Here is a 68,700-nt window from a genome sequence, read left to right on the forward strand (position 1 = left end):
GTGTTGAGTTTAGGGTACCATGTGCATGAAGGTACCCTTGAAGGCCAGAGGGTCACCTGAAGTAGGTGCTGGGAACTGAACGTAGGTCTTCTGTAGAAACGGCAAGTGTTAGTTTCTGCAGCAATTAAGGGATCGCTAAGCCATCTCCCCATTAGTTTGAGGTTCTATTTGTTACTGTACTTTTGTGTTCTTGAAACAGGGTCTCTCTATGTAGTTCTGGCTGTCCTACAACTCCCTATGGCTGGCCTCCAACTTGCCAGAGATCAGCCTGCCTCTGCCTCTGGAGTACTCTTATTAAGGGCCTGCACCACCATGACCTACTTGTTGGTTTTTTGAGACAGGACCTCATATAACCCCAGGCTATCCTAAACTGGCTCCTTGAACATCTACTGAGACCCACAGAGTAGTAAACTCACAGATAAATGTCCAGTTAATGGTGTTTTAGGGATCCAACCCAGGGCCCTCTGGCATGCTAGGCAAGCACTCTACCTCTCAGCCTTCTAGGAAGAGCACTGAAGTCCAGCACCGAAGGCCTGGCGTCCATCCGAAACACTTGGCGTGTTGGAACATGCCCTTAATCCCAGCACTTGTCTCGAAAGGTGCAAAAATGACTTTCTAAAGTATTTGCACTTTTTCCTGCTGGAAGTCTTTTAATGTTACTCGAGATCCAACCTAGGGACCTAGAGAATTCTAGGCAAGCATTCTATCACTGAGCCACACCCTCAACACCTTCGCTCTCGTCTTTTAAAATAGAATAATTATTTTTGAACTGGCTATCCTTCATAACAACTATTCATGACTAAACCTGATTTGGACGAGCGTGAGCAACCAGCCCTGACCAAAGCCGCAGGGAAGCTGTGGGAAGCTATTGCCCAGGACTTGGCCACATCCCTGCATCACGCGGGATCTGACCCTTTCTCTGAAGCAGGAAAGAAAGTCCCTAAGTGGGTGCAGGCTAGACACACCCCGGTTGCGTCTCTCAGGATCCAGAGCTTTCCAGTCCTCGGAAGGGGAGACGCATGGGTTCCAAAACTTGGGGGAGAGCGCAGCAAGGAGAAGCTGCAGTCAGCAGGGTGGAGGCTGGACCCTTAATTACGCTGCATACGCACGGGCCACAGTCACCTTAGCAACCACAACCTCAGCGACACACCCACAGACGAAGGCATTGGCTGGGAAGTCACGTGACTAGGTGGACCCGCCCATTGCGCCGGTGCGCCGCAGGCCGTGCTGCGGCGCGCAGGCGCTTTGGGGACGAAGGCTCTTGCACCAAGCGCTTCCTTGGCAGAGGTGACCATTGAGATCCCAAGTGCGCTTCAAAGGCTTTTCGCGAGTCTGCGTGGGAAGCGATTCTACAGGAAACGTGGCAGATTTCAGATTAAAGCCTGTCTTCCCCAGGAAGAGAAAGTTCTCAGCAATGGGTTTGACGCCAGAGGAATTTCATGGCGAAGAGTGAACTTTAAGGAGGCGGGGTTACTTCTGCCTGAAAAAGTGGCTGTATCCAGGCGTACAGTCCGCTGGGTAGTTGCTGCACTTCAGAAGTTCACTTCTCAATCATACTTCTGATTGTTTGAGACAGAGTCTCAACCCAGGCTGCCTTCGAATCCCAGATCCTCCTGCCAAGATCTCCCCAGTGCTCCTGTATGTCATTACACCTCACTCTTGAAGAATTTTTTAGAATGACTCTGGTTCACAGTTGTTCCTACCTAGCTGTCCGATATTTTGCAGACCAACATATACAGTAACGAATGTAAAAGGGATTTTAAGATGATTGGGGGGGAGGGGCTGGAGAGATGGCTCAGCGGTTAAGAGCACTGACTGCTCTTCCAGAGGTCCTGAGTTCAATTCCTAGCAACCACGTGGTGGCTCACAACCATCTATAAATAACGTAAATAAATCTTTAAAAAAGAGAAAAAAAAAGATGATTGGGGAGGGGCTAGCTTTTAAAAACTCACGGTGATGTCTTTATGAAAAGATAAAGAGAGGGGAGATATGTTCTATGGAGGTGTGGTGAGGTGTCGGGGAAGGGAGTGCCTCAGCAGGCTCATGTTGAGACATCCCTTACCCCTGAGGGACCCGCCACAGGACGGTATAATATAGAATAGAATTTATTCAGGGTATGGGGAGGGGAGTTAAGAGGGTAGCAGGAGCAGAGACAGAGAAGAGGAGTAGAGGCCAGCCATGAGTACATGGAGAGAGAAAGGGAAGGCAAGAGCAAGAGAGTGAGGAGGGGGCAAGCAGCCCCTTTTATACTGTCAGACATACCTGGCTGTGGCCAGGTAACTGTGGGGCAGAGCTTAGACAGAATGCTAACACACGGACTAGAAGGATCACATAGCCCAGGTTAGGCCCGAACTCTCTAGCCTCCCACCTCCAGCTCCCCAGTTCTGGGATTACAGGCTCGTACCACAGCACCAGGCCGATAGCATCCTTTCTGATCCACTTCCCTGCAGCAAGTGGAGGTATGCACTCTCACAGGTGTGCAGTAACAATACTTTTAGGAGAAATGAGTAAACCTTCTACTCTCAAGAAGTTTTAGGCAAGGGCGGGGGTGGGGGTGGGACGCCTGTAATCCCAGAACTCTGGAGGCTGAGGCAGGAAGTATGCCATGAGTTCAGTGCCAACCCAGGTTACATAGTGAGTAGCAGGCCAGTCAAAGCTACATAGAAAGACTGTCTCAAAACCCTATAGTCTGGAGAGCTGGCTCAGCGGTTAAGAGCACTGTCTGATTCTCTAGGGAACCTGGGTTCAATTCCCAGCACCCACATGACAGCTCACAACTGTGTGTAATGTAACTCCAGTTCCAGGAGACCCAAGCCATCAGGCATGCATGGGCTGTACACATTATCTATGCCTGCAGACAAAATATCCATAGATATATTTAGATGTAGCTCGATTCGTATCGAGTTCAGTTTCTATACTGAAGCGGTAAAGCCTGTGACCCAAGCATGTGTGAGGGACAATGACAAGTTTGAGGCCACCCTGAGCCTTAAGCTGACTTTGTGGGAAGGACAATGACAAGTTCAAGGCCACCCTGAGCCTTAAGGTGACTTTGGAGCCAGCTGAGACCACAGGAGACTGTCTCAAAAACAAACAGAAAAACAATTCTGGGGGTTGGAGAGATGGCCCAATGGTTAAGAGCACTGTCTGCTCTTCCCAAGGTCCTGAGTTCAATTCCCAGAAACCACATGGTGGCTCACAACCATCTGGAATGAGATCCGATGCCCCCTTCTGACCTGCAGGCATACATGCAGGCAGAAAGCTAGCTGTATGATGTATACATAATAAATAAATAAATAAATAAATAAATAAATAAATAAATAAATATTGAAAAAAAGAAAAGAAAAACAGTTCTGTTAAGTTATCCTAAGTGACCTTTTATTGTACCCAAAATATTGGTAGTGCCCACCCGGGAGACTTAATAACAACTTTATTATATCTTTAAACTCTCTCTTTATACTTTTGGAATTCCTTGGCAATCCTTGGACTTAGAACCAGCTAGCCTCCACCTTGGAATTATAGACTTGAGTGGTCACGCCTGGCTTGCTTATAACCCCAGCTTGGGAACTCCTTCACACTTATAATCAGTTTTCTGAGAAGGACGTGGGTGGTTTGTCCTCTTTGTTTTCTGAGATACTGTTTAACTGTAGTTCTGGCTGTCTTCGAACTTAGTCTGAAGCCTCAAACCAGCTTTGTTTCAAATCTCTGATCATCCTGCCTCTCCTCTGTCTCTTGAAATGCTGGGATTATGGCCATGTGCCATGCCACATCTCATAGCAAAATGTTTCTTAAAGAGAAAGAAGAAAAAATTTTTTTTGCCAAGGTGTGGATCTGGAAGGGAGTGTTCAGGTGTTAGCAGCAAGTCAGAAGTTTCCTCAGAGACTCTACGTACAGATCTGCAGCTTGTAACCGATACTTTTATTCCCAGTCAAAATTCTAAAAAAAAAAAAAAAACCACAACATTTTTTTTTTTTTTTTTTTCGGAGCTGGGACCGAAAAAAAAAAAAAAAAAAACCACAACATTTTTCAGCAGCCATAAAAATATTAGGGTTGGCTCTGATCCTTTCTAAAGAAAACATTTTTTTGGGGTTGGGATTTAGCTCAGTGGTAGGCGCTTGCCTAGGAAGCGCAAAGGCCCTGGGTTCGGTCCCCAGCTCAAAAAAGAACCAAAAAAAAAAAAAAAAAAAAAAAAACATTTTTGTTTGGTTTTGTGGCAGGGTCTCTGTGTAGCCCTAGCTGGCCCAGAACCCCCTATGTAGACCAGGTGGGCTTCAAACTAATGGAGCTCTGTTTGCCTTTCCCTCTCGTGTGCTGAGATCCAAGGCAGGTTCTACCACACAGAGCAAGGGCAGGTTTTGAAAAAGGACCCTAAGAGTATGGGAGAACAAGAAGCAAATGAAGGGCATCCAAGAGCAGAGAAAGGAGCGAGGAGGTTGAGTTTGACATAGATGAACTTTGACCCCATTTGTAGTTTTGCCCAGGACTGATTCTTGCATTAAAGTATCGATCTCTACCTCTAAACAATGGACTTAGGCAGATGATGATGCCTGTTATCAGAGGTGAGCAAAGTTCAGACTCACTCCAGAGTACAAGTGCACTGGAGGAAGGTCTCTTGGAAGGTGGTGGGACTGGAGTCTTGTGACAGGTGCTGGCCCCTGACACAAGTGCACAGGTTCCTGGCCAAAGAAACGGGAAGTTTTTGTGTAAAAGCACCGGAGAGGCTGAGGCAGGTGGATCTCTGTGAGTTCAAGGCCAGCCTGGTCTACAGAGTGAGTTTGACGATAACCAGAGTTATACAGTGAGACCCTGTCTCAACCACAACAACCAACAACCAAAAAAAAAAAAAAAAAAAACCAAGACAAAACAAAATTAAATTAAGTCTTATCTACTCTCATTTGACGAGCTAGATAGTAACAGGAATAAAGGCAGGAATAAGGGTCTTAGGCGTCAATCAGGAAATGACTCTTGGAGATGCAGCTTTAAGGAGCGTTTTAGAGAACGCTATGTATAAATTCCCTAAAGAAAAGGTAAGAGTTCAAAAGTATCAAAAAGTGTTTACAAGGAAGTCTCGGTGAGGCCTGACCGCAGCCATGGGAGGCTGGTGAACCCGAAGGCCTATCCCTCAAGCAGATGCCCACCTCACCAAGAAGCTGCTGGACCTTGTTCAGCACGTGGTAACTACAAGCAGCTTGGAAAGGAGGGAAACCCTCAACAGAGGCATCTCTGAGTTCATTGTGATGGCAGATTGAGCCCTTGGGATCATCCTGCACCTCCCTCTGCTGTGTGAAGACAAGAATGTCCCCCTATGTATTTTGCGCTCCAAGCAGGCTTTAGGACGGGCCTGTGGAGTCTCAGGCCGGTCATCGCCTGTTCTGTAACCATCAAAGAAGGCTCTCAACCAAAGCAGCAGATCCAGTCTATTAGTCCAGAACGGCTCCTGGTATAAATTCCCACCCTGAGTTTGTGTATCATGTCTGTTAACTGTTTTCAGCCAAAATTGTGCTACATCTGATTTTGTTGAACAAAGTCCTCTTCTACCATTTTTAGTTTCTTTTTTAATTGAAAAAGCTAAGACAGGTGAAAGGCAGAATGTCACCATTTTTTTGGGAAGTAGCTGGGCTTTTGGTGATCTCTATAAATGCTACTGTGAGGGAACTTTCTTTTGCATCCCTCCACCCCTTATCATTTGTTTGATTTTAGTGTTTTGTTTGAGGGACTTTTTTGCGTTTGTTTGTTTTGTTTTTGTTTGAGAATAGCAAGGGACTTTAATCTCAGCCCCGGAGAAGCAGAAGATGACAGATCTTCGTGGGTAGGAGGTTAGCCTAGTCTAGATATCCAGGGCTATATAGCGACAGACCCGGCCTCAAAGGAAGAAATATTTACAACACAGGCATTTTAAAGTCAATCAGCATGTGCCAGGATGATGGTCTAGGATAAAGTCCCTAGTTGTGCAAACCTACTGAAGAAATTGGATGCCCAGAACCCATATTAAAATCTGGAGGCACCAGGCCTGGTGGCACTCGCCTTTAATCCCAGCGTTAGGGAGGCAGAGACAGGCGGATCTCTGTGAATTTGAAGCCAGCCTGGTCTACACAGTGAGTTCCAGGACAGCCAGGGCTACGCAGATACCCTATTTTGAAAAACCAAAACCAAAACCAAAATGAACAGAAAACAACTACCAAAAACAGGCTGCTGGTGAGGTGGCTCAGCAGGTAAATGTGCTTCCTATTAACCCTGAGGATCTGAGTTTGCCAACCCTGGTCCCTCACGATGGGAGAAGAAACCGAGCGCCCAAGTCGCTCTCTCACCTCCACACACACCGCTTGCACTGAGCACACCCACCAGCACATAACAAAGCACACATACATAAGTCTACCTTTGAGGTTGGGGATTTAGCTCAGTGGTAGAGCGCTTGCCTAGCACGCGCAAGGCCCTGGGTTCAGTCCCCAGCTCAGAAAAAAAAAAAAAGTCTACCTTTAAAATCAAAACAACAATAAGATCGGAGTAGATACCTTTTAGCTGGTTGGCTGTTTCAAGCAGAGAGGAATCAGGCAAGAACTGAGGAGGAGGTGGGAACCTCGTTGGCAGGGACCATGAAGTAACGGAGGGGTTTCGGAGCGCAGCGCTCTGTCGGGTGTGGGCAGAGCACCCGTGCTCCAGCTAAGGGAAAAAATAGAAATGTGGGTTATTACTTTTTATTATTAATTTCATACACGTGTGTGGGAATGTGAGTAGGTGCCCAAGAAGTCCAGAAGAGGGTTCCAGATTCCCCAGGGCTAGAGTTACCGGGTGTCGCGAGCTATTCCAGCCAGCTGTGGGCTGTTGTGATCCGCCGCGCCCCCCCCCCCCGCAAGGGTGCTGGGGGCTGAACTTGACCCTCAGCAGGAGCAGTGAGTGATTCTAACCACTAAGTCGTCTCTCCAGCCCGAGACTTTAGCTTCTTAGTTTCTTCCTATTTGAAACGTCTCCCAATCACTAACTGTGCGTATTTAGTATTTAGTAAAGTTCCCGAGCCTCAGTTTCCTTTCATGAAATGAAAATGGGGCTTCCATATGCGGAGTGTTAACATAGCCGTTGAGCTGGAGAGATGGTTCAGTGAAGAGATGGCTCAGTGGTTAAGAGCACGGACTGCTCTTCCAGAGGTCCCGAGTTCAAATCCCAGCAACCACATGTTGGTTAACATAGTGGTTAAGGCTGTAGGCCTGCTGGACCTGGTGGCACAAAAGCTCCTGAAACAGACTATAGGCTCAGTCAGACATCGAGCTCAGGTTTCTGATACCAGGGCTGAGGCAGAAGGATTGAGAATTTCACGTGAGCCTAGACTGCATGGGTCTTGTCTCAAAAATTATACAAGACTGTAGTAGGCTCAAGTCAGGTTACCTGTTTTTTGCCTCCTGTAACAGCCCGTCAATCCTTTTGTCCCCTTGGGTGAAAGACTGACCCCTCCCTCTCCCACATCTTGGTCTGTAAAATGAAGGTAATGAATACGTCATAGGATTTTCCACAGCGTTCAGTAACTTGACACAAATTGCTCGGAAGGGTTCTTGGCACACGGGGAGCTTTCAGTAAGTGTAGCGACCATTTGAAAGGCGCTTGACAGCCCCGGGTCCATTAATGGGTCATTTTTGGTAAGCCCTGTTATTCCGGAGCGCGGACTCCAGGTTCTGCGACTCCCTCTTCTAACCCTCCGCCTCACTCCTGCCTAAGTTCCAATGGAGGACTGAAATGTTTCCAGCCTCTCAGGGTGAGGAGACAAAGTCCGCACTCTTGTATCAGATCCCAAGAGGCGGTTGGCTGGCGTCTAGAGTCCAAGTGGGTGGGGCACGAGAGGAACTGAGCTGCCTGGGATGAGCTGGGAAAACACCGTGCTTCTGGATTTGACTCTTCTTTTGTTTTGTTTTTGTTTTTCAGGGCAGGCTGTCCTGAAACTCATTCTATAGACCAGGCTGGCCTCAAACTCAGAGATTCCCCTACCTCTGCCTCCCAAAGGTTGGGATTAAAGGCATACACCATTCTACCCAGCTGAGATAAGGTTTTCCTATAGATGAAGGCTGGCCTTGAACTTGCCACCACCCCACCCCACCCCACCCCACCCCACTCCACCCCACCTCACCCCACCCCACCCCATCCCCGATTTAGCTGAGATTACAGGAGCACACCCTCAAGCCAGCTCAGCTCAGTAGTTACACGATCTCACTCACCACAGTCATTCTGAGAACATTCCCATCATCCCCCCAAAGCAGCTCTGTACCCAAGCAGACCAGTGACCCATCAGCTGTTCCTACACAAGTAGTGTCTCTCCCCATCAGCCCACAGCAGCCACAAGTATGTTTTCTGTCTCTGCTGATTTTCGTTCTCAGATATATATATTTTTAAAGTATAACTTCCATTTTATTTTTTTCCAAGGTATTTTTCCTTCCGCCCTCGCGAAACCACTTCCTTGCATGGGCTTTGGTGGAGGTCGTGGTGCAGTGCCAGCAGGTCTGAATCGTGGCGGGGGTGTTCAGTCCTTCCAGGCCTTGTGAGATGGATTCTGGACGACCTTGCTATGATGTCACACAGTGATGCTGCTTGACATAGAGCTTGGGAAGATGCTTGCTTCAGATACGTCCCTGACAGCAGCGGCTTCTACAATGTTCTGAGTGACGAACTTCTTAATGGCCTTATCCTTGGGAACTCACTGGGAGCTGCTCGCACGGCGAACTGGCTGCACGTGACCTCAGCCCTTTTGGCAGGACCATTGTTTCTTCTTTTTTTGGTCATCTTGGAGCCAAGACTCGAAAGAGCCATTCTCAGATATTTTATATACTCAGGGTCATACCATATTTCGGTTTGGTGACTGACTGACTGACTGATTTCTTTTTTTTTTTTTTTCTTAAGATTTATTTCGTGGGGTCTGAAGAGATGGCTCAGCAGTTAAAGAATACTTGACCTTCCAGTATATCCAGGGTTCTGTAGGGAGGCCCTGTCTCAAAATGAACAAAGAACACTTCTTGTTCTTACAGAGGACCTGGGTTCAAATCCCAGCACCCACATGATGACTTATAGCCATCTGTTACTCCAGTTCCCGGGGAGCTGACCTCATCTGACCTCTAAGGCGTAGGCTTAAACGTTACACATACATAGCTGCAGGCAAACACTCATATGTAAATACAAAACAAAGAAACAACACCCCCCCGACACACACACACACACACACAGACACACACACACACACACACACACAGACTCACTATGTAGCCCAGGCTGGCCTGGAACTCTCAGAGATCCACCTGCCTCTACCTCCCAAGTGCTGGAGCTAACGGTATGTGCCACCACACCAGGCTTTAAAAAGTCAACTTTTTATTATTGTGACTGATTCCCTGGTGATGCCGACTTAAAGGAGGAACAGTTTCCTTTGGCTCATGGTCAGAAGGGTTTGGATCCATTCGTTCCGTTAGCATGGGGGACATGGTAAGGTGGAACACCAGAGGGGCAGCAGTAGCATGTGACAGAGAAAGCTTTTCCTTCTTGAAAGAAAGCTGGGAAAAAGTAAGGGATGGAAGCAATGAGGAGGAGGAAGGGAAGGGGGTGTGACAAACCTGGAACAACCCTATTGTTCCCTTCAGAGACGTGACATCACTGACTCACTTCATCCAATCAGCCCTTCTACCATACTCGCCTTCTCCTGAGGTTACCTCCAACTGTGAGTCCAGCAGCAGATGAATCCAGGATGGGATCGGCACTCTCACTTTCCAGTCATTTCCCCCAAAGGCCACCAGGGAACATGAGCCTCTGTTAAAGTTTGCGATGACTCTTCATCTACAGATGTCCCCTGCCCCCGTCTGCACTGACAGCCACCACAGCCACCATAGTGAGTGGTCCCTGTGTGTAGTTATAATTCACAACTGCGTTTTATTATGGTCCCAGATTCTGTGAGGCAGAGATTCCCAGTACAGCGTACGGAGGAAATGGTTCTGAGATGTCCGGAGCCTCAACTGGAAAGTCCCGAGGCTTTCTGTGACCCAGGGGTTAAGGCTTCGTTCATCCAGAAGCTCTGAAGTCAGGCACTTATGAGGTTTTCCAGGTGAGCGGTTTTGATACCTGGAGTACCTATGTGTCTTCTCCATAGTTTTCACACTTCGAGAGATAATGTGGGCTTCCTCACTGGGTCCTGAGAGGGAACTTGTCTTAGAGAACCAGGTTAAGCCCAAGTCGCTGTGTAGACCTAAGCTTAGAAGCCAGCATACAGTCCCTTACACAGTCAGTCAGTCTATGCCACAATTCAAATTTAGGGACTTTGGTTTCTTTGAGTCGAACTGGTCTCAGACTCTGTTTCTGGCAAAGAATGGCCTTGACCTTCTGTTCCTCTGGCCTCTACCTCTGAGTGCTGGGGTCACAGGCATGTGCATGCTTAATTGTATGTAATGTGGGGGCTGGAGAGATGGCTCAGCAGTTAAGAGTACAGGCTGCTTTTCCAGAGGTCCTGAGTTCAAATCCCAGCAACCACATGATGGCTCACAACCATCTGTAATGTAATCTGATGCCCTCTTCTGGTGTGTCTGAAGATGGCTACAATATATATATATATATAAAATAAAAATTGTATGTAATGCAGGTTGAAGCCAGGGGTTCATGCATGCTGGGTAAGCACTCTAGGCACTGAGCCGCACAGCCCCTGCTCCTGCTCTGTCTTGAGATACAGTGTCGATAACCGGGTCAGGTGCCTAAACCTGCCAGCCCTCTCAGGTCTACCTTCCAGGTGCTAGGATTACAGATGTCCTCCACCATGTCTAGTTGACATATCACCTTTCATTTAAGACTTATTTGTGTGGGGTTGGGGATTTAGCTCAGTGGTAGAGTGCTTGCCTAGCAAGTGCAAGGCCCTGGGTTTGGTCCCCAGCTCCGAAAAAAAAAAAAAAAAAGACTTATTTGTGTGCGTGTGTGTGTGTGTCTGTGTGTGCGCACGCACGCATGTAACTACATGCACGTATGTGCATCAAGTTCACGCAGAACCCAAAGACACAAGAGGAGGGCATTGGGCCCCCTGGCTGCTGCAAGCCACCCAACATGAATGCTAGGAACTGAGTCAAGATCCTCTGAAAGAGCAAGAAGAGCTCTAACTTCTGAGCCATCTCTCCAGCCCCACACGCTGTTTCTTACCGGGAGGGAAAACACACAGGGTGGAGGCGACTGTTATGGTCATGTTCAGAAGAATAAGTTCCTCAGGAGCCAAGAACCTGAGCAATAGTAGGGGAAAAAAAAATCCCAGAGAAGCTGTCCAGAGAGCTCAGCCACTGAGAGCGCTTGTCCTTCTCGAAGAGGACCCAGGTTCGGTTCCCAGCATCCCATGGTGAGTCACAACCTTCTGCAACTCTAGTTCCAAGGGAGTAGATATCTTCTTCTGGCCTCCAGGGCATCAGCAGACACTTGGAATACAGGTAGACGACAGACAGACTGACAGGCAAATCACTTTCTTAAAAAAAAATTTATAGGGCTGGAGAGATGGCTCAGTGGTTAAGAGCACTGACTGCTCTTCCAAAGGTCCTGAGTTCAAATCCCAGCAACCACATGGTGGCTCACAACCATCTGTAAAGAGATCTGATGCCTCTTCTGGTGTGTCTGAAGACAGCTACAGTGTACTTACATACATAAAATAAATAAATAAATAAAAAAAAAGAATGAAAAGCATCCGCTTCTGTTTAAAAAAAATTTATATATTTATTTTTTTTTTTATATGAGTACGCTATAGCCACCCACAGACACACCAGAAGAGGGGATTGGATCCCATTACAGATCGTTGTGAGCCAACATGTGGTTGCTGGGAATTGAACTCAGGACCTCTAGAAGAACACACACACACACACACACACACACACACACACACACACACAATCACTCAAAATTCCACCTCAACTGATTCTTGAAAATCCTCTTGCATCTGCCTAACTCTGCTTTAGAAAGCGTCGTGCATGTTTTACCTAGTAACGTCCTCATTTCCCTATCCCTGACAGTGTCCGTTAAAACGTGTTGAAAATGTTAAACGCCTGCATTCCCAACCTCTCTTCTAGCTACTTGACACGGGTCTTTCCAGTAAGTATAAGCTGAAAAACTGATGACAGATTTCTAGGCAAGCTCCAGCCTTGGACAAGAAAATAACTCACGGTGTAAAGACCAGCCACACTGAGATCTTTGGGAAAAGGACAAAGGAATTTTTCTATCCTTTGAGGCAGGTGACAGTACTGGCCCTTTTACCATTGACTCACTGAACCAGAATAGCTGCCCATCTGGGCCCGTGAGCAAACAAACTTTTATTTGTCAAAGCCCTGGATAACATCTATCAACCCAAGCTCAGAAAGTTAAGACTTCCTTTGGAGTAGAAGGAACAGCAATTCGGGCGTAACAGGTTCATAGAATGCAGAGTCAAGGTTGAGAAGAAAGGAGGCAGGGAAAATTTGATCTGAAATGGGCGAGCAGAAAAACTCCATTGACATTGGGAAAGAACTAGAGTTATATGAAAGGCTCTATGTGACTGATCCTCTCAAACCAGCATGGTGGCACATTGTTTTAATCCTAGCACTTGGGAGCAGAAGCAGGTGGGTCTCTCTGAGTTCAAGACCAGCCTGCTCAACAGAGTTACGTTCCAGGGCTACACAGTGCTAAAGAGATAGCTCAGCTCTAAGAGCTCCGGCTGTTCTTTCAGCGGTTAGATCCCAGTTTAGTTCCCAGCACCCATATGTCAGCTCATAACTGACAGTGACTCCAGTCCCTGGGAATCTGATATTCTTTTCCTTCTCACCAGCGCTGCTATACACAGACGAACATGCAGGTATATAACATACGCACGTATACATAACAGGGGTTTCTCTTTGTAGACCAGGCTGCCCTGGAACTCAGAGATCTGCCATGCCGCCATGCCTGGTTTAAAGTTGTATACTTCCAAAGGGACAATTCAAAGCAAATGAATTGTCCACTACAATTCTCCACTAACTGTGGAGACACAATGGAAGGGAGAATGTGATTGGAGCTCACATCCTGTGGGGCATCTGGCATCCTCTGAAACCTTAAGTTTCCTTTTTTTTTAAAAAAAAATCTTTCTAGGATTTATTTATTTTATGTATGGGAGTACACTGTAGCTGTCTTCAGACACACCAGAAGAGGGCATCGGATCTCACTCATTACAGATGACTATGAGCCACCATGTGGTTGCTGGGAATTGAACTCAGGACCTCTGGAAGAGCAGTCAGTGCTCTTAACCAATGAGCCATCGCTCCAGCTCCCAACCTTAAGTTTCCTAATTCCATCTTGAAAGGCTCTCTAGCTGACGTTTTCATGGCCATTTTCTTTTCTTTTAGGCAGCAGCCGGGCTGTCACCGATCCTTGATTCCAGCACTGTTCTGTGGTCCCAGCTTCTCCATTTTTGTCTTGGTAAAAATCTGCACCTAGAAATTCCATCTTTTCTGCAAACAAATTGAAGTTCTTACAGCATCCATAGCTTCCTATTTCCTTCCTGTTCCTCTGGAGGAGGCTCCTGCTCCGAGGAGCCAGGAGTGGAAACCCTTGTGCTGTAGTGATCCTGCAGCCTCTGCTCCTTGACGCGCCATTTCTCAGATGGTGAAATGAACCAATTCAAGACAGATTAGCTTATAGTAAATGCGGGGAAGTTCGCCATGGGAAGGGAAAGGAGAGAAGAGGAGAAAGAGCACGCACGGGGAGGGAGGGAGGGAGGGAGGGGGAGGGGGAGGGAGGGAGAGAGGAGAGAGAGAGAGGAGGGAGGGAGGGAGGGAGGGAGAGAGGGAGGGAGGGAAGGAGCGGAGCACGAATGAGCCTGCCTGATTTTGGGGGAAGGGCACAGTCCAGCCCCTGGGCTGGAAAGTACAGGGATAGGGGCAGGGTCTGCCAGATAGAAACTGAGGGATGCTGGGAGAACCTTGAACCCAGATCTGCTTTGATATAGACAATACGCACCTCAGCCCCTTATCCAGGTTCAAAATCAAACACTCATGAGTGCTGGGATTACAAATGTGGACCACCCTAGTGGGCCCTGGAGGAGTTTTTGGATTTTTCCATTCTTTATGTCTTGGTATCTATATCTTCTTATGAATCGGGTGGCCGCTAAAATAGCAACGATTCACCAAGGACTGTCTTTTTGTAGGGCTGAGGGTTGAGCTGGGGCACGGTAGGCAAGACGTCAACGAGATATTTAGCAACACCCTTTAAGTTGTTCAGACGGGCCTGAACACTTGTAATCCAAGGCAGGCTTTGAATTTGCCATCCATCTGTTCAGCCTCCTGATTGACTGGGATTACAGGTTTGTACCACCAGTCCCAGTATAGGGAGTAAATTCTAAACCGTACCCAGTAAAGGCCCTGTGCTGGATGCAGTCTGAGAGTGAGGTAACTAAGACAGAAGAATAGAGCTGTGTGTGTCTGCCAGCGCAGAGGCGCGCTGCACTGGGCATCCGCAGGCTGGGCTGTCCGCCCCCACTCCCAGCATAGCAAAGATTTAGGTGTTCATCCTACTTTCATTACCAAGACGAAAACAAGTTAACATTACAAGTTAATGGAATAACTTAATAAACAACTTTATAAAAAAGTTAATGGAATTTACAACTTCCATTTCGAAAACTGTTTTAGAAAGATGTGCTTAATTAAAGTCTCCTATAGCAGATGGAGAGTCAAGGATGAGGATTCGTGTCTTTTATCCATTTTTATGTGCACGCCAAGAGCAGAGTAGGTGCCTGATGAGTAGGAACTGGGATCATGGAGTACTCCCGAGCTCAAGTATTAAATCAACCAACCATGGGGTTTCCCCACCCCCGCTTTCCCATTCCTCCCTCCGGTTCCCCTAGCCCCGCCCCACATCCAAGCGTCGCGAAGGCGGCTGCAGCCTGGCGTGCTTTACGGCTGTCGCGTTGCGACGGGGCGGGGCGCCGGGCGGCCCGCGCGCTTGACGGCAGCGGTGGGAGGCAGGCCGGCAGGCAGACGGCCTCGCAGGCGGGTGGCGGCGGCCGCGCTGGCTGCTGAGGGCGGGAGCGAGTGAGTCACTGCGCGCGTGTGAGGGAGGGAAGGAGCGAGCGAGCGAGCAGCCCGCGCCCGCCGCCCTCCCGCAGCTCCCGCCAGGCCCCCCGCCGCCGGCTGCCCTCCGCCCAGGCCGGGCCGAGCCGAGCCGGGTCGGGCCCGGGCCATGCTGCTCACCGTGTACTGTGTGCGGAGGGACCTCTCCGAGGTGACCTTTTCCCTCCAGGTCGACGCCGACTTCGAGCTGCACAACTTCCGCGCGCTGTGCGAGCTCGAGTCCGGGATCCCCGCCGCCGAGAGCCAGGTACGCCGGGGCAGCGAGCGGGGCCTCCAGCCGCTGCGGCCGGGGAGCTGGGGGGCGGCGGGGGCCGAGTCCTGCAGCCTCCCGTAGATGCACACACTGCAGCTAGAGGGGCACGTGCACGGGCGGGCAGCCCTCCCCACCTTCTGGCCTTCGGGAGCCCTGGCTTCTCATCTCGTACCTTCTGCCTTTCCAACCAGAAATACCAGTTTGGATCACTGGGAGAAAGACACTGGCCTGGGGTTCGCTTATTTGGACCGCTTCAGTATGCGCAGTTTACCTGGGAGAATTCAGATTTGCAGTTGAAAGTGAGGGGGAAAAGTTTGAGACTCGCTCTGCCATTGACGTCCCTGGAAATGCTTCCCTACAGTTTGCGTTTCTGCTTAATTTATGATACATATATTAAAGGTGATTAGGTGAATTCAGTCTGTCTGTTTCTCTTGGGCCAAAACCCTCCTTTCTGGGCCCAGTTCAGTTGGGTCAGTTGAAAGCTCAGTGCTTTCGAAAGATATTAGCTTGAAAATGGCCTACTGTCTGAAGACCCTCGAGGAACTCGGTGTTGAGTTCAAGCTTTCTTGTGTTTTAACAAGAAAATATAGTCTCAAAATGATTTGGAGTCCTTAGTAGGCTTCATCAAACAATAGGTGGACTATTCTGTAATCTTTGCACTAAATCCCTTAAGATTCTAACCAAAGTGGACCTGGCTGGGTGTAGTCTAAACATCAGAAAATTATAGACAGCTCCCAAGGCCCCAGAATGTAAATCTTGATTTCCTTCTGCAATTATGAAATAGTTCCAAAAACTATTGCCCAACGACTGCTTGTTCTGTCCTGACTTATGGTAAACATGTGTCAATATTTTGTTCAGAAGTATGATTCCTTTACACAATGTGAACTTTAGAACCTTGGCATGCAACTCTTTCTGGAAGGATCTATTTTAGGGAAGGAGGTGCCACTCACATACCCAGTCTGTCAAAAGTTGGGAATAAACAGCTCCCCCAATTTTCATAGAAAAAGTAAACCACAAAAACCTAGGACCGGGGCTGGAGAGATGGCTCAGTCGCTAAGAGCAGTGGCTGATTTTCCAGAGGCCTTGAGTTCAAATCCCAGCAACCACACGGTGGCTCACAGCCATCTGTAATGAGATCTGATGCCCTCTTCTGATGTGTCTGAAGACAGCCACAGTGTACTCATATATAATAAATCTTTAAAAAAAAAGGGGGGGGGACCTAGGACCCGGTTCCTGTTGGACAATTTCATATTGGTGGCAGGGGCAAGCTTGGACCAGGGAGTTTAGAGAGGGGGAATTTGACTTTTAGAAAAATTGATTGGAGTCTTTGTTGTTTTGTTTGTTTTGTCTCACCATATTGAACATATTGGCTCCGGTGTAAACTCACAGAGATCCCTGTTGACTCCGCCTCCCAAGTGATTGGCATAAAGGCAGGAGCCATCACAATCAGCTACTTTTGTTCTTCTTGAGACAAGGTCTCAACTATGAGGCCAAGGCTGGCCTCAGACAGCAGCCCTCCTGTTTCAGACTCCTGTACTGCAGGGATTACAAGAATACACTATCATGCCCAACTTCACTTTTCCGTTTTGAAATTTTTTCAGTTGGTTTTGTGTGTGGGTGAGGGTGTGGGCGTTTTGATTACCCAAGTTATAATTGCCAGCTGATGGGGAATAATTCTGAGTTTGTTAGTAGGACTTGAGGTCGACAGAGGCTGAAGCTGTTTCTTTGCCGTTTCTCTTCCTACATACTGTCTGCACGTCAGCCAGGCCAGGCGCTACCACTGGGTTATATGTTCCCTGCCCAGCCCATGGCGCTCAGATGTCTGTGAAAAAAATGTTAGGTAAATTAAAGGGGATATCAGAGTGAATCATAATTGTATGGTGAAGAAGGGTTCTGTCTTCTGCCAGTTTTGGGTGTGAAGGGTACTATTTGGACAATTAAGCTAGCTCTAAGTTCTTCACTAAGTAAATTTGGTATTTACTTTCCTCCCAACCCAAATTAGTGTACAGAAACCTAGATTCCAACTAGTGTTAAGCCTGTATTAAATAGCTGTAAACAGCGCCCTGTTTTTCAAGTTAGTGCTGTTGGCTCTGTGTAACCTGACAACTCAGTGTCTATTTTAAGAGCTGATTTTTAAGTGGGGGGTCGCTCGTCTAGTTCACTGGCTACCCCCCTCAGGCAGGAACAGGATCCACCCCAGACACTTGAGTCACTTCCTTTTATTAGATCATAAAAGTAAACATTGTCTTTTGGTTTTTGTTTTTGTTTAAGTCCTAGTCATGTCTTACTTGAGCTCCCTAACCAGTTTTTCTTCCGCCTTGTCCTTCCTCTCAGCTTTCTTGCAGTGTGTTTAGTTTCTTCCATTTCATCTCTTGGCTTGCCCTCGGAGTCTCACTTTAACCACATGTGCAGGTGGAAATGGTTTCTCTTCTAAACGTATTATTCTCATGTTACGTTCTGTCTACCATCTCCCCATCAGTGAGGTGTCTGTGATCCTGCTCACAGTGCCTTCTACATAAATGCCTGATTTATGTACTGTGCATGTGTGTGTTCAGTTATGTGGTATATAGGATGGTACATAGCTAACAGGTATTATATATGTGGGTATACTATACATCAGTTATATTATATACACTAGGTAATAATGTACATTATACAGAGATGCAAATAGAACTCAAGAAAAGCTAAGCTAAGCTGAGTGGTGGTGCGTGTCTTTAATCCCGGAATTTAAGAGGCAGAGGCCAGTAGATCTCTGAGTTCAAGGTGAGCCTGGTCTATAGCTCAAGTTCCTAGACAGCCAGGGATACAAAGAGAAACCATGTGGGACTTGGGAGAAGGATAAACTAGAATGAATGTAAATGGGGTTAAGAGCACTTGTTGTTTTTACAGAGGACTCTCACAGGTTTGATTTCCCAGCACCCATACAGTGGCTCACAACCATCAGTAACTCTAGTTCAGCAGGATTCAACGCCCTCTGCTGGCCTCTGTGGGCATCAGGCATGCACATGTATAGACATACAGGCAAAGTACACATAAATAAGTATAATTTTTTTTAAAAATTAAAAAATAAAAATGGTCACGCTTTCTGTTTGCTTCCTAACCCCTGAAGGATTGTCCTGCATGTGTGTCCTGCGCAGGGAGCGCCATCTTTCATCAGCATCATTTGTACTCAAGTCACTTGGAAAAGGTGTTAATTCTTTGACAGCTCTCGTCTGATTATAGTAGTTCTAATCTAATGACAATGAATTTAGAATAGAAACCATCTTCTTGTACTGCGATTACAGCAGAGCCTGTTCCGTCTCAGAGCAAGTGTGGACATGGCAGCCAGGAGCTCAGGGTGATGCTTTGATGCAGGCTGCGCTGGGCTGACCGCAATCATTAGGACTCAGCTTCACCTTGTTAATGCCTTGATACTTGTGAAACACAGTTTACTTCTGTGGCTGGTGTGGAGTAAAGCCTGTGCAGAAGGACGGGGCCTCAGTGAGAGGCATGTGTAAGTGTAAGTGGCGGCTAACAGCAGTAGCTGGGACCCTAGCAATGCCACTTTGGACACCTGTGTTTGCTTTACAAAAATGCTGCTTTAATCCATGGAAACTGAAAGTTCTGTGGTGGCTATTTATGATGCGTTTGTTGTGTTTACTTCCTTAAGTAATCCTCCCCACCCCACCCCCTTTTTTTTCTGGTAAATGCTGAATCGTCACAGTAGAAAGGTAGAAAGGCATAGAAAAGAACAGAGACTGCTACCCACCCACTTATTCCTCATGGCCCAGGGATAACTGCACACTGAGTGTTAGCTTGGTTTGGGTTAGTTTTTTGTCTGATATTTGAGACCGACAGTTCAAGGCTAGCAGCAAAGGCTGCGTAGTAAGAACCTGTCTCAAAAAACATTTTTTTCGTTGCGGTGCTGAACATGGTGGCTCACACTGTTACTCCCAGTACTGGGTAAGCAGACTCAGGCGGAGCTCTGAGATCTAGGCTATCCTGGTCTACGTAGGAAACCTTGTTTCAGAAAAATAAGATGTACTGAGTTGGAGATAGCTGGTAGCGTGCTTGTCTGCTATGCATTAGATCCTCAACACTGTCAACAGAAAACCAGACAGGGCTTCTCTGTGTAACCCTGGCTGTCCTAGCACTCTCTCTGTCGACCAGGCTGGCCTTGAACTCACAGAGCTCTGCCTCCTGAGTGCTGGGATTAAAAGTGTGACCCACCACACTGGGCGACACTAGAAGACATTTGATGGCATGCGTAAAGGTTTTAGAGTTGTATTAATTATATTAATGAGGGCTGGAGAGATGGCTCAGTGGTTAAGAGCACTGACTGTTCTTCCAGAGGTTCTGAGTTCAATTCCCAGCAACCACATGGTGGCTCACAACCATCCGTAAAGAGATCCGATGCCCTCTTCTGGTGTGTCTGAAGACAGCTACAGTGTACTTATATATAATAAATGAATAAATCTTTAAAAAATTATATAAATGAGTCTGTTGCTAGGTGTTGATTAAAGTTGAAGTTGTGTCTCTAGAATGTTTCTCTGGTACCAAGTCTGCAGATTTACACTGAATGATAGATTTATCCTAGTGTGCTGTTGTGAGCGGCAGGGCTCAGGTTTTCCATGCCCCCTTTTGAGGGGTACAGGTATGATAAGAGCTGTGCTGTCCAGCACCAGCTTGCCTTTTGTTTGCTGATAGAGACAGGAAGTTGTGGATCTAGGCATAGTCATGTTAAGTTGGAAGATGACATGGGTTTGTTTAAGACAGGTATCAGTTAGCCCAGGCTAGCTTTGAGCCACTTATCTTCCTGCCTCTGCAGGCTGGCCTAAGGGTGATTTTCTTAAGGACTTAAGAGGCAAAGTTTTTGCCTTTCTTGAACTATTTTGAGCTAGAGTCTCAACAGCCAAGACTGGCCTTAAGCCCACCCTAAGTGTTGGGATTACAGTGTATGTCTCCAAGTTCTGTTTCTTGTTGATTTTTGGAACTTATATATATATATTTTTTTTTTCCGGAGCTGAGGACCGAACCCAGGGCCTTGCGCTTGCTAGGCAAGCGCTCTACCACTAAGCTAAATCCCCAACCCCAGTCCAGCGTGGTAGCTAATTTTGTTGTCAACACAACTGAATTAGCCTTCCCGAGGGATCAGAGAAACACACCTCCACATGTGCCTATTACAACATTTTCAGAGACAGTTGCATCATGGGGTGCTGACCTAACCCATGGATTAACCAATCCTTTGATGAATTCATAATAAAGTGGAATTATTGGGAGGTGGTGAAGATGGGGCCTGGTTGGAGGAAGAGGATCATTGAAATGTGTCCTTGGGATGTGTCTTCCTGCCTTCTCTGTTTTCTGGTGTGCTGTGATGTAAACAGTCCTTCACAGTGCCCTTCTGATCACGATCCAAATCCTTTGAAATCAGAGCTAAACAAATGTCAATGCCCAGGTAACTAATCTACCCATTTTGAAGAGGTTGGGTCAAGTGTTCCATAACTATGCCTGATGTCAGTGACTATCTGGAACTTAACCACTTATCTGTTGATCATGATTGTCTCCATCATGTTCTCCTTCCCTTCCCTCTTCTCAGATGGTTTTGAGACAGGGTTTTCTATGTAGCCTGGGCTGTCCTGGAATTCTATGTAGACCAGGTTGGCCTCAAACTCAGAGAGATCCAGAGATCTGCCTGCCTCTGCCTCCTGAGTGCTAGGATTAAAAGTGAATGCTGTTATTCTTGGTTTCTGTTGCCGTGCTTTTAAAAAGAAGATACTGGGCTAGGGAGATAGCTCAGGAGTTACGAGTGCACTGACTGCTCTAGCTGAAGGCTGGGTTCAGTTCCTGGCATCCAAATGGTGGCTCACAAACATTTGTAATTCCAGTTTTACAGAATCTGACACTCTTCTGATCTCCGCACTCCACCAGGCATGCAGGTGAAAAAATGGGCCAACCAAGAAGACACTAGGCATTGCACTCTCCCCCACCCCACCCCTGCCTAGTCATGTTCTTTGCAGTGGAGGGGTAGATTCTTATGGTACAGGATGACTTAGAGGCTAGTCTCTCAGGCTGCTTTGGGTGCTGTAAAAGGTTATCATTTTTAATGTCAAGCATATAGAACTCCAGTTTCAGTTCTCTCTTTTTTTAAGATTTTATTTATTTACTTCATGAATGTGAGTACACGGTTGCTGTCTTTAGACACACAAGAAGAGGGCATCAGATCCCATTACAGATGGCTGTGAGCCAGCATGTGGTTGCTGGGAATTGAACTCAGGACCTCTGGAAGAGCAGTCAGTGCTCTTAACCACTGAGCCATCTCTCCAGCCCCAGTTTCAGTTCTCTTAATGGCTGTGTGACCTCTGTGTCTTCTGGTCCATAAAATTGGACAAGTGATCCTTGTTAAAATGATTGACATCCAGTGAGCCAGCATGAGAGTTAAGTGGGAGCGTGGGGACTTGAGGACTTGGCATGCTAGCTCAGGAGGGCCTCCCTCGGTGGTGGCAGGGTGCTCTTTTCAATTTGGATGTTCATGCTGTACCCCACTGGAAGAGGACCCATGGGCTCTTTCATGCCGGGCAGAGGTTTCCCTACTGAACACAGCCTCAGACACTAAGGCGCTCTTAACTTCCTGAGTTTGTTTCTTTATAAATGATCCGTTTTCTAGTAAGACTATCTTGTGTGTCTGCCTTGGGAGACTAGTCATGTGTCTTTAAATACACTGACAGCTGACTCTCTGAGCCTGAGAAGCTATTGGCGACCTCCTCACGGTGGCTTAGTAGTGTCGATGCCACCCAGGTACACAGCCTCTGCTCTGGTTTGTGGTTGTTTTCTACTCAACCTCCACAAGCTATGTGTAGCACAACTTTCTCTCTGTATTACCAAAGGGAAAAAGAGTCTTGTTTCTACCTCAAGTATGAGATCTGCACTCTACATAAGTGTTAGGACAAGAGTTTGACTTTTAGAGTTTCTCTGTGTAGTAGCCCTGGCTGTCCTGGACTCAAATTGTAGACCAGGTTGGCTTCAAAGTCACAGAGATCCGCCTGGTTGCAGTCATTTTTAGTTATGTATAAAATTTGTAAAATTGGACAGACAAGTTCTGTTCTCTTGTCTCTAGAAGGATTCAGTCACTTTTTGCCCTGTCACCACAGACTTGGGAGCAGAATGACAGTGAATGGTCAGAGTGGCCCGCGTAGGTGCTGTCTGCTCGCCCTGTGCCTAGGACCTTTGCTAAGAGAGCGTGTGGGTGGATGAGGGAGGCTTGGCGGTAGAGCTCAGCGGTAGACAAGTTGCCGACCAGGTACAAAGCCCTGGACTTAGCTTGGAAAAGGAACTAGAAGGGACATCTGTTGTGATTAGTCCTGGTGGCTTGCTGGACACAAGAAATTTGACTCTTGGCCCACCTAGTGGCAGGGCCCCTCCCAGAGTTCCTGGCTGAGTTAATACCCAGCTCAGGTTGCTCTGTTGGCTCGTGGCCCAGTGCAGAGTCCACTCAGGGTGCTGCTGTGGCTCAGGCCCCAGTCTGTTCTGCGGACTGTGTGATGACCTAGGGGCCACATCACACCCTTATGTGGCTATGTCAGGGTGCTGCTGTGTGTTCCATCCCTTCTTTCCCTCATACTGCTCTCTGCTGTTGTACTATGATTGGCTCGCGTGTTTCCTTTCCTATTTATGTTTCTTTCACAAGCGGGAGTGCGGTAAGTCTTTGGGGGATGAAGAGAGAGGCCCGCAGGTGCACAACTCACCTAAGTGCTCACCGCACTCCAGTCACTCCAGTCAGCCGCCATGGCTGGGCTGGGTTGTTTTCCAGTTGAAAACATTGTCATCTTTTTACCCTGAGCTTCTGGATTGTCATTTGTCAGATGTTTTGTTTTTCAATTTATTTATTTACTTATTTATTTATTGAGAACTTGATCTTTGTGCTGAACAAGAGTTGGGTAAGGTCAGAAGCAGCCAGAGTGTAAGGTCTGAAAACTGCTGCAGGAAGACCCCAGACTCAGACAGCAGGCAAAGACCAAGCCTTTGCTCTGCAGAGACAGCCAGCGTGCGGGCTCAGCCATTCTTCGAAAGGGCAACCCCAGACAGAGACCCGCAGGCTTTCTCAGAGGGAACTGGGTCAGGGATAGGGGTGCAGGGGGTATGCGCTAGGATTGGGTAATCTAAAAGTTCATTGGTGGGTGCTAGGGGGTCCTGTGTGATGAACGTTTAACCGTAGGATAAGGTGGGCTGCCCAGCACAGATGCCCCATTCTGAGAGAAGGTAGTTCTCCATTTTTGTGGTTATCCCCAGGCTGTTCTTTGGGAGGGGGTTTACAGTCTTGGTCTGGATTTTATGGTCTGTTCCTGGTGCTGGTGCCTTAGGGTCTTTCCTTAAATGGAGACAAATGGGGTTTATGTTGTCCTTTCATAGTAGGAGACAGGCAGGACTTTGGATTTCCGTCTAGTCATGGTGGGAGCCCATGAGACGGTCTTGTGCAGGAAACAGGATGAAGGAAAAGTGTTGCTTCTCTGTACTTGATACCGCTGGCTCTTCCCTTGCAGATTGTCTACGCAGAGAGACCGCTCACGGACAACCACAGGTCACTGGCTTCTTATGGTTTAAAAGATGGCGATGTTGTGATTCTGCGACAGAAGGAGAATGCAGACCCTCGCCCTGCAGTGCAGTTCTCAAGTAAGAGCAACACTCACCATGTTCTCTCTAACACAGGCGTGAGTAGGTAGAGCAGAGGGTTTATGTGTTAGAATCAGACTAACAGTGTAGACATGGCTGCCTGTTGTGTAACCTGGGACAAGTCATTGGACGTCTAAATCAAAGTCTCTTGTGTAGTAAGGTAGGGCTGGCACATGTGAACCCTTAGTCAGGATTAGCTTGTGCTGTCCTCAGTGACGGTTCCATGATGATGTTTGGTTTGTCCCTAGGAAGATCTTGGAGACTTGGGTTAGCCTGTGCTTCCTGACAGACTTACTACAGTATATCTAGTCATCAGCTTCTTGGGCCCATATTTTTTCTGGTCTCCTTACTTGGTTGTGGGGGATGTAATTCACTCTTCTTTACCTCATCAAGAGACAAAGCTCGTTCAAATGATGTCATCAGTTATGCAACTAGCAAGTAAAAACAGCGATTGAAATGGTGCATCCTGTTAGTCCTCTTTTTTTAAAGCTTGCTTTGTTTGGTTTTTGGTTTTTGTTTTTTTTCTTTTCTTTCTTTTTTTTTTTTTTTTGGAGCTGGGGACCGAACCCAGGACCTTGCGCTTGCTAGGCAAGCGCTCTACCACTGAGCTAAATCCCCAACCCCTGTTTTTTGTTTTTTTTACTTATTTATTTACTTACTGTGTTTGAGTTCACTGTCCTCAGACACACCAGAAGAGGGCATCAGGACCTCTGGAAGTGCAGTCAGTGCTTTTAACTGCTGAGCCATCTCTCCAGCCCCTAATCATATATTTTTATAATTTGCTTTTTTTCATTAATTAGTTTATTTTATATGCCGATTGAGGGTTCCCCTCCTTCCCTTCCCCCTCTCCCCATCCCTCCTTCTCTCCCTTTCTCCTCAGGGAAGAGTCGGCCTCCCATGGATGTCAGCTTCAGCATATGGAGTTGCAGTGGGACTAGGTGCACCTCCTACCGAGGCTGGGCAAGGCAGCCCAGTTAGGGGACAGGGAGTCTGAGGCAGACCTGTGCCTGCTGTTAGGGGTACCCACCTGCACTCTCTTATGTGTGTGTAGGGGTGGTTTGTTTGTTTTGTTTTCTGTTTTTTTACTCATTCACTTGGAGTATTTTTAATGATCTGTTTTTGTGTGGATGGACATTTTTACCTCTTGTTCTATGTGCTGTTGTATGCAGTTGCTGTGGAGGCCTGAAGGGTGTCGATGTTCTAGAAGTAAAGTTTATTAATTTTAATTATGTGTGTGTGTGTGTCTGTTTGGACGTTTGTAGACAGGAATGCAGGTGCCCACAGAGATCAGAAGTATCAGAGCCCCATAGAATTGCAACTATAGGTGGTTGTGAGCTTATGTGTACTGGGAAGCATCAGGAGTCATTCTTAACCACTGAGCTACTGCTCCAGATCCCCAGTTTTGTTTTGTTTTGTTTTGAAGACAGGTTTCTATAAGCCAGTTCGGCCTTGGAACTTTCTGTATGACCCAAGATGGCTTTCATCCTCGTCTCCCTGGTGACTAAATTTACAGTCATGCGCCCACACACCCAGCCGCCATGGTGCTCACAGTCTGGAGCCTGAATTTAGATTTAGGAGGTTTCTGTGTCAATAAACTATGCAGGACTTGGTGGGAGTGGGCACACACGTGCTTGATGCCAAAATGGTGTGGAGCTTCCTTTAGTTACTCCTAAAGGGGCCCCCAACTCAGTTCCCAAGCCCTGATGTGGAACTACGTGAGGAAATACACGTACCATCCACTTCCCCTGACATATTTTTGTGAAAATTTTCAAGTAGAATTTAGCTGTCCTGCTTGTAAAGCCTGTGGTAGTGGGCTGACAGGTGTGTTAGCCGATCCACACTGCGGCCTGGAGTGCAGTGCTTCCATTCAGACAGCTCGGCCATCTTCAGGCACTTGCTGCGTTTGTTCTGGATTTTGATCCATCTCTTGGGCTTCTGCTTTTGAAAGGGTAGCCATTTGAGTTTGCCAGTCATTAAAACCAAATATTCCCTGTGTACCTTGTGAGGTGTTGCTTAAGAGCGTGTGCTAGCTTTGTTTTGTTTGTATGTTGGTTTCTGTTTGGTTTTAGTTTGTGTTTTGTTGTTTCTGTATGACCAGCATAGCAGTGGTTGCTGTGAGGGGAGGGAGTTATGTGGAGATCTAGGTTATTGGTAAACCAGCTTTCCAGAGTTACTCTGAAGCGAATGGGCTGTCAAGATGGATGTCAGTAGAGGTGAGTGTCTCCACCTGCAGAGAGCTCCACCCATGTGCTTTTGGCAGTTGGTCAGGCAGCAGCTCCCCAGGGAGCTCAGTTCACTCCCTTTCCACTGTTCAGATGTTCTGTCCTGTGTGGCCATTTCTTTTCTTTTCTTTTTTTTTTTTTTTTTTTTTTTTTTTTTTTTTTTTTTTTTTTTTTGGAGCTGGGGACTGAACCCAGGGCCTTGCACTTGCTAGGCAAGCGCTCTACCACTGAGCTAAATCCCCAACCCCTGTGTGGCCATTTTCAACACAACATACTGACTGCCAACTGGCATCCGACTTAAGATAGTTACTAATTCAACCTACATATGAGGCTGAAACCTTAGACATGATTTCAGAATTCCCTGCGTGTCGTTGAGACAAAGGACTTCGGGATGAGGTTGTCCCCGACTCAGGACAAGGTTGGTTGGTAAGTGAGTTTTAGTGCTGAACATAATGTGGGTTTTTTTAGGGCCATTGTCTTATTCTGCCTCTAGTTTATTTTGGGCTTGTCTTTTTTGGAGACAGCTTGTCTCGTACTCCCAGTCCTTTTGTCTCAGTTACAGGAATAAGCCACCATACCTAGTGTCTTTCTGTATGTAACATTCATTGAGCTCTGTTGTTGAAACCGCATGCCACGATTCACGTGTGTAAAGGCTAAGATTCAGTGGCTGCTGTGTAGCTGTCCTCTGGTCAGTTCATTCATTGCGTGTGCCCTGATGTCACCCACTGTTTCCTTACACCCAGCAAGTTTGCTCCCCGTCTTTCTTTTCATCTGTTCTGGGCATTTCATGGCAGTGGACTCCTGCATTGTGTGGGCTCCTGTGTGAAGACTGAGGTTCTAGAATAGTCTAGAACCTGGGGTAAAAAGAATTCCTACTCTTCAGTTCTTCAATCCTGTAAAAAAAAAATTATGTCCGCTTACTTCCCAGGGCCATGTGTGTCTGGGATGCACAGATAAGCTGTAAATTCAAAGAGATATGAAGACCTTTCTCAGACAGCCTCACACAGTGCTTAGTCATGCAGAATTGACATCAAGTGTTTATGCTATTCACTGATAGATACAGTATTCTTTATCCCAAGTGTCAGGACTTTTCATGAGCCTGTCAGGGGCTAATGACCCCAGATGTAGAGTCTAAAATATGTTTGTATGTCACATGTGTGCCTGGTACCGGTGGAGTTCAGATGAGCATGTCAGAAACACTGGAACTAGAATTAGGTAAGCCACCGTGTTGATGCTGGTAATAGCACCCAGGTCCAAGAGCAAGTGCTCTTAACAACTGAGGCATCCCTCAAGCCATGGGATGGCTCTTAAGAACCAGGGCCTGTACGGTGGCTCAGGGTAAAGGTGGTTCTGTGCATCCTCTCGGCTACTGCTCCAGCACCTTCCTGCATCCATCCCACTGTGCTCCCTGCCTTGACGACAATGGACTAACCTCTGGCACTGCAGGCAAGCCTCAATTAAACGACTTGTGAGAGTCGACTTGGTCTTTTCACAGCAATAGATCAGTGACTAAGACAGGGAGTATGCTCTGGGACACATGCCCACATTTATGTCAGACACATTCACACAGAAACAGGAAATACATTTCTCCAAGATTTTCCGTCTGTCCATCCATCCATCCATCCATTTATCCATTCATTTGTTTTTGAGACACAGTTTCTTTATGTAGCCCTAGCTGTCCTAGAATTCATTATGTGGCGTGGACTGGCCTCAAACTTACAGAGAGCTATCCTGCCTCTGTCTGGTTCCTGAGAGATAAGATTAAAAGCCTGCACCACCATGTGTAGCTCAATAGAACTTTTTTTTCTTTTTGAGGAATCATATCTAGAATTAGGCAATTGCAGTTACTGAGACAATTTTTTGTTCGTTTGGGATATGTATACCCAAAGTGGCCAAAAATTTACTCCTAATCCCCTTGTCTCCGGCTCCTGAGAACCAGGATTACAGATGTCCACTGTCACACATAGTTTATGTAGCACTCCGTGTTGCAGGATATTTGATCACACTGTGAACCCTGAAATTGTGTCATTTACTGAATAAAACATTTCTAGTTGTTGTGTGACTCAGCCGTTAGCACATACTTCTTTAAAAATTTATTTATTTATTTATTATGCGTACACTGTAGCTGTCTTCAGACACACCAGAAGAGGGCATCGGATCCCATTACAGATGGTTGTGAGCCACCATGTGGTTGCTGGGAATTGAACTCAGGTCCTCTGGAAGAACAGTCACTGCTCCTAACCACTGAGCAGTCTCTCCAGCTCCCTAGTTTTAATTTTTTTAAGATTCAAAAAAATGTATGTGAATGCTTTGCCTGTTTTATGTGTTTTGTATGTGTATGTGTGTGCCTGATGCTCATGGAGGTCAGACGAGGTTATGGGATGCTCTTAGAACTGGAGTTACAGGTCATTTTGAGCCATTGTGTGGATGCTGGGAACTGAATCCTGGTCCTCTGCGACAGCAGCCAGTGTCTCGCCAATGTACCCCTCCTCTCTCATAATCTACCCTGTTAGTTCCTCTTGGTGCACCTCTTGGAGGAAGAGCAAGGGATGCGGCACAAGTGTCTGTAGTTATCGCTTGCTGCTGTTCTGTGACGGATGAGTGAGGGCTTTGTTATTTCTGGGCTTGTCCTCATGGCATGCATAACTTGGGTAAATGTGATTGATTGATTGATTGATTGATTGATTGATTGATCTCAACAGACTTACCCCGGATTGACTTCAGTAGCATAGCTGTGCCTGGCACGTCAAACCCCCAACAGCGCCAGCTGCCCAGGACACAGTCTCAGCTCTCGTCTCCTGGGGAGAGAACATCGACTCCTCAGGGTTTAGACAGCCCAGCCCTGCTCCGAGACATGCTGCTGGCCAACCCACATGAGTTGTCCTTGCTGAAGGAGCGCAACCCACCCTTGGCAGAAGCTCTGCTCAGCGGTGATCTTGGTAAGCTCACCCGTGTGCCGGCGTGCTGCCATTGTGCTGCCATTGAGCATGTGCCCAGCTTCTTCAACTCTCTTCATTTTCTGTTTCCGAACATGTGGCTACAGCTTACATAGAGAGGTCAGAGGAAAACCTCGGGAGACGGTCCTTATCTTCCACCTTGTTTTTCAGAGCAGCGTCGCTGCTGTCTGTCAGTGTCCTGCGTATACCAGGCTAGCTGCTGTCTGAGCTTCTGGGAATCCTCTCACTATAGGAGCACTGGCATACAGTGCGACTGCATCATGGTTTTGGGGGTCTGAACTGGTGGATTTTTTATAGTAGGCTGAACAGCACAGAGCACAGCCATAGCAGAGGACAACTCTCCAGAGCTGGCTCTCTCCTGTCCCCTTCTGGGAACAAGAGATTGAATTCAGATAATCAAATTGGTTCACAAGTCCCTCTACCTCCTGAGTGTTGGCATTCAAAGACATGTGCCACCGAATCTGGTTGTTTTGAGTCTTTTTAAAGTGGGGGTTGCATGTATAGACCATGTGGCAACCTCGGGTATCACCCCGAAGAATGTCATCTACCTCCTATTAGGTCACTACCTCTGTCTGTCTCCTCAGCACTGTAATCCAAGTGTACGCTGTCATTTCCAGCAGGTCCTCATGCTTGCAAGTTAAGCACGTCGTCCATTGAAGCCATCTCAGTCAAAAAGTTCACTGTGCTCCTTGCAGTCAGTATCTTGTAATAGGCTAGTGCTGTCCTCTCAATCACTGGTCTGTCTCCTCATTTTCAGATCGTGTGTCTGGGATCGTGGAGCAAAATCATGACACTCTGTTGTGTCAGGGTTTCTTTCAGTTCACCTTTTAGGCACGTCATGTTGGGAAGGTTTAGTCCACAGGACACTACCTTGCTTTCCCTCTTTGCTTTTTTTTTTTCTTTGCTTTTTTTTTTTTGGAGCTGGGGACCAACAGGGCCTTGCGCTTGCTTATTAGGCAAGCGCTCTACCACTGAGCTAAATCCCCAACCCCTTTTTGCTTTTTTTTTAAGACAGTCAATATTAAAGCCCCTGACAGCCTCAAACCTACAGCGATCTTCCTGCCTCCACCTCCTACGTTTTAAAGGTGTGCACAACCACACCCGGCTCCTACTTGGGACCCATCTTCGCACTTCCATCCTGTAGCAATAGCAGCAGGCGTGCTCTGTTACCTTCCTGCATCTTTCCCATCAATACCATGGAGGTGGGCTAGACTGTGATCTATACTTAATTTATCTGGCGTAAGGCACACGGTAGAACAAGGGAGGGAGCCCAGGTGAGAAAGGACTGACACAGTTCTCTGCTTTGTTCCTGGTGGGACAATGAATGTCGTAGGGGAGTAGAGAAGAGGAGGCATCTCTCTGCTGTCTATGCATGGACTTGCCACACCTGGCCATATAGGGACGCCGTTGACTGAGTAGAGACAATGTCATAGAAACGTCTATAATAATAAAGGGGGTGGGCAATAAGAGTTGCTGAGGAGGTGATCTGGGGAGGGTGAGCAAGCAGGTTTGAAGCCAGGTCTGACAGTCCGGGTTCAGCCCTTGGAACCCCATAGGGGAGAAGGAAGGTGCCAACTGCCACAGATCGCCTCTTTTCACCACCACTTGCCAGCTGTGGCCGCACAAGCATCATATGACTACATACACACAAATGTGTGAGAAGAATAACACGAAGCTCACAGCTATGGCACACAGCAGTTAATCCTAGCACTAAGGAAGCTGGGGCAGACGCTTGAGATCAGTTAAGGAATGGAGACACAGTCTTGTCTTCTGACTTTTAAGCTAAGAGAGTACAAGGCTGTGCCTGTAAAGGTTTTGTTCATGTATACATCTAAAATAAAAGGTTTTTGTTGTTTTTTCAGAGTTGAGTTTCTCTGTGTCGCCCTAGCTGTCCTGGAACCTGCTTTGTAAACCAGGTTGGCCTTGAACTCAGATCTGTCTGTCTCTGCATCCCAAGTGCTAGGATTAAGGTCAGGTGCCACCAGTGCTCAGCTGAAATAAAAGCCTTTTTAAAATTATGGAGTAAAAGAAGAAAGTGTAGAGCTAAAAATGTCCCTCCCCAATATTTTTGTAGAAAAATTCTCTAGGGTCCTGGTGGAGCAGCAGCAGGACCGAGCCCGGAGAGAACAAGAACGCATTCGTCTGTTTTCTGCTGACCCCTTTGATCTTGAAGCTCAGGCAAAGATAGAAGAAGATATAAGGTAAGATCATCAATCTAATGAGGAAGCTCACATCCGGGTCATCGGGCTTTAGCTGGATGTCTGCTTGAAGTAGCTCCCCTGTCACCAAGTTGAGATAATAACCTCAATCTTTTCAGGTAACTCTCTGCTTCATTGGCCTCTCACTTTGATTCAGTATTTCAGAAATACTTAATGGCTTCCTACTCTCAGGTTTTGTGAACTCTTCTGATCAGCAGACAAAACAGCCTGTCCTAGGCCGGATGGAGAAGAAGCTCCATCTGCTGAAGTCAGTAGGCTGGCTGTGACAGCTGGTTTCAATCCTGATTAAACCAGAGCTCGAAGGTGGTTGGATTAGGGAGCTCTGCACAGGTGGTGTCTGGTAGTCCAGAGTCTGTCTGTCTTTCTGCTCTCCTTTGCTGGCTGAGCTGGTTCATAAGCTCTTTGATTGGCCCGTTTCCAACTCTGAGCCTCTGTGCAGTGAGAAGCACTCTGTATTAGAGGCATGCAGTGCACTTTCAAAACTGCAGATGCTTGAGTCTTCTCTCTAGTCTGTGAGTCAGGATCTTCCAGAGTGGAGCCCAGGCGAGCGCAGTGCTGCTGACGGCAGGGCTGGCTGCATCTCTAGTCATAAGCAAGATGCTGTCTGAGTAAAATGGCGTCTGTCCCCAACCCCGTTCAGGTGTAGTTGCTGAATGTAAGACCCTGTAGCTAACAGGAGCAATTCCTCTATTTATGCCGAGTAGGGCGGGGCTTTATCTGTAGTTACCTAATTCCCTTGCTTCATTATACTCAGTGGCTCTCCCCACCCTTTTTGCTTCACTTGGGAAACTTAATCATTCATGCTTGCTAGACTAGTCCTTCATTACCAGGCTGCACCTCCGACCGACCATCTGACTGTACTCAAAATTGAAGAAACACAGACTGTATTCTAGAATTAATTGAAAGCCCTAAGCTGTTTGCTCATGTCTGATGGTTAAATGCTGTTACTTGCATCAGATATTGGTGTCCCCCACCCCCACCCCTCTTTCTTACATAGTTAGGCAGGTGTTCTGTCGCTGAGTCACAGCCTCAGCTCTGCGGTTACATTTTATTTTGAGACAGAATCTCACTAAGATGTTGAGCTAACCTCAATTTCTTGCTTTGGCCTCCACACTAGCTGGGTCTGCAAACCCTACCTAATTAGACACTTTTGACTGTCTGTAGACATAGCTAGCTGAGACTGTCCAGAGAAATACATAATTTATGTCAGAGTGCAGCTGTAAGGGAGCCTGCCATTGGTTTGAACACAGTTGCATTCATCCTGGGAAGGGGGGTGGGGAGGCAGCATAGACAAGCTCTGGAAGTGGAGTGTAGCATGTCCAAGCAGGCTGCTTCCTACAGGGGTGCTGTAAAGGCAGCTGGGAAATGTGAGGAAAGCAGATGGCCAGATTACTCGATACCCACAGCTTGCCAGACACTGCTCTATCTGGGGCTGCCTTGAAGCTTTCTTTGGTTGGTCGGTTGGTTCATTGGATTTGTTCTTTTGAAACAGGGTCTCACTATGTAGCTCTGGTTAGCTTTGAACTTAGAGATCCACCTACCTCTGTGTGTGCCACCATGAGTGGTAAATGTTTATTTTAATTTTATTGGAGTATTTGTGTCTGTGCCACATCAGTGTTGGTAGCCTGCTGGATTACCTGGAGCTGTGATCTGCCTGGCGTGGATGCTGGGAACCAAACTCAGGTCCTCTGGGAAACCGTAACCACCAAGACCAGCCCACCAAGACAGCAAGTCATCTTTCCAACCCAAGAAATGTAGTTACATCTATCTAGAGTTAGAACATTTTCATTATATTTATTTGCTGTGAGTGCAGTGACATATATGTGTGACTGTCAGAGACAACTTGCTGGAGTTAAATCTCTGCTTTTTCCTTGTGGAACCTGGGGACAGAGCTCAGGTTTTAGACTTATAGGCATGTGCCTTTCTGTACTGAGCTATATCATAGGCCCATTACCCTTAAACAAGTGGTTCTCATGTGAGTCAAGACCCCTTTCAGGGAAGGGGCATTGGATGACGCCCCTTTCACAGGAATCGCATATTTACATTATGATTCATAATGGTAGCAAAATTGCATTATGAAATATCAACAGTTTTTTTTTTTTTTTTTTTTTGGTTCATGGCAAAATTGCAGGTGGCGCTCTACCACTGAAATATCAACAGTTTTATGGTTGAGGGGTCACCACATGTGAGGAACTTCATTGGGAAGGTTGAAACCACTCTCTTAAACTCTGTCCAGCTGCCTCTGCCTCTCAAGGGTTGAGATTACGAGGGGCACCATCCAGTGGTGCATTGTTTAAAAGAAAATATTAGGGGGTTGGGGATTTAGCTCAGCGGTAGAGCGCTTGCCTAGGAAGCGCAAGGCCCTGGGTTCGGTCCCCAGCTCCGAAAAAAAAGAACCAAAAAAAAAGAAAAAAGAAAATATTAGCTGTGAGTTCTGGCACATTCCTTTAATTCCAGAACACAGAAGGTAGAGGCAGGCAGGTCTCATGAGTTTGAGGCTAGCATGATATTCAGAGCAAATTCTGGGATAGCCAGAGCTACACCGAGAAACCCTGTCTCAAAAAACTCCAAACCAAAACAGCAACAAAACAAAAAGAATCCAGAAATAAAAGAGCATCCTTGCAGGGCATGGTGTCATTTATTATATAATCCCAACACTGGAGAGGCTGAGATGAGAGGGTTACAAGTTCAAGTCCAGCCTGGGCTGTATAGTAAGAACCTGTCTCAAGTAGTAGTCATCAAATTTCAATGTTTGGTAACATACAAAGAGCTGTGGCCTTGCTTTCTAAGGGTTTTTCCATTTCTGAGCTTTTAAATGAGCATACTTGTTTTACTTGAGGATGATTTTTATGCTGCCTTAGGTCCTCTCCAGACCTGTGTCTCATTGTCTACTGCTGAGTCACCTGTTCACCTATCGGGAGCATAGAACCAGTTTCCATTCTGTGACTGCTGTTCTAGTTAGGGCAGAGCCCATTTACAAATGTGTTCATGGTGTTCTTTCCTGGAAACTGAGCTTTCAATGTCCTGCTCTGGCTTGTCACAGGCAGCAGAACATCGAGGAGAACATGACCATAGCTATGGAGGAGGCCCCGGAGAGCTTTGGGCAGGTCGCCATGCTCTACATCAACTGCAGAGTGAACGGGCATCCTGTGAAAGCCTTCGTTGACTCAGGTGACAACGGCGGGGGAGGAGAGGCCAGTGGGGCCAGTGGCTTAGACATGGCGGTCCTGTGCTGTGTTTGTCTGGGGCTGCAAGTTCTTCTCATTTTTCACTCTGTGTTGGTGACAGAGTGCTTTCCTCGGTCATTTCTTATGCCCAGGTTTGTATTTAGTATCTCTGTGTTCTACTGTAAGTGGTGGTCAGGGGGTTTCCAGGTTCTTGGCCACTTAACCAAAGAACTGAGAATAGAGACTTAAACGGAAGGAAGCACTGTTGTGGTTGTGATTGGGTTGGGTGGGAGAGTGGTGGACGGGTGGATAGGAGGTAGCTCAGTGGTTTAGAGTGAGTACTGCTCTGAGAGAGGCTATGGGTTCAGTTCCCGGCACCCACATCACACAGCTGACACCTCTTAATGCCAGCTCCAGGGGATATGACACCCTCTTCTGGCTTCTGTGTGCACCTACACTCACTTACATTGCATCCCCCTCCCCTACATAAAATGTAATTAAAAAATAAGATCTTTAAAATAATAAAGTAGAACAGTTGCCAGGAGCCAATGAGGAAGAGTCTGAATTCAGGTATTGTTGGAGGCCGCTGTGTGAGAGGCCCAAGAGAAGGAAGGGTGGCTCACTAAGGGGCGGTCTGAGTGCTTCTCTGTTCTGTTGATAAATTATGTTACGCTCTTAACGTTATCACGAGATGATAAATTATGTGTGTTAATGACGCACAACTGTCTGACTTTAGTGTCAGGGGATTCGATGCTCTCGTCTGGCCTTGGTGGGCAGCAGGCTCACATGTGCTGCACAGACACACATGTAAGCAAAACACCAACATTGAGAGAGCTGGCAAGGAGGTGGGGTTTGCTGCTCGAGCTTCAGGGGCCCCATGGCTAACTGGACCCTATTTTCAAACTTTATTTATTTCTTATGTCTTGCCTACAAGTCTGTCTATGCCCACAGAGGCCAGACAGGGCATCAGACTCCTGGAGCTGGAGTCACAGCAGTGGTGAGCCACGGTGTGAGCGCTGGGAGTCACGCCTGCACTCCACAGCAACAAGTGCCCAGCTTCTGAGCCCCCACGTCTGCGTCAGTGTCTGTCTGTCTGTATGTTTGTTTTTTAGGATTTACTTTGTGTAACTAAGAGCTCTATTTGATTGTGCGCCTGCACAGCAGAAGAGGGCATCAGATCCCATTACAGATGGCTGTGAGCCACCATGGGGTGCTCAGAGTTGAACTCAGGTCCTCTGGAACAGCAGCCTGTGCTCTTAACCTCTGAGCCACCTCTCCAGCCCCAACTCTGCTTTTTAAATCCTTCATTGTGAGTGCTTTAGGGAATGTGACTGAGAGTCATCATGCTCACCATTCTGGCCATCTCTTTGAGGCCAAAGCAGCCCGAGTTGCTGGAGTGGCTGGGTGATGAGAGGCTGACATTACAGTCTCAAGACAAACTGAACGTGTGTGAACTCTAGGGAGTGTCACACTTGGTACATATGGTTTGTGTCTTGAGGCTATGACATTTTCAGAAGTAAATGTGCTCATTAGTCTGTTTAAATAATGTCTACCAAGGGGCTAGAGATGAATGACTCAGTGGTTAAGAGCACTTACTTGCCGCTGGTCTAGAGAACCAGAGTTAGGTTCCCAAGACCCATGGTAAGCAGTAAGCAGCTCACGGCCTTCTGTAACTTTAGCTGCAATGTCCTCTTCTGGCTTCTTCAGATGCCTGAATGTACATACATACATACATACATACATACATACATACATACATGCATACATACATGCATGCATACATACGTACATGTAAAAATAAGTCTTTTTTTAAAGTTGTTTATTTAGTGTTGGGTAGCCTTGGGCTGAGTGCTTAATGGTAAATCTTGGGAGCTTCAGGTTGTAAATGTGAGAGACAGACAGACTGTTCTGACTGGACACCAAGCAGTGTGCTCAGTGCATCTTACTGCATTATGTTTAACCTCAGACCATCACGTGCCATGGTGTGTTCCTGTTTTATGACTGAGGACAGGAAGGCCTAGAGAAATCGAGTCTTTGTTGCAGGCATACTGTTGGTGAATACAGGACTTTGGATTCAGCCTCAGCTATGCGTGATGCTAAAGAATCCTTAGTCCCCGAAGAAAGGTGCTGCACTTTGTGTGGCTGTGGTGGGTGTAGAGATTACTTTCTAAGGGCTGAGTTACATTTCCAGAAGTGACCGTTAGACTGCTCCACAGGCAGAATATGCAGGGCGTTGAGCTAAGTCATCTTTTCCCAGGTTAATTTGTAGAGACTAGGAGAACAAAATTGCCTTCCAGATTGCCTAGACTCTGGGACTTTTGAATCTTAGTTTCCTCATAGGAGTTTTGCCTGCGTGCGTGCATGCATGCCTGCGTGCGTGCATGCATGCATGTTGGTCAGGGTGGAACCCAGGGCTAAGCAGACACCACCACCATTGTGTGATATGTTAGTCACTCCTTTTTCATGCCTAATATCTACCATTGCCCATAAGGTGCTGGTGCTTATTGCCCACAATGTACAGTGAATTCAGGCAACAGGATTGGTTAGCAAGTCTCAAGCTGGGCCTAAGCCCAGACGAAACTCCCAGATGATAAGAGCAAGGAAGGGTCTTTTCTGGAGGCCAGAAGGAATAGGTACATCATCCCCACCTGGAAATGCTATCTAGATGGATGAAACTGTAAGAGTAGAATGCGAGTGGGCAGATGCCTTGGTAGAGAGGGCCAGCGTTTGATCCAGTACTCTGTAAATTAAGCACGATGGCACAGACCTTAATCCCAGTACTGGAAAGTAGAGGCAGGAGAATCATAAATTTAAGGTCATCCACATGCTTCAGTGAGTTTGAAACTAGCCTGGGCTCTGAGACCCTGTCTGAAGAGATGAGGAATGTAACGGTGAAGATGAGCAGGATACAGTGGGCCTCATACTGGGGCACTGGGGCCTGACACGGTCTTATACAGAGAGGGAGCCTTCGAAGGTTATAGGGCAGGTAAAGAAATGATTTGGAGGTCATGGTGTGGGGTTACTGCAGGCAGACAGAGGAAGAGCTGAACTATTTCAGTAACTTCGAGTGGCAAACTTGCTTTAAATTACACATACATGGTACAGATTCAGAGCCAGAGAGGAATCCACATAGGAGGGGAAAGGGGTGCAAGCCTCCAACAGCTGTGGTGAGAAGGAAGGTCAGACATTACAGAGACAGCTTAAGGAAAGAGTGAAGACAGCAGAAGTCAACACTGAACTGTGCCCAGCACAGTTACAGAGTGGTGAGAAGTGAGGTGGGAGGAGACAGCTTCCAAGGGAGGGGCTGGGCAGACAGAGATTTCAGTATGGCCAGGTACAGCTGAGTACACACACCCCGACAGGACGTGCTCTCAAGGCTAGGGGCGGCCTAGCTGGTAGCGTGCTTGTCTAGCATGCACAAAGCCCCCAGTCTGATACCCAGTACCGCATAAATAGGGGCTTAATGGAGCCTGTTTGTAGTCTCAGCACCCGAGGAGGTAGAAACGAGAATCTGGAGCTATAGAGTGAGTTTTATTTAGGCTTGAGCTGCAGTAAGACCTTGTGCCAAAAAGAAACTGTTCTACCTGCCCTCAGCTTTCAAAAGAAGAGGACTCATTTCTACATTCATTTCTCATTTGGGGGAATAGTAAAGGACATTGGGTTTTGTTTTTATTCCTTTTTACGTGGGGGTGGTGTTTGTTTGACACAGGTCTCATGTAGCTGTATGGCCTAGAGCTGGGTCGCTAGCTGTATAGAATACGCTGGCCTCAAACTCAGAAATCTTCCTGCCTCTGTCTCCTGAGAGCTGGGATTAAAGGTGTGCGCCATCATGACCAGCTTTTTCTAAAGTGGTTCTGGTCCTTGTCCATGTTGGGTTAGGTAAGTGGTCTGCCCCTGAGCTGTAGTATCCCAGCACAAGGTTGCCTCCAGAGAAGCTTGTTTTCTGTTGGTGAAGTTGTTAAGTCTCCTTCAGTTACTCGATAAACAATATACTCATTTCTCTCAGTCAGATTTCTGTACTTTGTTAGATTCTGGTGTGGAAACTAAAAGGGGTTTTAAGTGTCTGGGGTGTAGATGCACATCTGTAATCTAGAACATGAGGATGGATACAGGAGGGACAGCAGGAGCTTTGCAAAGTACACAAAGGAAAGGCTAGGCAGGATGGTGTTACGTGGCTTATGTTGACGCTCTGGTGTTTTTCTCTCCCTCCAGGTGCCCAGATGACTATCATGAGCCAGGCCTGTGCAGAAAGGTGTAACATTATGAGACTGGTGGACCGTCGGTGGGCTGGCATTGCCAAAGGAGTGGGCACGCAGAAGATTATTGGAAGGGTGCATCTAGGTGAGTGAAGGCGGGCAGGTCGCTGCTATTTTAAGTAGGGTTTGTCTAGGTTAGTAAGTTTCAAAGTCCTTTCCCAGTACCTCTGGTTGACGTGGCATGGCATGGCATGTACGTGAGAGCAGGTGGGTGTGTGTCTTTGCACACACCTGCTCCTGTGCAGGTCAGAGCACAGTGCTGGGAGGTGGTGCTCGCCCTTTCACAAGGCCCTGGACTGGATTTCAGCTGGAGTTTTGTGGCAGCAGCTTACGTGCTGAGGCACTTGCTGACTCTGGAGTGTGACTTCCTTCCCTCTAGCTCGGTTGGTCAAAGGTCATTTTCCTCACAGTGTTAGGCACTGCATTTTGATCTCCCTGTGGTCATCTAGCTGTGGGCATGCTTAGTGTTCTTGGGCTATGTGTCCCCCTCTCCTCTCAGCTCTCTTAGCACATGCTCAGCACACTCCACAATAGGCTGTAGTCAGCCCTTGATGTACTCCAACATGATTCTGTCAAAATGTTCTCCTGTGCTAGGTTTGTCTTCCACATTTGTGTGTGTGTGTGTGTGTGTGTGTGTGTCTCAAGTAGAGGGGGGCAAGATATTCTGGTGGATCCTCAGAATGGACATTCTCTAGAAATAAAAGACTTTTCTAGAAGCACTGATAACAGATATGTTTCATAGTGATTCTAGAGCCCTTCAAGTAGACTGTAAGACATAGCAAGAATGGTTCCCAGCATGCAGACCATATGTGTTGCAGGGACTTAACTTAAAATGCTAGGCCTACTTAAGATGTGAGGGAGGGTGTGTGTGTGGGGGGGTGTCCTTGCTATTTCTGTGAAGATTTGTTAAATTTTATGTGTACTGTTTTGGTTTTTTCTTTTTGTTTTAACTATTTGTATCTGATACCTTTGGAGTTCAGAAGAGGACATCAGATCCTGTGGAGTTAGAATTTTGGGTGGTTGCGATTTGCTGTGTATGTGCTAGGATCTAATCTGGGTCCTCTGAAAGAGCAACAAATGTTTAAAAGCTGGACACCCACCAGGTCTCAGTTAATTGCCTTTTCTAGCTGTCATCACCAAGCAGGTATTTACATTCTCTGGAAATGAAAATGGAGATCTTAGAGCAAGAGAGAAGTCTGAGGTATCCTGGGATAGCTGCATATCTGTGTACAGAGAGGGATTGGAAGTCAGACCAGCCTCCCAGCACACACATGAATTGTCCGGATTACAGCCCAAGTGTGGGTGGAGGGTGGGTGATGTGGCAAAGCACTTGCTGTGCACGTTTGAGAATACACAGGAGATCTCAGGCTGGTGAGCCCTGTCTCACAGACTACAGGAGAGAGCAGTAGAGGAAAAGACACTTAGTGCCACCCTCCAGCTCCACACACCTGCCCACACCTGCACCTGCGCAGGTGCACACGGCACTTGCGCTGCTCTGAGGCAGAAGTACTCAGCTGGACACAGTGTCACACGCGCCTGTAAGCTGAGCAGGGCAGGGGAGGCTAGACATTGAGGAGCTCACGGATGGACTGCATGAGAAATACTCAAAAGCATTTGAACTAGAATAGAAGATGACAAGGAAAACTGAAAAAGGTGAAAATGGAAAGATTGAAATTTGCTTCTGTTTTCTCTTTCTTTCTGTCTCTTCTTTCTTTGCTTTTTCTTTCTTTCTTTTTTTTTTTTTTGAGACAGGATTTTTTTTTTTAAGATTTATTTATTTAATGAGTATTAGTACACTGTAGCTGTCTTCAGACACACCAAAAGAGGGCATGGATCTCATTACAGATGGTTGTGAGCCACTATGTGGTTGCTGGGAATTGAACTTAGGACCTCCGGAAGAATAGTCAGTGCTCCTAACCTCTGAGCCATCTCTCCAGCCAGGATTGTTTTTGTTTTTTTAATATTTTTTTTTAGTAGCTCTGAACCTTGTTATATAAATCAGGCTGACCTTGAACTCAGCTACATGATACCTAACAAAACTAAGTTTGCCTTGAGAGCTGGACCTGGTGCCTCACACCTTGGTTTCAGCGCTGAGGAGACAGAGGCAGGGGAATCTCAGAGTTAGAGGCCAGCCTACAGAGCAGGGGCCAGGGCAGCCAGGACTACACAGAAAAAACCCTGTCTTTGGGAAAAATGTTTGCCTTGAAAGCATGTGGTTGTATATATCTAAGTTCCAGTACTCAAAAAGACAAATGATACTTTACAAGAACAACGTAATGTTGGCTAGGAGTCTGTACCATTCTGAATACTAGCAGTCTGCATATATTAACGGTTGAACCAGAGACTGAGATAGTTGGGAGACAGACAGGTGAAACGAATATAGGAAGCATAACACTGTGGCTTTCCTTTTTAAAGATTTATTTGTACTCATGGGTGTATGTCTGTAAGTGTATACCATGTGTATGCACGTGAGACCTGAGGACTGATCAAGGCCTTCAGAAGAGCACAAGTGCTCTCTTTTTTTTTTTTTTTTAAAGTTCTTTTCTTTTTTTTTTTTTTTTTTTAATTTATTTATTTAATGTATGTGAGTACACTGTCTTCAGACACACCAGAAGAGGGCATCAGATCTCATTACAGATGGTTGTGAGCCACCATGTGGTTGCTGGGATTTGAACTCAGGACCTCTGGAAGAGCGGTCAGTGCTCTTAACCGCTGAGCCATCTCTCCAGCCCGTGCTCTCTTTTTTTTAAGGTTTATTTATTCATCTGTTTTATGTTTATGAATGTTCTGTCTTTATGCATATCAGAAGAGGGCATCAGATCTCATTACAGATGGCTGTGAGCCACCGTGTGGCTGCTGGGAATTGAACTCAGGACCTCTGGAAGAACAGTCAGTGCTCTTAACCATTGAGCTCCCTCATTATACTTTGGTTTTCTATTTCTTCATTTGAGAACTAAGCACATAGTTGTTTAATATATTTTATATTGAGTACATAGTCACACTATCTTTTGCTTAATAGTAGCAAAGTAATTTTTTAAAAAATTAGATGTTTATGGATGTTTTCTTGTATTTAAGGCTGTACCACATGTGTGCCTGATGCCTATGGAAGCCAGAAGAGAGCATGGGTCCCTTAGACCTGAACCTATAGGTGCTTTTGAGTCATCCTATTAATGCTGGGTATTGAACCTGAGCCCTCTGATAAACCTCCCCCGCCCCTAATAAACTAATTTTTAATCTGAGAAGTAGATCACAAGGAAACCAGACCGATTTGATAAGTAGAAACTTGATTCTATCAGGCACTTTTTGGCATGGAAATTCACTTTAAGGTTTACTATGCTGGTTCTACAACTTTTAGGAAACTTATGCAAAATGTGTGTGCAAGTATACTCATAATTACCCTCTAGACCTGTTTTGTTGTTCTGTTGTGTAGCTCTGGCTGTCCTGGGACTCACTCAGTAGACTAGGCTGGCCCCTGTAGATCCACCCACCTCTGCTTCCTGAGCCCCGGGATCAAAGGCATGCACCACTGCCACTGCCATAGCCGCCGCCGCCACCCAGCCCAGGAGACTTTTTATAAGTATATAAAAAGTAATTGGTAACTACTAGAGAATTAAATTCATTGCTACCATTTTCTTAATCCTCACAGTGTTGACTCTTCTCACTCGCTGAGTGTGGGTCCTGATGGTGGTCACAACATAGTTCTGTCCTGTCCCTTCATTTACTTTGCAGCCTGTCTGATTGCTATGCCTTCGAGGGTTAACTGAGTCCCAGAAGCCCAGGCACAGCTTGCCCTGGGCTGGTGAAGCCAGCATCAGTAATATCTTTTCTTTGTGCTTTAGCTCAGGTTCAGATTGAAGGCGATTTTCTGGCATGTTCCTTCTCGATTCTGGAAGAACAGCCTATGGACATGCTTCTGGGACTGGACATGCTTAAACGGCATCAGGTAATTAAGAGCTTTTGTATGTGTCTGTGTACATACATGGACACACATGTGCATGGAGGCTAGAGGTTGACAACAGGTGTCCTCCTCAGTCTCTACTTGTTTCAGAGAGTGTCTCCGTGAACCCAGAGTTCACTAGTTTGGCAATACTGGCTGGGCAGCAACTCCAGGGCCCCTCCTGTGTCTACCCCATCCCCACCCCCAGTTGGGTGTGGTGGTGTGTGCATTAATCCTAGCACTTGAACAGAGAGGTGTCAGGTATCTGTGAGGCCAACCAGAGTCATAGTGTGACCCTGCCTCAAAACAGCACAAGGTGGGCTTTGGAGGTGCATGCCTTTAATTCCAGCAGTTGGGAAGGAGAGGCAGAAAGATCTCTTGAGTTTGAGGGCAGCCTGATCTCCACAGTGAGTTCTAGGACAGTCAGGGCTACACAGAGAAACCCTCTCTGGAAAACAAATAAACAAAAAGACAACAGCACAAATCTCTCTGTAAAACCTCTAGGGGTAAGTTAAGTCTTGTCTGTCTTGACATAATTAGCAGTTTTATTACTTGTTTTAATCTTTAAAGAATCGGATTTATTTTTATGTGTGTTTTGTTGGTACTACAAGCATGCCCGGTGCTCCTGAAGGTAAAGAGAGAGAGGTTCAGATGGGTAGGAGCCACCACAGAGCCACCACAGAGGTGCTGGAGATAGAAGATCCGCTGCGAGAACAAGTGCTCCTTTTTGTTCTCTTATGGAAAATAGGTTTTTCTTCACATAACATACATATCCTGATTATGGTTCCCCTTTCTCCACTCCTCCCATCACAAAGCAGACGGGCTTCCAATGGATTGTGACTTGATAAGACAAAACCGGAATGGAGAAAGCACAGGCACAAGGGACAGAGGTCCCAGGGATCCTGTAAAACCACCACTCGGTCCTGTGCTTGTCTCTGTGAGTTCCTGCGAGCTGTGACCATGGTGACACAGAGGGCCTTGTTCCTTGCTGTCCTCATCCCCTGTGGCTCTCCCACTCCATTTGTCTCCTCTTTCTCAGGGTTCCTGACACTGAGGGAAGAACGGAGACATCCTTTCCCAGAGCTGAGCACAAGGGCTTAGCTGCTCAGCCAGCTCTCAAGCCCCAGCACTTCTACCAAGTTGTAATTTTAAGATTCTGATTGAAAATCAGGAGGGTTTTTTTTAATTACTGTAGTCATCCCTTTCTTAGATGTTGATTAAACAGTAGCTAGAGGGAGCCCTGAGGTTGAAAGGCTGAAAAATGAAAATGCTTTGTTCACACAGGGAAAATTTCCTGATAGGACATTAATTTGTGATGATACTTGTGTTCCTCATCTAGACGTGAAATCTACCATGCTCGTAGCAGAGCGCTAGGTAGAGCCTGCTGAGCAGTGACAGACACTGAGTCTAGCCTGAGTCCCATGGAGGGGTTATGTACAGTCAGGACCTTCATGCCCTGTGCTCGGGTGAGTCAGGAGCGCTTGCCCGGTGTATGGAAGGTCCTGGATTCAGGCCCCGAAAAACAAAAAGCCTTGAAAAACATTGTGTATTGTATTGATTTAGCATTGTAGCTAGAAGGAGTGAGTATGTTTGTATAAATGAAGCCTGGGTTATTAATTTGTCTGTGTCATGCTGTCGTTTAGCATGTACTGGTATATTCTAACTTTACAGACATAAATTATAGGCACAGTCAATTTCAGATCTCACGTAGAAATAAAACACACAGGAAGGAGTACTAGAAATATGAAGTAAAGTGGCTTTGTAATCCCACCACTTGGGGGCCTCAGGCAGATGGATCAGGAGGTTAAGGATGGTCTGGACTCTAGACCCTATCTCAGAAGCAAAGAGGGCCTGGGGGGGTAACTGCACAGGTAAAGCACTACTGACTGCAGTGGCCATTCTACTGCGATCCAGCCTCGGTCCGGGAGCCCTGGATGGCTCTGGTGGCGTCTCCACTCTTAGCTCTCCTCGACCAAGGTTCAAAATGAGCCTCGTTCTCTGAAATCGGAACAGGTCTAGGGGGATGTAGTAGCCCACACCTGGAGACAGGCGGGAGGAGGACAGGTCCAAGGCTGTCTTGGGTTACAAATCGAGCTGGTGGCCATCCTGGATTACATAAAAGACTTTGTGCCAGAAGTATAAAAGTGGTGTTTTCAGTGTATGGTAAGGTTATGTCTTTATTTTCTTTTCTTTTTTTTTTTTTTTTGGTTCTTTTTTTTTTTTCGGGGCTGGGGGCAAAACCCAGGGCCTTGCCTTTCCTAACCAGGGGCTTAACCACTGAGCTAAATCCCCAACCCCATGTCTTTATTTTCTAACCGTCTCTTCTCCCAGTGTTCTTTATTGACTGAGTGTGGAGCCAAGAGTTTGGTTCCCTATAGGCTGCTTCATCCACTGCTGTCCTTTGCTTTTCTCTTCTGCAGTGTTCTATTGACTTGAAGAAAAATGTCCTGGTGATTGGCACCACAGGCTCACAGACCACCTTCCTTCCTGAGGGGGAGTTACCAGAGTGTGCTCGCTTGGCATATGGAACTGGGCGAGAGGACATACGGCCAGAGGAAATTGCAGACCAAGAATTAGCAGAAGCCATTCAAAAATCAGCTGAGGATGCAGGTATTAGGATTGACCATTTGAGTAGAGCTGTGTTGTTAGTGAGGGAAAGGCCTTTCTCGTGTGTGTATATGCAGCTTCACTGGTCGGCAGAAGATGCGTTCACTGTTAGCTCCTCCACCATCTCTCAGTACCAGTACCACCAGACAGGACGTGCAGCTCCATAGTGGAACTTGTTAACACACATGAAGGAAGCACTGGGCTCAGTACCACACAGACCGGGTGTGGTGGTGCACACCTAGAATTCTAGCATTTGGGAGGAAATAATCAAAATAATCACTGTCCCAAAAAGGAGGAGAGAGTGTGGGCAGGCCTTCTCATTCCATGGCTCAGCAGGTGAAGGAAGGCACTTGCCACAGAAGCCTAGAAACCAGAGCCCATTTAAAAGTGGAAGGACAGCCCCGACTCCACAGTTACCCACTAACCTAGGCGTGCCCACACATACATACCATCATAGTAAAAATACCATCATGGGCTGGAGAGATGGCTCAGTGGTTAGAGCACTGACTACTCAGAGGTCCTGAGTTCAGTTCCCAGCAACCACATGGTGGCTCACAACCATCTGTAACGGGATTGGATGCCCTCTCCTGGTGTGCATGAAGACAGCTATAGTCAGTGTACTTATATATAATAGATAAATAAATATTTTGTTAAAAAATCATAAAAACTTTGAAGGACTCGTATTTGAACAGATCAAGAAAAAAAGGTAGAGTGGGACATATGTGTAAAGCATCATCTGAGACCGAAACAAAAGAATTCCAGGCTCAGATCCAGCCTAGGCTGTGCGTGGAGGTCCAGGCTGATGTGGACTGTGCAGACACACCCTGTCCAGAAGGAAGCCCCACAGTCAAGAGGCGCAGTGGACCTATGGCTTCAGGCTGGGCTTGTCTACTTAGTAATTCCAGGGCACTGGGGCTACACAGTGAGACTACCTTGTTTCTGAAAAACAAAACAAGAGGAAGAAGAGCCCAGTGCTGTGCTCAGGATTAGGGTGTTGCTTACGTAGACGCCTCTAAAACGTCATGTTTTGTCCATAAAGAAAAACTACAGTAAGCACACATGCTCAAGACCAGCAATATTTCCCAGAAAGTATGTTTCATTTTCCCAGCCTCTTTCTTTTTTTTCTTTTTTTTTTTTCTTTTTTTTTTGGTTCTTTTTTTCGGAGCTGGGGACCGAACCCAGGGCCTTGCGCTTCCTAGGCAAGCGCTCTACCACTGAGCTAAATCCCCAACCCCCAGCCTCTTTCTTGATTTTGATGGAAGGTATTATCACTGGGACTCCATAGTAAAAATGTTCACGGAAGTGCTGCCCACAGAGAAGAACCAGTGGTGAGGGTAATTTTGCATTAATCAAGTATAATACTTGTGTTCCCTGAGGTAGGGGACCTCTGAAAGCAGGCTCCTTAACACGTAAGTCTGAAGACAGAACAGAGGCTTCTGAGATAAATGAGTCAAGACAGCTTTGCTGAAACCCCCTATCTGTTGCAGAACAGTGACTCCGGGGTGTATTTTGAAAAAACTTCTTAACTCTTAGGTGAGGTCTCGGGAAGCCTTGGGCTAGGGTTGTTCATCAATGGGACAGCCTCGCTTTGCTTTCTGGTAAAGTGGCTTAGAGTACAAACTCTTGGGATAGCTTTCTCCTCAAGACAAAGATAATATAATTGAATAACAAACTACAAGGTTTTGTCCCATTTCCTGGAGAACCCACAGTGTGTCACCCTGACCCTCTGGAGTGGGAGCGAGTGGCTGGTGGAGCCTTGCACCAGCTGGTCATGGTGCACTTTGTGTAATCTGGAGTTTTGGTTGCAACTGAGGTATATTTTAAAAAGGAGAGTTTGAATTAGCAGCAATCATTTTAATCTTCTCGAAAGGTCAGCTCGAGTGAGCACATTTCTTAACCTGTGCTCAGTGATTTGGCAATTTAACAGGAGCGCTGAGATTATTTCCCCCACTCCCAAGCTGCCATGATGGCAGCAGTGTTACTAACCCAGTAACGGCTTCCCTCCTGCCGCACACACGGCGTGGATGAAGTGCGCGGTCAGCGAAGCAGAGTCAGCAAATGGAGCGGCCAGGTTTCCCATGCAGCCTTTGCTATTGCTATGTGGGACTACGCTGATCCTGCAGGGTTTTAACAGTCTAATGGTTCTGCACTAGTGGTAGTTATTTGAGAACTGACTGCTTGGGATCATGAAAATTATATAATTCTGGATATAATATGAAAGTATTTTCAAAAAATTATTTCTTTGGCTAGTCAGGGTGTCTTCACCCTTGTCTAAATCAGTAGTGATGCTGTCAGACGTGTCTGCTGCTGGCCAGCCACGAAGAAGGCAGCATGTGGAGCTTATACTTGGTTTCCTCTTCAGAAAAATGAATCTTTAGCTGGGCGATGGTGACCAACACTTTAAATCCCAGCACTCGACAGACAGAGGCAGCCGGATCTCTCAGTTCAAGGCCAGCCTGGTCTACAGAGCAAGTTCCAGGACAGTCAGGGCTGCACAGAGAAACCCTGTCTTGAAAAACAAAACCAAAAAAATAGGAAGAAAGAAAGAAAGAAAGAAAGAAAGAAAGAAAGAAAGAAAGAAAGAAAGAAAGAAAAGAGAGAAAGAAAAAGAAAGGAAGGAAGAAAGAAAGGAAGGAAGAAAGAAAGGAAGGAAGGAAAAGAAAAGAGAAAGAGAGAGAGTCTTGAGCTTGGAATGGTGACACCTGCCCATATGCCACATCCTCAGAATGTCTAGGCCTTGTCTCAAAAAAAAAATGTATATATATTTTGAGGAATTTGGAAAGCTACTATACTGGTTCACTAACCTGTGTAAAACGGGCTTTGAGCAGCTCTTGCTGGATTGACTTTGCCTGGGGCACATTTGCCTCCAGTGTGTGCAGAGCTGTGGAGTAATCCTTTCAGAGTACAGACACCGTGCTGGTTATATTCGGAGAGTTGAAGCACCACAGTCTTTGGGATGCCACGCTGTGGAGACTCCTGGTTTCACAGATGGGAAGGAGTGAGGACTGCAGCCCTGCATGCTGTGTGGTTTTGCATTGTTAACCCACGTTTGCTTGTCTGTTTCCTAATCCAAACAGAGCGTCAGAAGCCATGATGCATGTAGTGTGTGTGTGCTGCAGCTGGAGTGGGCCCAGACCAGGTATTTATAGACGCCACATTAACCTCCCGTCCAGTTGTCACCTGTGCTCTGAAAAACTGTCTGGGATCATTCTGGAAACTCAAGACTTTGTCCTGTTCAATCTGGTTACAACTAGCCTGTATGTACATGTATACGTATGTTGCTGTATGCACACATGGCATAAATTCTGTTAAAATGTGACTGGCTGTTGGAACAGTCCAGGGGGAATCTTAGTGAAAAGTATTGAGTGCCTACCACCTCTGAGAGCCGAAAACACTGAAGAAGAAAAGAAGCGAATGCAGACTGTTGGTGTCCCAGCAATTTGTTGTAGATAGATGATTCTTTTTAAACCTTTGGGGTTTTTTTTGTTTTGTTTTGTTTTTCAAAAAAGCTGGAAGTCCTCAAATGTTTGAAGTTCATAAAAAGGTTATGTTTTCATTTTATTGAGCAGAAATGGGAAGTTGAACCAAATGGCTTCTCCAGAATCATAGGTGGTAATAGGTGGCCTGGGCATTGCTTGTGCTTTCTTGCCATCTCATTCTTTGGACGATGACACAAGAGGATCCAAGGTTTGAGCCCAAGCTGAACTGTATAGTGAAAGCATCTTTAAAATAAATGTTGACATAATACGCTTGCTAATTTTTAAATAAGGGTTTGGAGGCTGGTTGTAATTAGATTTATAGCATAATATCCATTCTGTCTGTCTGTCTGTTTGTCTGTCAGTCCTCTCTCTCTCTCTCTCTCTCTCTCTCTCTCTCTCTCTCTCTCTCTCTCTCTCTCTCTCTCTCTCTCTCATTTTAAGGACATTGGGCATAGTTGCTGTCCCTTAGCATTTTTCCTAACCCTGTGGTACTAGTGTTTCAGTGCCAGAGGATGGCACACATGCTGCTCTGACAGTGAGTACAGTCTGCCAGGGCACCTTCACCGCTCCTGCTTCTTTGGGGCCCACAGGTCCTTGACACTGAACGCTGTGGTGCTGACCTGGACATTCTTTTGCAGTGCGCTCTTATATGATAGCATTAATCCAGAATTGAGTGTATTTCACAGTCGGCTGTATTGATTATTGGATAAAAACCTAAAGACTTGCTGTATTTACAGGACGTAGTTTAAACAGAGACAAAACAATCCTATTTGTAGCCAATGTAAGATAGTTCCTTAAGAAGTCAGTCAGTGCCTTGAGGTGGTGCCACTGGGCTTTGATGCCAGCATTTGGGAGTCAGGCAGGTAGATCTCTGAGTTCAAGGCCAGCCTGGTCTACAGAGCGAGTTCCAGTACAAAGAAACTCTCGAAAAACAAACAGAAAGGACAGTATAGCTGCATGAGATCTGTCTCAACCCAAAAAGAGAAGCCAACTTCGAGCATGGCCCAGCCTCTGACGCAGCTCTGCAGGGTCTCATTAGTTGATTAGAGTGACTTTTACATCGTAACCGTGCTCTCTGTGCCTTCGAGAGTGGAAATCCAGCTGATGTTAGTGTTCAGCACAAAGCGTCTGCAGTGAATTTAACAATCCAGGAGCCAGTGTTTCCAGCTTGATAGCAGTCTATGATTTTTAATGAAAGACATCATGGTGGTTAGAGGCTAGTTTTTAATAGCACCAGAGGACTTGGACCACTGTGGCGTCCACACTGATGTCCCCATCATGTTTGAAGGGCAATCAAATTAGGGTGACTCTAAGTTATTGTTGCCTATCAGGAAACTATCACACTGTTCCATAAAGTCCTTGTTAATTCTGTTGTGCTGTGTCAGAGTCACAGCCTTTGGAAGCTGGGTATGATTCTGCATGTTGTAATCCCAGCACTCAGACTAAAGCAGAAAACGCCACAAGTCTCAGGCTCAGCAGACTACATTACAGAGCTGGAGGTGTGGTTGGACTAGCAGAGAGCCTCCTGGCATGGGTAAGCCGAGGTCTGCTTGGTCTGAAGCACTACAGAGACGAGAATGGTGACCACGCACACTTGTAGCTCTGACACTGGCAGGGGTCGTCCTTATACATCAAGTCAGAGGCCACCCTGAGGTCCAGGAGTGTCGCCTCAAATACAAGTCCATAGTTACAGTAAAAGCTTGGTTAGAAATGAAATCCACTGTTTACGTGCTTGTCTTCTAGAGATTCCCAGGCATGTAAACCCCACTTCTCTGGGTTGTGCCGCTCTGTCCCCAGCATGCTTGCTTTTGGACTTCTGTGCTCACACTTGAAACATGGAAAGTGTACTGAAGCCAGCATTGGTGGCCCATGCTGTAACCCAGGGCTCAGGAGGCTGACGTATAAGGATTGCAGATGATTGAAAGCTTGTCTGGGCTCACTATAGTGAGATAGCCAGCTTAAGCTACAGAGTGAGACCTGGTTTGTTGTTTCTTTGTTTGTTTTTAAAGGGGGTGTTGTCATGAGAATCATCCAGAATTACTTCTGGTGAATGAAGTAGCTGTGTGGTGTGGTGATGCACTCCCACAGTCCAGCATCCCAGAAGCTGGGCAGGAGACTCTCAACTTTAAGGCCAGCTCTGGCTGTGTAGTGAGAGCCTTTCTGGAATAAATAATTATATCAATAAGTACCTTTTAAATGTGAGCACTGACCCAACTGTTGTGAAGTAGACATTAATAGTTCTTTCTTTACATGCGGAATTGTAATAATGTTTATTACGGACACACCCGTTTGAGCTTTGGTGACAGATGAATCTACCACGATGAGAAAGATTCGTGTATTTTTTTTTTTTTTTTTTTTCAGTGCTGGGGACCGAACCCAGGGCCTTGCGCTTGCTAGGCAAGCGCTCTACCACTGAGCTAAATCCCCAACCCCTCGTGTATTTTTTTAGCATCATGTTTGCAAGAGAGACCCTAAATTAAAAGGCCTGGTTTTATTCTATAGAGAATTCAACTCTCTGATAAGTTAGTGGTCTGCTAACGAATCTTTTTCTTTTCCTTTTAATAGAGAAAAGCAGTAAAGAATCTACCTCACTGGGAACGCCATCATTGCTGACTTCAGAAGGACTCAACCATCCAGCTCCTTCAGGGCACAGTCCTGAGGTTGGTAGCCCTACGAGTCTCGCTCGCTCTGTCTCTGCTTCTGTCTGCGCCATCAAGCCCAGTGACCCCAATAGCATTGGATCTCCAGCTGTGGAGGCGACAAAGGCTTCAGCTGAATTCCAGACAAACTCTAAGAAAACAGACCCTCCTCTGCAGGTCCTCCCTGATCTCGCTTCCTCGGCAGAACGGAGTCTGGCTATGCCTTTGCATAATTCATCAGACGAAGCATTTGTTACAGGTAATCTGGAGAAATCTGCTGAAAAAAGAACCCAGGGCCTCAGAGTTTATCTCCACACAAGACAGGATGCTAGTTTATCTCTCACAACTACTATGACGCATGAGCCACAGATATTTGTGGAGGAAAAGAGTTGGCATCCAGAAAATCAGAACTCAAGTCAAGTGAACGGCCTTCAGCAGCACAGAGAAACAGAGCGTGTGCAGAGTGAGGCTGGAGCCCAGAGTGTTCCACGTGACCGGGAGTGTCTCTGTCACACAGAAGACCTTGAGCTTCAGGAAGAAGCTGTCCGTTGGGAAGCTGTGATGAAAGGCAGTGGGGCACTACTGAGCACCGCTCATCTTCTCAGTGCAGAGGAAGGTCTTCCAGCTCCAGGGCGCTGTAGCTGCTCCTGCTCAGAAGCCCTGATGGAGGTGGATTCAGCTGAACAGTCTCCAGTCGCTAGCTGCAACTCCACAGGCAGGCACGTCATCTCGAGCCCTGGTGTGTCACATCTCACTTCAGAGCATCCCTCTATGGAAGTAGAAACATCACAGTGTAACCTCTCCTGTGAATGTGTGGAACATTCCATCTTGACTCGGGATTTGCAGCTCCCAGATAATGTTGAAATGTCTACAATGGATAACAAAGATGACCGCTCCTCTTCCCCTCTCAGTGGCCATGGTCAGCCCTCTCTGGAGTCAGCAGAAGAATTTTGTTCATCTGTCACAGTGGCCTTGAAAGAACTACATGAGCTTTTGGTCATTAGCTGTAAGCCAGCTTCAGAAGACTCACATGAGGACATCACCTGTCAGTCAGAAATAGCAGCTGAGAGCCAAACAAGCATTTCAGACCTTACAGGCAGGAGTGCCCAAAGTGAGCATCTGACCCCTAGTGACCAGCACCCACAAGTCTCCTGTCCCCAGGCCACCTCTGAGTCAGAAAAGACAGAAATCTTAGGAGCTGCACCCCATGCTGCGGGAGAGGATGATACATCCACTGGCTTTGGAGGTCTAGGTGATGGCTTGTCACCTGGCCAAGAAGGCCTCCCCAGATCAACAGAGCCAGTCAGGAAGAGCTGTTCTGTCGCCATGACTTCGGCTAAACTGTCTGAGCAGTTGCCCTGCACCTCAGTTGTGGAGAGCTCACTGGAGCTTGCAGCAGGTGAGGAGGGGGCCCACAGTCAGCCTTCTGAGCATGTGCAGAATCCGGGCCCAGACAGGCCCGAGACCAGCACTGTCTGCCCCGGAGCTGTGTTGCCCTTCGGTGGATTGGACCAACCTACCACACAGTCCTTGTCCACTCCCTCCACTCTTCCACCCTTTGTCTTTCCTGCTGCAGATGTGGACAGGATTCTTGGTGCCGGCTTCACTCTGCAGGAAGCTCTCGGGGCTTTGCATCGAGTTGGTGGGAACGCAGACCTTGCACTTCTTGTTTTGTTAGCAAAGAACATTGTAGTCCCTACATAATTGTGGGAAAGTGGGCTAGGCCGAGTCTCATTCCTTTTGAAAAAGCCCTTTTCACACAAATATGCTCAATACACATTCTCTCTCTCTCTCTCTCTCTCTCTCTCTCTCTCTCTCTCTCTCATACACACACAATATGTGTAGAAAATCTGCAAGCAAAATGTTGAGCCAGATTTTTTTTCCGGCCAAAGTAATTTATGATCTTTTGTCTGATGAATTTGTCTATCCTACTTGTTAAATTTTGGGCCTTTTAATTGTATTGGCAGTGTGTGCATACAAAAGCTTTTTATTCTCATTAAGATGATGTATTCTGGAATAAAGCGGATGGTTTTGTGTATAGCACACCATTTTAGAATGAGTGAATGCTTTGAAAGCAGGAGTCAGGAGCCTGCCTGCCACCTATGGAGCTAGGACAGATGAGCTGCCCGTGTGGCTCTGGCTGTGCTGTGTGCAGGTATGGCCTGTAACAGGAAGCTGGAGAAGTAACTTTAGAGTTGTATGTTTTACGGAGAAGGGAATAACTTCCAGAGTTGTATGTTTTGATTTGTGTGCTCAGGGTTGACATTTAAATAGGGTGAGTGGGAGGGCTTAAACCTTGGGCTGTCTTGTGCATCATAGGCTGCTTCGTGGACTGATTGCCAAATACTTTCATGACCATGGGTAGGGCGTGGGGAAATTCACATGAGAGTGAAACTTGGTGCTACTTGTATTTAAAAAGGGAAGGGGAAACCGTGGTCGTAATTCCATTTGTAAGTGTCAAGGACTGTGAGTTAAAGATAATGGCTTAGACAAACATGGGCGTGTACTAGAGACAGGGTTGAGGTATCTCACACCCTCGGCAGTGATCGGGGTTTGACCACCAGGAACCTGCTGGCTGTGCAAACTCATCTGCTAAGACGTTGTTCCCATGTTCAGTCGAGCCATGTGAGACAGCACTGGAGAACCTTTGTCCCTGTCCTCTCAGTGCATGGACCGAGAGTCCATGAGCGTCCCTCGTGGCAGTGGAAAAACAATGGAAGTTCTGACAACAGTGGCCTTGGTACAGTCTTCATCCCTTTCTTTCCTCAGGAGTTTCTTTTCTCAGCAGGATCCATGTTTGTGTTCATCGAGCTGAGCTGGAGTGGGGCAGAATGTGTAGCTGTGTATTGTGGCCTTTTTAGTGTCAGCTCTCGCCTTGCAAGTCGCTGTCCCATGGGCCCCACTGTGCAATAATCACTCCAGATAGGTTTGCGAGCATCCTCTCCTGGAACAGTAACTGTTGTCTGAGGTGTCTGACAGGAATCCCGAATCTTGCTCTTCTTGAAAAGGATTTTGAGGATAGTTCCTGGTTCTGGAATGAGAGTTTGCAGTCATTAAAATGAAAGTGTTGAAATTGAATTCTGAACTGATTCTGTCTAAAAGTCACTATCCCACCACCACCACCCTTTCTCAAAGCTTTTTTTTTTTTTTTTTTTTTTTTAAATCCATCAAAATTGAAGTCCTGGAGCACAGACGGGTTCATCTCTCAGGAGTTTTGGAGCATTGGGGGCACTTACAGGGGTCTCTGTTCTTTGGTCTGTTCTTTTTGCTGCATTGTTTGTGTGCCAAGGCACTTCAGTGACATGGTGGCAAGTCACACCAAGCATCATGATCCTTTCTGGAATTAGGACATGGTTGCCGGATGGCCTTGTGGCTTCCTGCTCTCTCCATCGGGCCCTCAGAACATCAGGCTAGCCGAGCTATCTTTGAGAAATGCTTTGTCAGATGAGCACGGCATGTCCGCCTTTTGCCTGTTCTACACCAAAGATGTATGTGTGATTCACTAGGACAATGCTCCCAGGATTCTGTCACCCGACTCAGAGCAGAGCCTGAGGCAGGAGCAGGCAGTGCAGTGATGCCTGGCATTGGCTTGAGGTGGGGAGGGGGTGAATTTTAGAGTCAAAAATCTTTGGGGTTACAGGGTGGGGTGGACAGAAGGAAGTACTGATGACAGACTCCTCCCAGAAGGCAGAAGAGATCGGCATGCAAAGTCGGTGTGGCCACTGACTCCGCCTCGATGCTTGCTGGGGAGCAGCCCTTGCTGGGTTATAGAATCCAGTCTGGAAAAGATTTCTTTACAATAGCTTTTACATATGTACTTGTCTAAAAATAACCATTTTTAGAAGCAGTTTGATGGGCCAATGATTGTACAGGCATTCCTAGGAATCCTTTGAATGAGCTTGATGCACTTGCCAAATCCATTGTTCCTTTGGTGGTTTTTTTTGCAACAGATAGTTGCTTTTGATTCTTAAGCTCTGTCAAACATAAGTAAAATCGAAGGCCAGGCACGCTGACACACCTTTCACTCTAGGAGGTAGGTGGTTATCTGAGTTCATTAGTGAGACCCTGTCTTTTCAAAAGTAGATTTTAAAAAAAAAAAATCCTTTGGTCTGAAGTTTGTATAAAGTTAGGAATTTGTTATTAATTGATTGGCTTAAACTGAGCGTTCTAGAACAGAGGACATTGTGGACAACATCACATTAGTGGCACTTCAGAGTCAGCTTTTACTTAGTCACTCTACCAAGAGTACAATGACATCATTGTGAAACCTAGTGCTGAGCCAGCCAGATGACACCTGTAACTAACAGCAAGGGCAGCTCCTGGGCCAGACCCTTGTCAGGTGTTCCGTGGTGGCTGCTTACCTCCTGCAGCGGTCTCCATTCACGCACCAAAGGACTTCCTTGTAAAACTGAAGATTCAAGCTGAATGGCGGGAGAGAGGGCCCTCTGATCCTGGGAAGGGCCATTTCAGGACGTGCTGGCCGCCCCCTGCAGCGGCCGAAGCCTTCCTCTGGCGGGCTGAGCTCCAGATGCTGATGGGTGAAGGCACGAGTAGGTGCCTGGCAAAGGAAGCATTAGTGGATGGTTAGTGGTGTGTGAGGACTTCCGCCTCTGGTCATCTCTAGACGCAGGAAAGGGGAGAGACAGCCCTGGGTGTCTACCCAAAACATCCTGGCAAGACGATGCCTAGGAATGGGGTAGGGGACTTGGTGTCGTGGACTTTATGACTGGCTTGCGTAGCATCTGCCTATTAGTCCCTCTCTACAGCTTTCTATCTCTAGCGGAAGCCATAAGAATTTGTTTCAATTTTTCAGCTCATGTCTATAAATAAATACTAAGCTATCTCAAATCTAAGGTGATTGATAAATACTTTACATAGGTTGAAAAGCAGCTCTTGTGTCTACAGATACCTGCACGCCTGGTGGCTTTTCTTCCTACTCTGTACATAGTAAACTGCCTTGGACAGGGCGGTACACGAGCGTCTAGGCAAGTTTCCTTTTCTGTCTTGTGTTTTCTTTGAGACAGGATCTCGCCATACCCCAGGATGGCCTCAAGCTTATGGCAGTTTCTCTGCCTCGGCCTTTAGGATGCTAGGATCACAGGTGCACACAGCAATGCCCAGTTCACTCAGCGCATTCCAGTGGCTACCTGTGGTGAGCATAAACAATGTGGCCCAACTGGCTGGTGTATCACTAGCAGCGCCATAGGGCCGAGGGGTGTGGCTTGGTGGAACTCCTGGGGAGCATGTGAGGTCCTAGGTTTGACCCTTACCACCGGAAAAAGTAAAAGCCAGTCTTGGGATTTAATAAAGTCCGCGGCTGACTAGAACCCTGTAATTTCCCTCTCTCAGTAGTTAACATAACAACATTTGGTGTTTCCTACATCCCCTCTGAATTACCTGACTCCCAGAGTGTCTGTAGAGCCGCAGTAAGGACTTTGGGGTGAGCCTTTGATGTACTTGCTTTTCTTTCGTGCCTTAATTTTTTTGAATAGCAGAAGCATCACATCGTGGGAGTATCGGGGAAAGGTTAGAGGGCAGCCCTCCTGGAGAGGACTGACTGCCACCAGATGTGGTCCTTGGCTCCTTACCACTTTGATTCACCCTTGCCTGCTTCAAACATTAGGTTTTCCCAGATAGGAGTTTCTGCATCCTGTATACCAAAAAATGGTTTCTAGTGTTTCTTGTTTTCTGTTGCACCTTTTGTGCTGTGATAGGGAGAGACCAAATCTTACTCCTCCCATCAAAGCTATGCAGCATGAGCAAGGGTTCATCAGTGTTCATCAAGCATGGACTGTAGCTCAGCAGCAGCCAAACCAGACAGGAGCCTGGGCTTCGAAGCCTTCAGCCTAGCGGGGAGATACGGGGCAGTTTTGAACTAAGATCTGTTTTTCCTATTAGCATGCTATTCCACCCCCGCCCTGGCATGCTTTTGTTTTTGAGGAGACTTCTTACAGCCCAAACTGGCCTTGAACTAGCAATCCTAAAGTGGCTGGGTTCACGAAGTTGTAGGCACACTCTGTAATGTCCAGGTAGCATGCTTTCATTTTTAAACTTTGTTATTTGGTTGCAGGTTAGAACCCACTGGGAGGGGGAGAAATCAAGCCCATGATGGAATTCAACACTGTAAACCTAGAGTTGTACTCTAAAGCGCTTAGTTTTAGTGTTGTTTTAAACAACTGGGGGCTGGTGTGGTGCCACACACCTTTAAGCTATAAGTGCAAGGCCAGTCAGGGCTACAGAGAGGAACCGTCTTAAATCAAAAAAATGAATAAAAACAGTTGAGGGTGTAGGGCAATAGCACGGTGGTAGGCAGAATGCTTGCCTAGCTGCAGGAAGTCCTCAGCCCAGCCCCCAGCACTGCATAAGCCAGGTGCGGGGTGCCCGTAATTCCCAACACTGGAGACAGGAGAGAGGATCAGAAGTTCAAGGTCATTCTTGACTACGTAGTGAGTTTCAGGTCAGCGTGGGTTACATGAAACCCTGTCACTTAAGAGTGGGTAGAGGGTCAACTGTAGCTCAGTGGTAGAGCACTTGCCTGACATGTACAAGGCCTTGGGTTTGACTCCCAACACTGCACAGAAAGGATTTTTTTAAAAGATTAGTAGAAATAACTGAAGATGCTGAGGAGTTGGTGTATAAAGCTGTGGACAGGAAGGCACGGGCAGGAGAGGTGTCCCGTGAAGGAACTGGGGGGATAGCTGTTTCCCTTCAGGACGCAGGGTCCCATGCAGCACTTAAGATAGGCGAGTGTATCCCCGCCAACCCCCAGGGAGCAGAACTCAGCCGAGGCCTCTGCAGGATGTGCAGTGTGGACTAGAGAATCCGGAGCAGAAGTGACCGGGTGTCGGGATGGGCAGGCAGGATTGCTCTGCCAGCTCCACAAGACTTCAACCCTCCATTTAGGATAGCGCATGTGTGCACCCCTGAAGCATAGCTTTCCGGTTAGGAAATATGCTTAAAAGTTGTTCAGTAATTAAACGTGAGGGTTGGGGGCTTGTGAAATGGGGGAGGGGGGCTGGGTGAGTTTTAGGACACCATCTGGGACAAACTTACCAAGAAAAAGATGCATCAGCATAGGAGTTTCTTTACCTGCAAAGTGTGGACCACAGACCGGAAGGCACCGAGCATGAGATCCGACTTCTTCTTACGGTGATTAAGCAGCCGAAGGAGGTTTTGATTGGCTGACTTGGGTGAGGGGCGTGTCCCCTTTGCCCTGTCAGGTGATGGGCAGGGTTTGGTTGCTTGAAACCTGCAAACTTGAATGAGTGTGTCTGTGACCTGCAGAACAGACCTGTGTTCCTACAGGAGCCAGCCAGATGTGTGTTCACGGGCTCCCTGAGCAGTCCTTATAACCCGGAAGACACGTGGCCTCACTCACACTCTTCCACCGGACTAGCGAGGCTTGTGCTCTCCCCCTGTATCCCCCGGGCGTGCGTTCGCTCTGGTGAGACATCCGAGGGAATCTGTTGTGTTGGGTGAATCCTCTACATGTACCTTCCTTGGGAAACTATTAGTGCATTTGTATCCAGATCTCTCCATGGCAATCTGACCCGATGGCTTCAACCCCCCAGTAAAGGTTCCCTGGTTTTCTAGCCACAGTTGACAGATTGTAACTAGGAAGCCCTCTTTGGCTTCCTGCAGTTGCCTGAGTGTCATGAGGTTTTCTGGCTTCTCCTTAAGCTTTGACACTTTTTTTGTCTTTTGAGATCTAGTCTGGTTAGCAAAATCTGCATGCCAGTGGCCCACCCAGCCATGCCCAGATGCTTTGAGAGTTGGGAAAACTGAGAACTGATAAGCTGCACTCAGGAATCCCAAGGTCAGTCGCTGTGTGTGCTAACTGGTTAGGACTGTCTGCAGCTGAACGCACTAGATGCCTTTGAGTTTGATTTTTTTTTTTTTGTCATATTTTGAAATGTAAGTCAGCCCTGAATAATCCAAACACTTTATTTTATTTTTCTTCTTTAATAGGAACTTTCTGAAGAAAACGTGATGTGTAAAACCTTTGATATTTAAGACAATAAAGTTTTTATCATAAGACTTTCCATTTGGTCTGCTTCTAATTTAAGATGATTACTCCCCTCAGTTCTTGTCTCCGACTTCCTGGCCCTTTAAATTACTTCTGCCCAGGTATTGGGGCAGCATCGCCTGTGTACCTGAACCCGGGAAACATGAGCACAGCCATGAAACCTGACTTCCAGGTTTCTGGAGATCTCCCTGCAGATGTAAGGTGAACATTCTCTATGCACTTGGTTCAAACTAACAGAAACAACACTGGCAGTGGCATAGAGTGGATAAAACTGGTCTCTGGAGCCAAGCAGATCTGAGTCCAAGGCCAGCCTTGTCAACAAAGTGACTTCCAGAACAGCAGCAGTTCTCAACTTGTGGGTCTCAACCCCTTTGGGCCAGATGACCTCAGAGGTTGCCTAAAATCACCAGAAAACAGAGATACTTAACATTATGATTCGTAACAGTAGCAGAATAACCGTCGTGAAGTAACATAATTCCGTGGTTGGGCTCACCACAATATGAACTGTATTAAAAGGTCACAGCATTAGGGAGGTTGAGAACCACTGCTCTAGGGATGGGCTGCTTGCTATAGTCCAGCCTCGAAACCAGAACAGAGAGATCCCCAGGACCCATAGTGATAAAAGCTGGGTTTCATGGCTTTCAGCAGGATGGGGACAGGCCAGTCCCCAGAGCTCACTGACTAACCAGTTGACGAGTGCTAACCTGTCTAACCTGTCTAACCTAACTAACTAACCTGTCTCGTTGTGAAAGATATGGTGGAGATCAATGGAGGAAGTGTGAATCTCTGTTCTATACATGCGTGTTCATATGCACACACACACACACACACACACACACACACACACACACACCGTACAGAAAATGAGGCGTAGTGACTAGCCAGGTCAATGCATGTGGCTGTTCCAGAAGATGGTGACTTCTTTCAGACTGATAAAGTCATTTCAAGCCAGGCTAGAAGCTTCTAAACTCGCTGGAGTCACATGACCATGCCAGACTAAGACAGGCTGTGAAGAATAATCTACCTGTTTGCTTGGTGTGTGTGTGTGTGTGTGTGTGTGTGTGTGTGTGTGTGTGTGTGTGTAGGGTCTCTTTAGTTCAATTCTTTCAGTTCTTTGCATTTATTCTGTGGTGTGTGTATGGGTGCACACGCACGTGCCGTGCTGTGCATTCCCTGGGTGAGCTTTACCTGCTGCTGCCTCCAAGTCCTTCCTGGCTTTCTCCAGTGGCCTTCTGGGGCTACGTCATCAAATTCCAAGCTGCCTCGTCCTGTACCCTTTTCTCTCCTTAGGCCAGACCACTTCTCACACAGCCTAAAATCCACTCCCGATCTTGCTTTGGGTGTTCTACTGTTTTTTTTCGAAACAGGGTCTCTCTGTAATCCTGGCCTGCCTAGAGCTCACCTTGTAGATCAGGTTGACCTAAAACTCACAGAGATCCTCCTGCCCCTGCCTTCCAAGTGCTGGGACTGAAGGCCACTGGGCCTGGCCCCATTGCTCATTCATAAGCTCCGAGGACGAAGAATCTACCGTCACCCTCCTCACCACAAATCCACTGCCTACAGATTCGCCTACAGACTCGGGTTCTAGCTTTGGTTTCTGAGAGGCCAAAAGAGCCTCAAACCTACTATGTAGCAAAGGATAACCTTAAACTATATCCTTCTGCCTCTTACCTGCCCCCCAGTGCTGGAATTACCACCACACTCCACTATAGAGGGGGTGGGGAAATCAAACCCAGGGCTTTGTGTGGGAGAGACAGGATTCTGACCAACTGAGCTGCATACCCAGCCCCTGACCCCCTGTGTTTCAAATGAATGAGTTCATGAGCACAGGCATGCTGCCTCAGTTTCCTCATCACAGAGGCCCCATGGCTGGTGCCATAGTGGAATGACAAAGCCATTCACAGAAAGGTGCCAGAGACCCTGCCAGACCCAGGGCTTGACATGCCGATCTTTGAGAGGGCTGCTGATTCGGAGCTTAGCAATTCTGAGACACAGCGCACTCAGAAGAAGGGCGAATGGCACTGCTCTGTTAGCATTACACAGACTTACTTCAACAGCAGCTCTCTGTTGTCTCATAGAAGGAAATGCCCAAGTGAGGTGTGAAGCCTCAGGCTCAGCTGGTCTCTGATCTTTCTGATTGTGTACTTCCTGACAAGCTAAATTAAGAGATTGTGAGCCAGTCCGTGATGGCACATTCCTTGGGAGGCAGAGGCAGGCAGATCTCTGAAATTGAGCCAGTTTGGTCTACAGTGAGAGTTCCAGTACAGCCAGGGATACACAGAGAAACCCTGTCTGGAGAAAAAAGAAAACGTGTGTGAGTGTGAGAGTGTGAGTGTGTGTGTGTGTGTGTGTGTGTGTGTGTGTGTGTGTGTTAAGATTTGTGTATTCGGGTTGGGGATTTAGCTCAGTGGTAGAGCGCTTGCCTAGAAGCGCAAGGCCCTGGGTTGGTCCCCAGCTCAAAAAAGAACCAAAAAAAAAAAAAAAAAAAATCTATTCTGTTATAGCTAAGATTTGTGTATTCCGGGCTGGGAAGATGGCTCAGTGGTTAAGAGCACTGACTGCTCTTCCAGAGGTCCTGAGTTCAAATCCCAGCAACCCAGCAACCACATGGTGGCTCACAACCATCTGTAATGAGATCTGATGTCCTCTTCTGGTGTGTCTGAAGACAGCTACAGTGTACTTACATATAATAAATAAATATTTAAAAAAAAGATTTGTGTACTCCTGCACAAAACATCATAACTAAGAAGCAAGTTGGGGAGGAAAGGGTTTATTCAGCTTACACTTCCACACTGCTGTTCATCACCAAGCCAGGACTGGAACTCAAGCAGGTCAGGAAGCAGGAGCTGATGCAGAGGCAGAGGCAGAGGCATGATGGTATGGCTTGTTTCTCCTGGCTCGCTCAGCTTGCTTTCTTATAAAACCCAGGACTACCAGCCCAGGGATAGCACCACCCACAATGGGCCCTTCTACTCTTGATCACTAATTGAGAAAGAGCCTTACAGCCAGATCTCATGGAGACATTTCCTCAAGAGAGGCTCCTTTGTGATAACTCCAGCTTGTGTCAAGTTACACACAAAACCAGCCAGTACAATTGACCCCTTGTCGACTTGATACACAAATACATCATTGGTAAGCCTCAACCCTTACTCCTTTATTCATCCCGAAAATCTAAATAACTTTAAAAGTTCCAGTCTTTACAAATTCTTACATATTAAATTTTCAATCCCTTTAAAATATTCAATCTCTTTTAAAAATCAAAATTCTAAGTCTTCTTACAATTCAAAGTCTCTTAACTGTGGACTCCACTAAAATACTTTCTTCCTTCAAGAGGGAGAAATATCAGGGCACAGTCACAACACCAAAATCAAACTCAATGTCTGGGATCCACTCACGATCTTCTGGGCTCCTCCAAAGGGCTGCCATAACCTCTCCAGCTCTGCCCTCTGTAGCGCTCAGAGATCAGGTTGATCCACTCCACTGTCGCTGCTGTTCTCAGTGATCATCCGATGGCACTGGCATCTCCAATACACTGGGCTTTCCCACTGCAACTAGGCTTTACCCATAGCCTCCCATGGGCTCTCTTTATGGTTCCAAGCCTGAACTTCTTTGTATGACTGCTTCAGTCCTGGGCGGTCAACTACAACTGAGGCTGCACCTTCACCAGTGGCCTTCCGTGGCCTCTCACAGTGCCAAACCACAGCTGTGTTTCACGCCTTCAAAACCAGTACCTCCTGGGTGACCAAGTTCAGCTGTAGCACAAGGTACAACCTTGGCAATCTCTGGAGCACAGCTTCTTCATGCTCTCAGAAAACACTTCCTAGAACATTTCACCTCAGTGATGCTGGTCTCTTCTTAATCACCACTCATTTCTTAGCTCCAGCTGACCAGCATCAATTGTCCCAGTAGTCTCCTTCTGCCAGAGACATACGGCTGAAGTTCTGTTGCTTGCTGGTGCCGGAACATGGCCCCCTTTTTCTATTACATTATCACTAGCTTCCCTTTTCCAATCCCTTCACTGCCCAACCTTGGCTGTCCTGGATCTTGCTCCGTGGACTGACTTTGAACTCAGAGATCTGCATGCCTGTCTCCTAAGCACTGCGATTAAAGTTGTAGTGTGCAAGCCTCGATTTAAGTTTTTCTTCAACTAGAACTTGCTCTGTTCTAGGCTGGCCTTGAACTCAGAGATCTGCTTGTCTTTGCCTCCTGGGATTAAAGGCTTATAATACTATGCCTGGATCTAAATTAAGCTGGGTGGGATCTTGCCCCATTTAAAGCATTCCATGGCTTTTTAAATCCAAAGTCCCAAAATCCACATTCTTCCAAACAAGAGCGTGGTCAGGCCTATCTCCGAAATACCCCAGTCCCTGGTACCAACTTTTGTCTTAATTAGGGTTTTACTGCTGTGAGCAGATGCCATGACCGAGGCAAGTCATAAAGGACAACATTTAATTGGGGCTGGCTTACAGGTTCAGAGGTTCAGTCCTGTATCATCATGGCAGGAGCATGGCAGCATCCAGGCAGGCATGGTGCAGGAGGAGCTGAGAGCTATACATCTTGATCTGAAGGCTGCTAGTGGAAGATTGAGTTCCCAGCAGGCAGCTAGGATGAGGGTCTTAAAGTCCATGCCCACAGTGACACACCTACTCTACACAAAGCCACACCCACTCCAATGAGGCCACACCCACTCCAACAAGGCCACACCCACTTCAACAAGGCTATACCTCCTAATAGTGCCAGTCCCTGGGGCAAGGATATACCATCAACCCCTGTCTTAAAAAAAAAAAAAAAAAAAAAAATCTGGAGGCCAGAGAAATGGTTCAACAGTTAAGAGCACTGACTGCTCTTCCAGAGGTCCTGAATTCAGTTCCCAGCAACCACATGGTGGCTCACAACCATCTGTAATGAGATCTGATGCCCTCTTCTGGTGTGTCTGAAGACAGAGACAGTGTACTCATATAAAATAAATAAATTAATTAATTAATTAATAAATATCTTTAAAATCTTTTTAAAAAATTCTGCAGGGGCTGGAGAGATGGCTCAGTGGTTAAGAGCACTGACTGCTCTTCCAGAGGTCCTGAGTTCAAATCCCAGCAACCACATGGTGGCTCATAACCATCTTTACTCTTCTGGTGTGTCTGAAGAGAGCTACAGTGTACTTATATATAATAAATAAATAAATCTTTAAAAAAAATTCTGCAAACACTAGGCATGAAGAAACACACCAATAATAACAACACTTGGAGGACAGACCCAGAGGAATCACTGTAAGTCCAAGACAACAATGCAAAAAAGAGAATAAAAAATTAAACTAAAGGCAGTCCAGGGGGCGCTGCGGGAGGACTCAGCTGCTGGAGAGATGGCTGCTGTCCCACAGGACCCAGGTTCTGTGTAGTTCCCACAAGGCAGCTCACAGCCATTGTAACTCTTCCTTCCACGGATCCGACTCCCTCTTCTGGCTTCCACTGACACAAAGATCACAAGTGGTGCTGACAAACATTCAGGCAAAATGCTCATGCATATGAAGTAAAAATGTATAAAAAGAGAAAGTGTAAAAAAAAAAATAACTCTACCCCCTATGACAGGAAGTCGCTGAAGGCTTTTTCAGCTAGGAGGTTGGGTAATAGGCCAGCGTCTGCCTACCCACTTTACTGACCGAACAAGTTGGACGGAGGAACTGGACATTTAACACAAAGTCAAATGCCCCGGGTAAAGCCGCCTTCCTTCAGCTTGAACCACGCACTGCTGGAGGCTTCAGTGCGAGAGGGCAGCAGTACCACAGAGCCACAAAACCAGCCCCTCCTGTTGTCACTCTGCCAGCCTGCTGACCAAGGAAGGAATTCCGCCAAACACAAGTATAATTGGCTTGACTGGGGAAGAAGAAAGGGAAGAATTCCTCCTCTCTCTCTCTCTCTCTCTCTCTCTCTCTCTCTCTCTCTCTCTCTCTCTCTCCCCTCTCTCATTTTAACTTTGCTTTATATGGGTTTTTGTCTGCATGTATGACTGTGTATCACTTGCATGCCTGGTACCCAAGAAGGCCAGAAGAAGGCATCAGATCCCCTGGGGCTGAATATAGCCTTGTGTCTCTCATGGGGGTGCTGAGAATTGAACCTAGACCTCTGGAAGAGAGCCAGTGCTCTGAGTCGTCTCTCCAGCCCCCACCCCTTTTTGAAACACTGTCTTGGGTATCCCTAGTGAGCTTTCAATATTATGTAGTAGCAGAGGATGACCCTGAACTCCAGACCTTCTCACGGCCGCCTCACAAGTGCTGGAACTGCAGACTTGTGTCTCTACACCTGGCTTTAAAATCCTTTTCTCCGTGCCACGGATTTAGAAATCAGGGCAAGTGACTTGCCCCGAGGGCCTGGTATGAATCAGCAGAGGCTTTTGATTCTTGATGCCTTTTGATTCAGAGTCTCATGAGCGTCCCACGTGACAGGGAAGTGTTGTGCAATGAGTGAATGGCTTTTGATTTCGAGCTTCATAACTCGAAAGCCAGCAGTAGGGCCGACCCCTGCGTTTCAGAGTCACTGGTCTTTATATTTATGTTTTAATCTCTATCCGTGTGAATGTTTTGCCTACGGGTACATCTGTGCAGCGAGTGCAAGCTTGGCGCCTGTAGGGACGAGAAGATATCAGGTCCAATACAGAGGTTTGTGAACCACCATGTCGTTGCTGGGATTTGAACCCAGGTCCTCTGGAAGAGCAGTCAGTGATGAGCCATTTCTGCAGGCCTTTACCCTCTTTCTGACAGCCTAGAACCTGTTTAAACTCCAAGCATGGTGCAACAGCCTGCAATGTGGACACGCCTTCTCGGCAGTAATTCTTGTCAGACTGAGCATGGTCCTCTCTTCCCGAACGCCTTGGGAAACCGGTAGGGAGTGGAAACATAGGTTCCTCCAGAAGCTGTAAAAAGTTGACTGAGACCATTATCCCAACAGGTGAGGATTCAACAACACGGCAGAAATGTCGCCACCTTCCAAACGACAGGAAGAATAAAATACCTGTTCAGAGCTGGATATATAACTCAGTTGGTAGGTCGCCTGCGTAACATGCACAAAGCCCTGGTTGCTTTCCTTTGTGTGTTCGTTTGTTGTTTTCTTTTGTGTTTTGTTTTGTTTTTGTCTTTTGTTTTTCCAAGACAGGGTCTCTTTATGTCCTGACTGTCCTGGAACTCACTCTGTAGACCAGGCTGGCTGTGAACTCAGAGAGATCCACTTGCCTCTGCCTCTTCTGTGGTGGGATTAAAGGCATGGGCCACCTCACCTAGTTGTGTTTTGTTTGTCTTGTTTTTAATTAGTTGTATTATGGGGCAGCCAGAAGAGGGTGTCAGACCTCCTGGAGTGGACATAACACGTGACGGTAAGCAAATATGGATGCTGGGAACCCAACTCCGGATCCTCTAAGAGAAGCAAGGACCCCTAACTCCTGAACAGCTCTCCAGCCCCAAGCCTGACTCTCACACATGATGGCATGTGTCCGCCGTTCCAGCCCTTGGGAAGATCAGAAGTTAGACGTATTCTGTGGCAACGTAGGGAGTTGGGGGAAGCTTGGGCTCGATGAAATACTGTTTCCAAACAAACAAACAAAAAAAGGTGGGGACTTGGGGATGGCTAGGTCAGTCAGGCACTTGCCTTGTAGGGAGTCGGACCCCTCCCACGTCCATCCCAGCAATCATGGTGCATATTCCCTAACCCAGAGCTGGGGAGGCAGAAGCAATTCAGAAAGTCGGTGAGTGGCAGGCAGTGAGAGACCCTGCCTCAAGCGAGGTAGATAGTATTCCTAAGAATGACATGGTAAGTTGTCTATGGCCGCCCCGTGTGTGTGTGTGTGTGTGTGTGTGTGTGTGTGTGTGTGTGTGTGTGTGTTCGCACAAAGCCCTTTTTTAAAATTAATTTATTTATTCGCGGGGCTGGAGAGATGGCTCAGTGGTTAAGAGCACTGGCTGCTCTTCCAGAGGTCCTGAGTTCAATTCCCAGCAACCACATGGTGGCTCACAACCATCTGCAATGGGATCCGATGCCCTCCTCTGGTGTGTCTGAAGACAGTGACAGTGTACTCACATACATTAAATAAATAAATAAATCTTTAAAAAAATTATTTATTCGATTTACATCCTGATCAAAACCCCCTCCTCCTCCCAGTCCCTGCCTCACACAGCCCCTCCCTTAGCTCCCCTCCCCTTCTCAGAAGGGGGAGGCCCCTGGGTATCAATCCACCCTGGCAATCAAGTCACTGCAGGACTAGGCATATCCTCTCCCACGGAGGCCAGAGTTTCGGAAGAATTGAAGGACCTGAAGGGCATAGGAACTCCACAAGAAAATCATCAGAGTCAACTCACCTGGACCCCTGGGGGCTCCCAGAGACTGAACCACCAACCAAAGAGCAGGCACGGGCTGAACCTGGGCCCCACACACATGTGTAGCAGATGTGCGACTTGGTCCCTGTACAACTGGAGCGGGAGCTGTCCCAGACGCCGTGGCCTGCCTGTGAATCCCTACCACACGCACACATCTTAAAAAGTTGAATCAGGGGGCTGGAGAGATGGCTCAGCGGTTAAGAGCACTGACTGCTCTTCCTGAGGTCCTGAGTTCAAATCCCAGCAACCACATGGTGGCTCACAACCATCTGTAATGGAATCTGATGCCCTCTTCTGGTGTGTCTGAAGAGAGCTACAGTGTACTTACATGTAATAAATAAATAAATCTTTAAAAAAAATTAAAAAGTTGAATCGGCCTTTAACGGAAAGCGTGAAGTGGCGTCCGTTGGAACTCGGTGCTGAGCAGGTGGCTTGATGGGCAGCAGCGGGGACTAACCACACGGCTTGTTGGTTATACTTGTGGTCTAAGCGGTTGAGCCAGGCCTTCGTCTCACAGGTTGGGGTCTTGTAGGCACCCTGGAGGGACTGCGAGGGAGTCCTCCATTCAGGCTGATCTTCCTCCTCCTTGCCAAACAGCTCTGAGCACCTGTTGCTCTCTCTCTCTTTCATCATTTAGTGCAATGTGTCCTCTGCCCTCAATCTTTCCTTTATCTGGGCAACAAAGCAACCTTGATCCCCAACCATCCTCGCTTTGCCCTCTAGCACAGTTCCATGGTGACTCCTATTTTTCCTGACTTCGATATAAATTTTACAACACCCTGGCTTCAGTTGCTACAGAGACTGCTTTTCTCCCCAAAGGTCAGCTCAAGCCCTCAGGATGGTGGCCTGCTAGAACAGTCTATGGAACATGAAATGGGTC

At 47.0% G+C, this 68,700-nt stretch overlaps 2 protein-coding genes across 2 annotated transcripts; both read left to right on the forward strand.

Annotated features, from left to right (window-relative positions):
- Positions 1 to 14,949: 14,949 nt before the first annotated feature.
- Positions 14,950 to 48,456, forward strand: Ddi2 (DNA damage inducible 1 homolog 2). Its single transcript, XM_032895119.1, has 9 exons — positions 14,950 to 15,300; positions 23,823 to 23,952; positions 28,877 to 29,113; positions 31,206 to 31,332; positions 34,394 to 34,521; positions 38,730 to 38,858; positions 42,613 to 42,716; positions 45,131 to 45,320; positions 48,395 to 48,456. Exons 1-9 carry the CDS (start codon positions 15,163 to 15,165, stop codon positions 48,409 to 48,411), a joined length of 1,200 nt encoding a protein of 399 aa, XP_032751010.1. The 5' UTR covers positions 14,950 to 15,162; the 3' UTR covers positions 48,412 to 48,456.
- On the forward strand, positions 45,266 to 54,508 carry Rsc1a1 (regulator of solute carriers 1). The gene is made up of 3 exons (XM_032895116.1): positions 45,266 to 45,320; positions 48,395 to 48,456; positions 51,362 to 54,508. The coding sequence occupies exons 2-3, from the start codon at positions 48,408 to 48,410 to the stop codon at positions 53,137 to 53,139; spliced, it is 1,827 nt and encodes a 608-aa protein (XP_032751007.1). The 5' UTR covers positions 45,266 to 45,320; positions 48,395 to 48,407; the 3' UTR covers positions 53,140 to 54,508.
- Positions 54,509 to 68,700: the final 14,192 nt, after the last annotated feature.

The sequence above is a fragment of the Rattus rattus genome, chromosome 1 (assembly GCF_011064425.1).
Source record: "Rattus rattus isolate New Zealand chromosome 1, Rrattus_CSIRO_v1, whole genome shotgun sequence".
In the NCBI taxonomy this organism is placed as follows: Eukaryota; Metazoa; Chordata; class Mammalia; order Rodentia; family Muridae; genus Rattus; species Rattus rattus.

Excerpts from the sequence above, each read along its gene's own strand:
- Ddi2 (XM_032895119.1), top strand. The coding sequence starts at position 15,163 with ATGCTGCTCACCGTGTACTGTGTGCGGAGGGACCTCTCCGAGGTGACC. Across the intron at positions 23,953-28,876 it reads CCCTGCAGTGCAGTTCTCAA|ACTTACCCCGGATTGACTTC; the intron begins GTAAGAGCAACA and ends TGATCTCAACAG. Across the intron at positions 29,114-31,205 it reads TCTGCTCAGCGGTGATCTTG|AAAAATTCTCTAGGGTCCTG; the intron begins GTAAGCTCACCC and ends ATATTTTTGTAG.
- Rsc1a1 (XM_032895116.1), top strand. The coding sequence starts at position 48,408 with ATGATGCATGTAGTGTGTGTGTGCTGCAGCTGGAGTGGGCCCAGACCA. Across the intron at positions 48,457-51,361 it reads CTGGAGTGGGCCCAGACCAG|AGAAAAGCAGTAAAGAATCT; the intron begins GTATTTATAGAC and ends TCCTTTTAATAG.